The 58,605-nt window shown below is 43.2% G+C and overlaps 1 protein-coding gene across 1 annotated transcript; it reads right to left on the bottom strand.

Moving 5' to 3' along the window:
• Positions 1 to 5,558: 5,558 nt before the first annotated feature.
• LOC127046996 (tetraspanin-36-like) lies at positions 5,559 to 53,482 on the bottom strand. Its single transcript, XM_050944783.1, has 7 exons — positions 53,212 to 53,482; positions 24,757 to 24,948; positions 21,562 to 21,636; positions 19,666 to 19,761; positions 15,059 to 15,211; positions 8,927 to 9,010; positions 5,559 to 6,891 (listed from the first exon to the last, which is right to left on the bottom strand). Exons 1-7 carry the CDS (start codon positions 53,269 to 53,271, stop codon positions 6,805 to 6,807), a joined length of 747 nt encoding a protein of 248 aa, XP_050800740.1. The 5' UTR covers positions 53,272 to 53,482; the 3' UTR covers positions 5,559 to 6,804.
• Between the last annotated feature and the right edge of the window lie 5,123 nt (positions 53,483 to 58,605).

Raw genomic sequence — 58,605 nt, 5'->3', positions numbered from 1 at the left:
GGAGGAGGGGCTTGTGAAGAGAGCAGAGGGGCTTCAAGGGCTGGATCCATAAGGAGATGAGTGGTTTCTCTCACACGTCCTAATCAACCTCCTCCCAAAGTCCCAGCACTGGCCCTGTTGGCCATACATCAGTTCAGGAGGAGGAAGCTGGATGGAAGGGTTCTTTGCAAAGGTGGGGCCTTTTCCCAGTTCCTTGTCTGAGCACACATCTAGGCAAAGTACCTCTGGGTGGCATCTGGCTGAATTCTTAAACACCTCAGAGCAGTGGGCATCATGTGCCGTTCGCTGTGACCTGCAGTGTTCCTATGTGATGCCAGTCAATTAGTTTAAACCAGACTTTTCAGAAGTAGTCACTAATTGTATCCTTTATTGTCTGGGCACCCAACTTGAGGCAGAAGCCTGCTCAGCATGCCTGAAAATCATTCACAGTAGCAACTGAAATCACTGAAGGCTATTCTTTGAGCGCATAAAGTGCTACAGAATGCTGAGTATTCTGAGAAAATCAGGTTCTACATGTTTCAAAGAGGGTACCCAAAATAAATGGATACTTTAAAAACTTAATTCCATTGTGCCTGAGCTCCCCGTCTGTAAAAGGTGGATAATAGCACTCCCTCACTTGAAAAAAATTATTTCCTGATGTTTGTGAAGCATAGGCTCAGATCCTCAAAGGTTTATAGACACCTAACTCCCACTGACCTCATGGCTTTAGATACTACAGCCATGAGCACCATAAATCAGCCCATGAAGAAATGAATACTGTGCAGTATAAATAAGGCCTGGGGGACACATTGCATGATAATAAAATAGTGACGGTTCATTCAGGAAACACAAGCCATTCTATGCTTGGAATGAGGTGGGTGACCTGTAGGGGGAAAAGATAGCACAGGGCCATGCAGTAAAAGGTAGCAGCATATTGCTGGTGCCCAAAGAGGGTGAATTAACCTTGCAGGTTAAAAAACCAGCAGCCAATTAAGGACCCCATTTTTATTTATTTTAAACAATTTTGTTTTTAAAGCCAATCCCTGACTGTGGAGGAAGCCTGATCCATGATTTTCAAATGCCTCAGCTTAGCAATGCTGCTGGGTGCCACCTAAAGTTTCCCTTATGTTGGGGGACGCATGCCAACAAAACCCCTCAGTGTATGTAGGCTAGTCCCTCTTCCTCATAGTCACAATCTATGGGGCGTGCCCTCCCAACCACACCCTCTGTGGGGGGATGGAGAGTCCCTCTCAACCCCGCTTGGTGGCGGGGATTTCTGTGTAGGCAGAATGGGGCAATCCTCTTGGAGTTGCCCCCATCACAGCTGGGGGGTACTACTTGTGCTCAGGCTCCCAGGCTTGGTGAGGATAAAATCCCTCTCGCTGTGCGGGGCCCCCGCAAACTCCTTCTGCCAGTAAGGCCACACCCTCTTATCTCTTATCAAGAGTCACCAGCCAGCACCCAAGAAGGAGTTCTCCGCAGCAACTCAGTACCCATCGCATGCAACATCACCCCGCAGACCACGGGGTAACTCCAGTTCCTCCATCTTGTTACCTAGGCTCCTCGCATTAGTGTACAAACCTTTTAATTTTCGGCGTTTGGCGTCAGTGACATTCTTTCCCCCGTCGTGCACAAACTGTCTGCCACCAGCATCACCCGTTACTCTGGTTTCTACTCCACTATTCCTCCTTGGATCAAATCTTGGGGCCACAAGGGTATCCCCGCTCACTTTGTTTACTTCCCTCTCCGGGTTATGTTCTGGCGTGGAGATCTCCCGAACATTTCCCAACCATCTCCCCCAACTTTCTAGTTTAAAGCCCTCTTGATGAGGTCGGCGAGTCTCCATCCTAGAATCCTATTTCCCTCCTTGCTGAGATGAAGTCCATCCTGAGCAAACAGTTGTCTATCCGTAAATGCGTCCCAGTGACCGTACATCCCAAAGCCCTCCTTATAACACCGCTCCCTGAGCCATCTGTTGATCGCCATAATCTTGTCCCTCCTTCGTCGCCCCGCTCTAGGAACCGGCAGAATCCCACTGAAGATCACCTGAGCCTCGATGTCTTTAAGCCTCTTCCCCAGTCTGAAATAGTTCTCCTTGATACAGTCCAGTGAGTAACTAGCTGTATCGTTCGTTCCCACATGAAGGATAATCAACGGATTTTTTCCCGCTCCCGCTAAGATCGTATTCAGGCTCAAGTCCACATCCTGTATCTTAGCCCCCGGCAGACAGCACACTCTTCTGTTCTCCCGATCCGGTCTAGTTACAGGCCTGTCTACTCTTCTCAGTAGAGAGTCTCCAATCACGTAGACTTGCCTTTTCCTGGTGACAATGCGATTCTCCGGTCTATCCCCCACAGCAGCTGGCCGTGATTCCTCCTGATTTGTATTCGACCTCACAATCCTCCTAGGGCTCGTACTTGATGTTGCCTCCACTGACTGCTCCCCTCCATCTGCAGGACTAGCTGCTTGCCTCTTCTTCCTTGCCGTTACTCCTTCAGCAACCCGCTGTGTTCCATCTTCCTTTCCCAACTCAGCAAACCTATTCCTGAGTTCTATTTGTCCATCGCTGGCCCGTCTTATCCTCTGTCTGGTTCTCCTAGTGACATGCTTCCACCGTCCACTTTCCTCACTCAGCAGTCCCTCCTCAGAGTCCTTAGGTCCTGCTTTTGTCCGCTCGCCTGAACTTGTCCCCTGTGCCTCATCATGTCTGTGTTCCATCATCTGCTCAAATCCCCTTCTAAACTCAGCCAGAGTTTCCACTTGCATCTCCAGTCCCCTTACCTTTTCCTCCAGCAGCTCTATCAGACGACACTTCATGCAGATGAAACTCCTTTCAGGTGCTCCCTCTAGGACCATGTACATGCCGCAGCTGCCGCACCCAGTCATCCTCAGTGTGTCTGCACCTGCTGCCTCTGCCTCCATCGTAGCGCTGCAACTCTGTGCCTGGCAATCCACAGCTCACACCGCACCGCAGGCCACCGACCAGCGCAGGGCTGCCTCTTCCCTGGTCTGCCTTCCCGGTTCCTCTGCCTTGGTCTCCCCTGTAACCTCCCCCTGGAAACTCCCACTGAAACTCCCCTGTTAGCCGCTCTGTTCGCCGCCTCCTGTGCCGCTGCAGCTGACTGGGGAAGAGGCTTAAAGACATTGAGGCTCAGGTGATCTTCAGTGGGATTCTGCCGGTTCCTAGAGCGGGGCGACGAAGGAGGGACAAGATTATGGCGATCAACAGATGGCTCAGGGAGCGGTGCTATAAGGAGGGCTTTGGGATGTACGGTCACTGGGACGCATTTACGGATAGACAACTGTTTGCTCAGGATGGACTTCATCTCAGCAAGGAGGGAAATAGGATTCTAGGATGGAGGCTCGCCGACCTCATCAAGAGGGCTTTAAACTAGAAAGTTGGGGGAGATGGTTGGGAAATGTTCGGGAGATCTCCACGCCAGAACATAACCCGGAGAGGGAAGTAAACAAAGTGAGCGGGGATACCCTTGCGGCCCCAAGATTTGATCCAAGGAGGAATAGTGGAGTAGAAACCAGAGTAACGGGTGATGCTGGTGGCAGACAGTTTGTGCACGACGGGGGAAAGAATGTCACTGACGCCAAACGCCGAAAATTAAAAGGTTTGTACACTAATGCGAGGAGCCTAGGTAACAAGATGGAGGAACTGGAGTTACCCCGTGGTCTGCGGGGTGATGTTGCATGCGATGGGTACTGAGTTGCTGCGGAGAACTCCTTCTTGGGTGCTGGCTGGTGACTCTTGCCCACATGCTCAGGGTTTAGCTGATCGCCATATTTGGGGTCGGGAAGGAATTTTCCTCCAGGGCGGATTGGCAGGTGCCCTGGAGGTTTTTCGCCTTCCCCTGCAGCGTGGGGCACGGGTCGCTTGCTGGTGGTGTCTCTGCAGCTTGAGGTCTTCAAACCATTTTTGAGGATTTTAATAACTCGGTCCTGGGATAGGGGTTGTACAAAATTGGATGGGTGGGGTTCTGTGGCCTGCCTTGTGCAGGAGGTCAGACTAGATGATCAGATTGGTCCCTTCTGACCTATGAGTCTATGAGTCTATGAGTCTATCCCTTGCACTCCCAGGTGGTCTCACTTCCCCCTTAAGGAGCCTTTCCAGATTGGCCTGTGTCACTCTGACACCACCCCATTCAGCTAGTTTATTCCTGGGATTGGCTCTTGAGGCCTGGCCCTATCCTTCCCCTTCTGCTGTAGTCCCTTTACAGCTTGGTCACAGCGCAGCCCACGGAACTCCCATTGGCTTCTGGCACAGTCACTTCTGGCAGCGCTCACCGCCCCTCCCCTAGAGAGCATTGTAGAGCTCCTCCGCCCTTTGTCAGTGTGCGCCGGACCAGCCTTAGCTTTCCTCTTGACCTGTCTGGATGCACCCATGTTCTTTCCAGACTCCAGTCCAGGACCACCCTCTGGGCCTGAGCCCTGGTATCTGAGCCAGCCAAGCATCCTCCCACCCACTGCCAGGGCCCAGAGTGACCTTCATTCCTGACCATGTTATTCATTAGTTGTCCCCCATTTTCAGTTGGTTCCCAGGTCCAGTGGTCCCTTCCGCAAAGCTGGGGGAGGGACCTTTACATGTAGGTGGACTTGCACCCACCCACCTCCCAGGATTTCCAATAAGGACAGGGAACCGAGTGCCAAGCCTAGGCAATGCCCCATGGCTAATCCTCCTCTCCTCCCGGCAGGGCCCCAAGCCCCAATTCCCTTCCCACCACTGTCAGGAACCCCAATCCTCTCAGCCAGACACACCCATGCACACTGCTCCCTCCTCCCCCAGCCAGGCACATCTGTACCGCCAGCCAGCTACACCACCATTCATACCCACACATTACATCTATCATAGCTAGACACAGCTGCATCCCCGACACACACTCCAGGCAAGCACACCTGCCGCCCCTGCACACAATACGTGTACCCCGCCACTCTTACTGTCACACTACCCCCCATCACAGGCTATTATCCTCTCCCCACAGCCTGTCACATCCACACACACCCCAGCCAGTCACAAACACTGCTTTGGAAGGCACTAGTAGGCTTCTTTCACTGAGCAGAGCATAAGACAGGACTGCCTCTTTCATAGCCCTAGCCCAGGTACTTTTGGAAAGGAAGTGTTTTCTCTCATTGAGAATGACCTGGCTTACCTCTTTCTCATAAATCATTTTTAAGACGGAACGAAATGCAGTAATGAGTGGCATTTCTTAATTGGTTAAAATATATTCCAGAAGGGTTTTTTGTTTTGGCATTAAGAGAAGACAAAGCCCACAATACCCAAATGTTTAAATAAACAAAACAAAAAAATAACCATTCCTAACACACACCTACCCAGGAATATACTTAAGTCAGCAGTTCTTCTTTCCATCTCTTGAGAAAAAGATAGACTAAAAGCTCACATTCAGCCCATACTCCTTTTTGACATAGCTTTAGAGAAACACATTCTATTCTATTCCTATAGCAAATGTTTGCCTCTCTCAAGAGGATATCTGCTGTTTCTTTTCTAACAGTCTCTATCATCCAGACTAATCCCTCACCCTGGTTTAACAAGAAAAGAAACACAAGGAATGGAATAATTTCAAGGTTGACATTTACAGCTGTTAAGAGGGATTTTTGCAGCTCTATGTGACCCAAAAGGTGATCACATTCAGCAGACCTTCAAAAAAATAAAAAATCTTAATGACTCAAAAAGAGTACTATTCAGAATTGTTTGCCATAATGTAATAGGTTCTTGAAATCGTTCAGTCACCCAGAGAAGCATGAAGAAAATGTGTAATTTAACAGTAAGAAATCCTCTGTGCAGCCACTTCCATTAGGTCACCACTTTAAATGAGAACTGTAACAAATCCCCAAACCTCATATTCCCAGTGGGACCAATCCTGCAGCTATTCATGTAAGTAGTCCCACTGACTCCAAATTCATTGTAAGAGAGACAAATATAAAAACATCAGTACAGATAACATTTTAGAACTTGGTATCAAAATGGGAAAAATTAAGTGCCTTGCCTCAGAAATTCTTGATTTCAAATTAAAAGAACCAGAGATTGGCCAAAGTGATAACTTCTAATTCAGACTTCCCCAGTGTTTGGAGATACTCAGATCTGAGGGGTTGATTTATCCCCTGGGTAGACAAAAGAGACAGCTGCAAACCTTAGATCTGGATTTTAAATTTGCCCAAAGTTCAGGGGTGTCTTGATCTGAGGATATGATTCATGCTCGTCTTTAAAGCAAACCGAATTACAGCAGTTACAAATTGGAGAGAAAAAAACACGTCAGCAACAGTGAAATGTAGCCTTGAATAATAATGCTTCTAAACAGGAATATTCAAACCTTCTGTTTACAGATTTCTTTTGCTGCTTGAACATTCGTCATGGGACTGATTTCTTGTTGGAAATACTGAAAACAGTCTAGAATGCACCATGGCTGCATTATCGGTTTAATGATTAAAAACAATTTCTTCTATAAGTTTCAGGTTACAAACAGGTCTGACAAATGTAAAACTTGCAAGAAGTAGGGTTTCTTTTTGGAGTCTATCACAACAACATTTGCTGTCATTTTAGAGAATGCCACACAGTGTGAAACTGCCTTAAAGAAAGTCGAGGTACATGAAACCAGAGTGTTACCAAGGGACACTGCACACTGAAGTAGTCATTTCACATGATACACTTTAAACCTTTGCAAATCTTAACAGCGTTCTTTCTGATCATGTAAATAAAATACAGCATTTAACAAAGGGGTAATACATTGTCCATTTGGGGCATCTATACAAATCCATTTTATCATCAAGAAGCAGATGAAAAATGATCTTTCCATCGCTTTATCAAGCAAATACCCCTGAGTACAGGGGTTGGTAGCCATTGTCTTCCCTCTTGCATGTGAGCACACAGACACTCAGCATTCCAAAGAACTGAAAGGGAAAAAAAGGATCTTTAGCTTTTCTATTTCTTTTGGAGGTTGAATTTATTGTACGTTTTATCTATGCTTGAATTAAATTTAACCTCTCTGTGGCAGGGATGTTGTCTTCTACATATTTGTAAAGTGCATTGTAGATTAACAGCGCTCTAAACAACATAATACTGAGAAAATAAATGTATCAATTTTTTAAAGATGTCTTTAAAGGTCACTTTTAAATAGTGATATGGACTCTGGGTTTTCTCCCACTGTTTTCCCCATAAATATATTCCAGAAACATTAATTCCTAGGCAGCATTTGCTGTGAATATGGCTGTGCTGGATTTAGAATGTAGATCTGCAATATGTTTAAGCATATACAGGTATGCAATAAAAGACAAAAACATATTATGCTATGATAATTAGAAGAGAGCAGAAGTGGTGATTGATGGAAGAACTGACTACAGTCAATTACAAAGAAATAATAGTGATGAGAAGATAAAATTTATCAGACTGTGGAGGAATCAGAAGCCCCTTCACTAAACTAATTTAATTTGAGGGATAGCTCAGTGGTTTGAGCATTGGCCTGCTAAACCCAGGGTTGTGAGTTCAATCCTTGAGGGGGCCACCCAGAGATCTGGGGCAAAAATCAGTATTTGGTCCTGCTAGTGAAGGCAGAGGGCTGGACTTGATGACCTTTCAAGGTCCCTTCCAGTTCTAGGAGATTGGTATATCTCCAATTATTAGACTAGAAAATATACTCTAGCTGCCAATCGTGCCCTGAGAGTGAACTAGGAAAAGGAAACTTTTGACTTTTATCACCAAATCAGGCCCTCCTCCTACATTCAGATCTGCACTGATGGACCCTTGCTCCCACATTAATCCAAGTGTAGGGCTCGGGCATTAAACAGTAACAACAGTTACTTTGATACAACTCTTTTATAGTATGTCTATAATTTAAGAGAACATTTTGCTGCCATTGGCTTTGACATGTTCTTAAGGTTAGGCTTGACAAAGCCCTGGCTGGGATGATTTAGTTGGGAATTGGTCCTGCTTTGAGCAGGGGGTTGAACTGTGACCTCCTGAGGTCCCTTCCAACCCTGATATTCTATGATTCTATGTCCTCTTCAGTCAATGGGGAAGAGGATCGGAATCTCTGGAAAAATGATAAAAGGGACAATGATAAAGGAGAAATTATTAGATTAAAATTTAGGGACCAAATCTTCTTAAGTATGGAAAGTTTAATGCCAGGGTTTAATCAAAATCTAATTTTTACTCTATGCAATTTTATTTTTTCTTTCCATTTCTCTCAGTTTGAATATTAAAAACAAGCTAGTCAGTTTCATGCTTGCTTGTATTTAATTTGCAGTCAATTTCATTCTCCGGTTCCCACACAAAGGACTATTTATTTGTTGTTGTTATTTTAAACAAAACCTTAGCTTTAAAAAAAAAAACTTCATGGAGCCATTTGGTCTTAAGTTATGGAAAATCTTGTATTTTAAAAAGCTACATCTGGGCCATAGCATCCATTTTAAAAATGTAAAAAAAAAAAAATGCATCTCTTCGCAAATGACTAATACAGTTCAGCCTTTCACTTAGTCTCATCAAGTCTTTTTCTAATTTTGGGCAGGACCCTCCCATCCCCAAATGCAGGCAGAAAAAGAGAAAACTGGTGCAAAACTGAGACATGAAGTTACAAGTAAGGATACAGCAGCTCCTTGGCATGCTCCCTCTTCCTCTCTCTCAGCCTGTCAAACCCCCTCCATTCAAAAACCATGCAGCAGGAATGCAGTGGGTTTGGTTAGTGTGTTCTTGCAGCCTCCTCTCTGACCCAAACAATTTCCAAGCAGAAATCCCTGGGAAAATTGCTGTGAGACGCAGTATTCTCCCTCCCCACCTCTCCACCCAGCTTTTGCTCCCCTGGAAAGGGATGTCATGCAAAGCCATGGAAAGAGCAACCAATTGCAGCAAAGTTACTTAAGGGATTGTGCGAGTAGGAAAATGGCACTATTTTCTGTGGGGGAAGAAATGTACGTTGTTACAATTAAATACCTTTATGATGGCAAATCCTAGGATCACGAGCATAGCATAGCTCAATACAGCCTGTAGCCCATTTTCCACTTTCTCTGCACAGCCCTGTGGAGATGTAAAAAAGGAAGATTTAGCTGCCATTTGATTACACTATTAAACTGAGAACAAACTAACAAATTCAATACAATGGGGCAGGTTTTGCACAAAATCTCACAGGGGCAGGACCCTTTGCTGCCCTGCTATGACCCATGTGGTCAAGGGCAGCAGCCTTGGCCTTGAAACAAGCTACTGCTCTTGCACTGCTCAGGAGATGCACTTGACAATCTAATAACTCTGCCATCTATAGTTTCTATGAGTCTTATATGGCTCCGTTCAGTGGTGTCCACAAGGTAAAATGAGGGTTTGTGGGTCCCAAAGTGGGGAAGATGGGTGCAATTTTTTTCTGAATTAAACCCTATGAATACTGAATGAATGTCATAATTTATTCCAGACTTTAATATAAACTCTAGGGTTGGTAGCATAATCCTTCTCCCGAGCTGAAGGACTGATTCATTAGTGAGGTAGCAGGGTCATCTACCAAATCCCCAGCACACTTCCCATTAGCAGCTGGGTTTTCCTAGGTTGTCTCCCATCCAGTACTGACCAAGCATTGATTATGAAAACAATATTACTCATATCCTGAAGGTGCCTAAGGGCCAAGCAAGAATGAGGCCCCATTGTGCTAGACACAGTAAAAACATAATGAGAGACAGTTCCTGCCCCATAAAGCTTACAATCTAAACAGTCAAGCCAGATAAAGAGTAGGGAAAAGGGATATAACATACAGAGTGAACATAAGGACAGCCATACTGGGTGAGACCAATGGTCCATCTAGCTCAGTATCCGGTCTTCCAATAGTGGCCACCACCAGGATGCTTCAGAGGGAATGAACAGAACAGGGCAATTCATCCCCTGTCATCCAGTCCCAGCTTCTGGCAAGTTACCTTGGAGATGCAAATATGAGAACAATGTGATGGCTACAAATATCGCCTTCTGAGATTTTTAGTGCTTTTAATATTTAAATCCTTTCAGTGGGGTTATGTAAGGCCAAGTCTACACTACAAGCTTTTGTTGACACAAGTTACATCAGCATACAGCCGCCGCAGTTAGTATACTGCTTGTGCACATGCATACTTGCTTCCTTGTGTTGGCGCTGCGCACAATCACCAGGAGTGCTTGTACAGATGCATGCACCATGGACAGGTATCCCAGTGCACAACGCACCACTATCCAGTCTTTTAGGAAGTGTTGGCATTGCACAGTGGGGCAGAAATGAGTTGTGCAGGAATGAATGGGAGCAAGGGGTCAGCTTCCCAGCATGGAACTGTCTCCGTCCCATAAAAGTCAGCTATATCCCATAATTTTCAGGCCTTTTTAAAAAATCCCATGAACCCTCATGGCCTTCCTCACTCTCTGCACAGCTCTGGACTATTGTCATAAGTGTTGCAAGCAGAGGATGCATGATCTTCCGGTATTTGCAGAGCTACAAGAACCACCAAATCAGCGGTTTTGTCAAGGACAGTTTGCTGAGGGACATAGCAAAAACCAATTCAAGATTGTTGGTGGCATTCACTGAGCATCTGCAGACAGTGGAGCGCCGCTGCTGGGCCTGAGAAATGAGCACTGACTGCTGGGATCACATCATAATGTAGGCTTGGGGTGTTGAACAGTGGCTGCAGAACTTTCGGATGCACTAAACCACATTCCTGCATCTGTGTTCCAAGCTCACTTCAGCCCTCCAGCACAAAGACACTAGAATGAGAGTTACACTGTCAGTGGAGAAGCAGAGAAGTGGAGTGGAGATCACGCTGTGGAAACTTGCAACACCAGATTGCTACCAGTCAGTGGGAAATAATTTTGTAGTTGGAAAATCCACTGTGGGGGGCCATTCATCATCTTCTGCTACACAGGACTGTGACTCTAGGCAATGTTCAGAACACAGTAGATGGATTTGCAGCAATGGGGTTCCCAAAACTGGTGTGGAGCAATAGATGGCATGCATATCCCTATTTTGGCACTAGCCCACCTTGCCATGGAGTACATCAACAGAAAGGGCTACTTTTCTATGGTTATGCAAGCATTGTTGGATCACCAGGGATGTTTCACCAACATCACTGCTGGCTGGTCAGGGAAGGTGTATGACACTTGCATCTTTAAGAGCTCAGGACTGTTCAGGAACTTTCCTTCCTGACAGGCAGACTACCATTGGCAATGTTGAAATACCAATAGTGATCCTAAGGGACCCAACCTACCCCTTGCTTCCCTGGATCAATAAGATGTCCACCAGCCTCCTTGACAGCACCAAGGAAAGATTCAACTACTGGCTCAGCAGGTGAAGAATGACTGCTGAATGTGCTTTTGGTAGATTGAAGGGACACTGGATGCTGGTTTGTTCACAAGACTGGATCTCAGTGAAAAAACATCCCAATGGTTACAACTGCCTGCTGTGTCCTGCATAATATCTGTGAAACAAAGGGGGGAAAAGTTGCTGCAGGGAGGGAAGTGGAGCAGCTGTCTATTGGGTTTGAACAGCCAGACACAAGGGCTATTAGAAGGGCTTAACATGGAGCTATACGGCCCAGGGAGATTTTGAAAGAGCACTTTAAAAGCAAGCCACAGTAGGTCATTGTGATGTACTGTGCTCTATCTGGCCCTGCTGTTTTGGGGCCAGTCAGGAATTGTGTGACGCTTGGTGTATATCTATGAATATAACACTGTCAATGCAGCTATTAATTTTGTGGTGCTTGCTGTCCATTTATGATATTACATTGTGTTTGTCACTGGTTCTATGAGTTGTGTCAACATGTACAATAACAGGTAAGTGGGTGCTTTCAGTACCACTGGGCATTGTGCAGCATTTAAAAACAAGTTACACAAGCACCTGTCAGAGACAGTCTAGTTATACTTGGTCCTGCCACAGAGTAATAGGCTGGACTTGATGACTTCTTGAGGTCCCTTCCAGCCCTACATGTCTATGATTTTGTGATATGCTGTGAATTAATAAAGATGAATTACTTTCCAAAGAATAGACTTTTTTTGAGAAACAAAACCAGAGCAAAGAAAAATCTGTGCGATAACTTAATAAATTGATGGAACAGAACTTTAACAAGGGGAAAGAACATTCATGTCCATTTTAGCTACACATACAGGAACCGTGGCTTTCACAGGTCGGCATGTGTGAAGCTGTGGTTGTCCTTACTGTCCCCTGGGGCAGAGTGGCAGGAGAAGGATGCAGCCCCTGATGCCACATGGAATGCTGAGGTGGTGTGCGGAGGTGTGTAATGGAGTTTTCCACAGATTACAAATGGAGATGAGCTCATGACTGCTGACCCTGTAGATTCACAAGAGTCTGTGTTTACTGCTGGAGAAGCCCCGTTATGTCCTCATGCATTTCTCACTCCTTTTCCTGATGGTGCTCTTGGGTCTTTCTACTGTCGGCTCTTTCCTTCTCCATACAATCTGCAACATTCATCCTCTAGGGCCCCTGCTCACAGTCTAATGCAGCACTGGCTTGCAGGATCTCTTTGAATATGTCATCCTGAGTCCTCTCCTTTGTCTTCCTTATCTTGCTCAGGCGCTGCACAGGTGTGGAAGGGAAACCCTTCATGGCTGCAATGGCAGCAGCTACAGACAAAACACACAGAGGAACCATTGTCAGTATAGTCACAATGGAAAGCAAAAGTTAAGATTCAAAATTTCCTTCCCTTGCTTCCTTCAAGTTTTAAACAATACAGGCTTATTGACACTTCTGCTTTGGTGTGCTTGTGCATGACACCACTCAGAGCTCGATCCCTGGTGAGAACGGCCCAGCAGGGTAAGGGAAATGGGGAAGGAATTGCTTGGTTGCATGAAAATTAATATAGGGCAATGGCTCTGAATACTGGCACCATTTTCCGCAGGAAGTGGTGCTTTTAACTGATATCTCACTCCTGAGGGTGACAGGAGCACAGCTGCTGCTGTTGTCCCATAGCCTCCCAGATCCATATGCTGCTAGCCTGTGTACTGCTGACAGACATGGGAAAGTGTCCTAGTGCAGAGGAAGAAATAAGGCTGTCATCCCTTGACTCCTTCAGGAGAAGATTGCATAATATCTCCATGTAAGTTTCATTGAGATCTCTCTGGACGATTCAAGGTACATCCCTGTGTACATAAACAAACTGCGCCTCTAACTCTAGAGGGGAATGAAAAGCAGATAACAATGCTACCTCTGTGTTGTGACAGTGTGTATCCCCAACACAGCCCTTGCACACTACTGTAATAATCTTTGTACAAGGTAAGACTATTGAGAACATGTGGTGAGAGAACCTTTGCTTTGAATTTAACATAGTTTGTTAAGTTAGGCATGAGTTGCATTTTATCTTTATTTCTTTTGTAACCATTTCGAGCTTTTTTGTCTCATTACTTGTATTCACGTAAAATCTCTCTCTTCGTGGTTAATAAACTTGTTTTATTGTTTTATGTAATGCAGTGTGTTTGAACTGGAGTGTTTGGGAAACTCCATTTGGGATAACAGGATTTGTGCATATAAAATGCACAGACTTTATATGAGCTTGTATTGTCCAGAAGAGGACTGGGCAATACAAAACGTACATTTCTGGGGAAAAGTCTGGACTGGAAATGTGCTGGGGTCACCCTGCAGTATAACTCAAGCAGATAAAAGCCCAAGTGTGGCCGGCAGGTTGCAAGTGCACACAGACATAGCTGGGAGTGATTTACACACTAGAGGCTGTTTGTGAGCAGTCCAGGAGAGGAGGCAATAACAGCAAAGGCACCCCACATGAGAGGGCTGGGGTGACACAGCTTCTCACTAGTCTAGATTGTACCCTGGGTATGTCACATTGTGCTGCTACCTATTCTAGTACGAGTAAATTAATTAAAATCAATAGCTGTGTCCTGTTAAGTTGGGGGCACCATCAGTACATTGTAATGGAAAATACAATTACACACTTACCCGAGGTTCCATTCCCCACACTGGGCTCGCCCATGCTCAACTGCTGGAACTGAGTGGACTGCAGTGGAGCCTCAAATAGGTCCTGGCTCACGGCATAGCTGGACACTCTCACTCACAAATCCCACATCCTCCTCATCCTCGTTGTTCATGGCCAGAGTCTGTGGTTGGGCTCCTCGGAGATATCCACAGCGGTCTGCGGGGGAGGGGGTGTCTCCACCAAGTATGGCATGCAGCTCTTTGTAAAAGTAGCAGGTCTGTGGTTCAGCCCCAAATCGACTGTATGCCTCCATGGCCTTCTGATATGCCTGATGCAGTTCCTTCGCTTTCACACAGCACTGCTGCTAGTTCCTGTCATACTCCTTTTCCTGCATCCCCTGTGCAATCTGCTCATGGATGTCCACATTTCTATGGCTGGTCCATAGCTGTGTTGCACAGCCTCTTCTCCCCACAGGCCCAGGAGATCCAATATCTCCGGTCTACTCCAAGCCAGAGCATGTAGCTGCCATGGTCAGCAGCACAGTTACACACAACAATGGAGAGCTGCTAGGTGTGCTTACCAAGCTGGACAATCAGGAAAAAAGCTCTTCAAAATTTGCAGGGCTTTAAAGGAGGACAGGCCTTCTGGCCTCTGTGACCCCTGGGCAGTGGAGTTCACAACTTTGCCCAGAATGGTCAGTACTAGAAATTGTGGGACAGCCACTGGAGACTGTTAGGGTCAACATAGGTGCTGCTTCGACCGCAGTACATCGTCCATGGCTCAACACTGCTCAAGGAGGCGTGTTAGTGAGTTGCTGTTACAAGGCACTTACATCAGTGGGAGACAAATTTAAGTGTAGACACATGCCCAGCTAGGTCAATGCAAGGCAATGCAACCTAACTTTGTAGAGCAGAGCAGGCCTAAGGAGGGGATTAGTTAGATGAAAAGACAAAGGAAGGAAGGGGCAGAACAGGTTGAAGCAAAGAGCCAATCAGCACAGGAAAAATAATGTTTAGAGTAAAAACTATAGAAAATAGTCTGATGAGATCCTCAGTGTTTGTGAGTCCCTGCTTGGACTATCTTTTGCAGCTGTTCTGCCAGCTTCAGCCTTTGGCTGGCTCAGAGGAATCTAATGAGATCACAGCCCATGGTGGCAGTTTCCAGTTTCAGGGTAATTTATCCTCACCTGCATATTGAGATCCTGTGGCTCATTCAGATGTCCTGTGCAGTTCTTAATGTCTTGTTTGCAGCAGCTCAGAGGAACACTGTTATTGCCAGTGGTATTAAACCACTGGGTGGTTGTCCAGTCGGTGTAGTTAGTTACTCCACAACATCGAAGCTGTAAAACAACAAATAACTAAATTAATGCAAACAAAGTTAAGTTGTACCATTCTTAGGAATGTCATGCAGGAAAGTCTCTGCAAGATGCTGAATAATAAAAAAATTACAGTATTCTAAAGTAATCCATCAAAACACTGCAGTCACACTGTTGTAAGGTGTAGTGAATTAGACCACTACAGTAGTGGGATTGGTTTGCTTGTTTTTGTTTTTTAAAGGAAAATGCCCTCCAGTCCCACTGAAATCAGAATTCAGAGCTCTCAGCCCTGCACAGCATTTGGCAAATACAGCACTTTTCTTCTGCAGATACTGTTACACAGTCTAAAAATAATGGAAGGAAGAAAAGGGAAGTTGCTTCATCAGCACGTGAACTACAGATAGAACAAAAACAAGATCAGAAATACATCCTTTTCTTTTGTTAGTAATATTATTTGTGCTACAATCACAATGGAGGACAGATTTATACAAAAATCTCAATACATAAAGAAGCTCCATAAGAACATAAGAATGTCTAAAGGTCCATCCAGCCCAGTATCCCGTCTACCAACAGTGGCTAATGCCAGATGCCCCAGAGGGAGTGAATCTAAGAGGTAATGATCAAGTGATCTCTCTCCTGCCATCCATCTCCACCCTCTGACAAACAGAGGCTAGGGACACCATTCCTTATCCATCCTGGCTAATAGCCATTAATGAACTTAATCTCCATGAATTTATCTAATTCTCTTTTAAACCCTGTTATAGTCCTAGTCTTCACAACCTCCTCGGGCAAGGAGTTTCACAGGTTGAATGTGCACGGTTTGAAGAACTTCCTTTTATTTGTTTTAAACCTGCTGTCCATTAATTTCATTTGGTGGCCCCTAGTTCTTATATTATGGGAACAAGTAAATAACTTTTCCCTATTCACTTTCTCCACACCACTCATGATTTTATATACCTATCATATCCCCCCTTAGCCTCCTCTTTTCCAAGAGGAAAAGTCCTAGTCTCTTTAATATCTCCTCATATGGGACCCATTCCAAACCCCTAATCATTTTAGTTGCCCTTCTCCGAACCTTTTCTAATGCCAGTATATCTTTTTTGAGATGAGGAGACCACATCTGTACAAAGTATTCAAAATGTGGGCTTACCATGGATTTATATAAGGGCAATATGATATTCTCCATCTTATTTGCTACCCCTTTTTGAATGATTCCTAAAATTCTGTTTGCTTTTTTGACTGTTGCTGCACACTGCGTGGACGTCTTCAGAGAACTATCCATGATGACTTCAAGATCTCATTCCTGATTAATTGTAGTTAAATTAGCCCCATTATATTGTTTGTGTAGTTGGGGTTATTTTTTCCAATGTGTATTACTTTACATTTATCCACATTAAATTTCATTTGCCATTTTGTTGCCCAAACACTTAGTTTTGTGAGATCTTTTTGAAGTTCTTCATGGTCTGCTTTGGTCTTAACTATCTTGAGCACTTTAGTATCATCTGCAAACTTTGCCACCTCACTGTTTATCCCTTTCTCCAGATCATTTATGAATAAGTTGAAGAGGATTGGTCGTAGGGCTGACCCTCAGGGAACACCACTAGTTACCCCTCTCCATTCTGAAAATCTACCATTTATTCCTACCCTTTGTTCCCGGTCTTTTAACCAGTTCTCAATCCATGAAACTATCTTCACTCTTATCCCAAGACAACTTAATTTACATAAGAGCCTTTGGTGAGGGACCTTGTCAAAGGCTTTCTGGAAATTTAAGTACACTATGTCCACTGGATCTTCCTTGTCCACATGTTTGTTGACCCCTTCAAAGAACTGTAATAGATTAGTAAGACATGATTTCCCTTTACAGAAACCATGTTGAGTTTTGCCCAACAATTTTTGTTCTTCTATGTGTGTGACAATTTTATTCTTTACTATTGTTTCAACTAATTTGCCCGGTACTGACATTAGACTTACCAGTCTGTATTTGCCGGGATCACCTCTAGAGTCCTTTTTAAATATTGGTGTTACATTGGCTATTTTCCAGTCACTGGGTACAGAAGTTGATTTAAAGGACAGGCTACTAACCCTAGTGAATAGTTCCGCAATTTCACATTTGAGTTCTTTCAGAACTCTTGGGTGAATGCCATCTGGTCCCGGTGACTTGCTAATGTTAAGTTTATGAATTAATTCCAAAATCTCCTCTAGTGACACTTCAGTCTGTGACAATTCCTCAGATTTGTCACCTACAAAGGACGGCTCAGGTTTGGGAATCTCCCTAACAGTGTCAGCCATGAAGACTGAAGCAAAGAATTCATTTAGTTTCTCCGCAATTACTTTATCATCTTTAAATGCTCCTTTTGTATCTTGATCATCCAGGAGCCCCACTGGTTGTTTAGCAGGCTTCCTGCTTCTGATGTAGTTAAAAAATATTTTGTTATTACCTTTGGAGTTTTTGGCTAGCTGTTCTTCAAATTCCTTTTTGGCTTTTCTTATTACATTTTTACACTTAATTTGGCAGTGTTTATGCTCCTTTCTATTTACCTCACTAGGATTTGACTTCCACTTTTTAAAAGATGCCTTTTTATTTCTCGCTGCTTCTTTTACATGGTTGTTAAGTCATGGTGGCTCTTTTTTAGTTCTTTTACTGTGTTTTTTAATTTGGAGTATACATTTAAGTTTGGCCTCTATTATGGTGTCTTTGAAAAGTGTCCATGCAGCTTGCAGGGATTTCATTCTAGTCACTGTACCTATTAATTTCTGTTTAACTAACCTCCTCATTTTTGCATAGTTCCTCTTTCTGAAATTAAATGCCACAGTGTTGGGCTGTCGAGGTGTTCTTCCCACCACAGGAATGTTAAATGTTATTATATTATGGTCACTATTTCCAAGTTACAATTACAGTTCTCTTGTATCAGATCTTGTGCTCCACTCAGGACTAAATCAAGACTTGCCTCTCCTCTTGTAGGTTCCTGTACCAGCTGCTCCAAGAAGCAGTCATTTAAAGTATCGAGAAACTTTGTCTCTGCATTTCGTCCTGAGGTGACATGTACCCAGTCAATATGAGGATAACTGAAATCGCCCATTATTATTGAGTTCTTTTTTTGATTTTGATTGATTTTGATTTTGATAGCCTCTCTAATCTCCCTTAGCATTTCATCGTCACTATCGCTGTCCTGGTCAGGTGGTCGATAATAGATCCCTAATGTTATATTCTTATTGGAGCATGAAATTACTATCCATAGAGATTCTGTGGAACATGTGGATTCATTGAAGATTTTTACTTCATTTGATTCTACATTTTCTTTCACATATAGTGCCACTCCCCCCTCCCCACACAACCTGTTCTGTCCTTCTGATATATTTTGTACCCCTATGATTATGTGCCACTGATTGTCCTCACTCCACCAGGTTTCTGTGATGCCTATTACAGCAATATCCTCCTTTAACACGAGGCACTCTAGTTCACCCACCTTATTATTTAGGCTTCTAGCATTTGTGTATAAGCACTTTAAAAACTTGCCACTGTTTATTTGTCTGCCCTTTTCTTATGTGTCAGATTCTTTTTTATGTGAATGTTTCTTGGCTGATCTGGCCCATACTTTATCCTCTCCCATCCTCTCCTCTTGACCAAAACCTAGAGAATCTCTATCCATAGACTTTCCTCTAAGAGACATCTCTGTCCGATCCACATGCTCCTCTCCTCTCCTCCCAGTAGATAAAACAGACCAAATTTCCACAGCACAATAAAAATTCCTAATATTTATTTATTATGAAAGTTGAGATACTATGGTGATACATAGCAGCATAGGACCTAAGGCAAAATAAATAAAAACACTCATTTAGGGCCTGATCTATAGCCCATTTAAGCAGGACCGGTGCTAGGGGTTTGAGCGCCCTAGGCGCACGGCCATTTCACCGCCCCATGCGCTGGTCCCCCGGCTCCGCAGTCCTGCCTGCGGATGGTCAGCTGCTCCCGCAGCTCCGGTGGAGCTGCTGCAGTCATGTCTGCGGGAGGTCCACCGCAGCCGCGCGAGCAGCCGACCGTCCGCAAGCACCACTGCGGCAGCTCCACTGGAGCTGCGGACCAGCGGACCCTCCGCAGGCACCACTGCGGCAGCTCCACCGGAGCCGCCTGCCGCCCCCTCTGGCAAAATGCCGCCCCCTAATAATGCTGGCGCCCTAGGCGATTGCCTAAGCCGCCTGAATGCAAGCGCCGGCCCTGCACTTAAGTCAATATGAGCCTTTCTTAAGTCCATTAACTTAAATGGACTTTGGATCAGGGCCCTATGGTCCAAACCTGCAAGGAGCTGAGTACTCTCAATTTCCACTGAAGTGAATAAGAACTGACAGTGCTGAGCATTTTGCAGAACAGGTTTTAGAAAGTAGCAGGCTGATTTTCCCCCTAGAGGCTGTATGCATGGTTTAATGTCTACTGGATATTTTTAAATAATTTTCAGCAGCAGATCAGAAGTTTTCCTAACCTGTTCTTGCAAGTAATCCACAACACCAGACTCCGGACTTTTCCCGTCATATTTCTGGAAGACTGTATGCATTGTGCCTTGCACATCTGTTTTTACCTGAAATGAGAAAACACAGTGCATATTCTGTATAACAGCAGCTCAGAAGCTTCTAAAATGGAAACTTTAGAAGATTCCTAGACTCAGCAAAACTGAGTGCAATGAAAAGTGAAATAATGCTTTTGGTAAAATACTGGTGCCACTTAACCCTGCTGGCATTCTTGGACATAAATAATTCTCCTATTGACTTTAAGAACCCTCTTCTGTGAACATTCATGATGGCAAGCTGATTAGACGGTTTATCTGATACCTACTAAGCTAAGTACTACCTGTCTCCATCTTATTCCAGAAAAATCCACATATTATTTAGGGTTTCGTTCTACACAGCACGTGTGGGTACAATCCTGTTCTGCACTCACACTCCACCCTTGTATCCTGAAGCATTGAGAATAAAGGATCAAATGTGAGAAGAATGGTGGGAGAAAAGGAATTCACAGAAGGAGATTGTGACGTTCTGCTCAGGACACTTAGAGCTGTAAGCCACTATGTCACCTCTCTGTTTCAGCAAGAGTGAGCTTTCCTAGAATTTAAACTGTGTCAGCTCTCTGCCACACCAGTCTGTTTACCTCAGCAGCAAATTCCTCAAGACTCTTCCAGTCTGAACCTTGCTCTGCAGGTAACAATGAGTGAACCCCAGTTCCTGAGTTCCCCCACAGACATCTCTTCGGCAGTGTCTAGTCTCTGTCACTGCAACACTCACAGAAATTAAGTTTGCTGCCTCCAAAGAGACAGGGTACATACCAGCCTGTTAGTTTTGTTGTGGACTCACGCTTACTTCACTACAACAGCACTGAGATGGTTTACAGTAAAACTAAGAATCAGTTTATTAGCAAGAGAAAAAGAAGCCGGTATGGTTACAAACAAATGCAACACTTTCTAGTGTCTAAAACTTAATTTTAGCAAGTTACAATCTTTGGCTAGCAGTTTTCTTACTTCAAGTTACCAGAATCCCTAGCCCTCCAGGCTAGGGGATCCAATTTCCACAGGATCAGAGGGTGCTGTATCCCATGTCCCTCAAGTGACCGATAAAGAAAATCTCTTTTTGTTCCCATGATATTACCCAAAGTACATTGTCTCTGTCTCAAGAGCCAGGAGGGGTTCCTGAGATGCAGCCTCTGACAACCGGTGAGTTCACTAAGTTCCTTCCGCCATTGCTTGTTAGCCCTTTGTTTGCTTTGTTTACTTGTACGTACTTTCATTGTCCTCTGCCTGTAATCAAGCTAGTCAGGCCAGAGAATCCACATTCCTTTATCTAGGACAGGCTCAATGTATGTCTCCTAAACACATTTTAAGAACATATTTCAAGCACACATAACTCATAGACTCATAGACTTTAAGCTCAGAAGGGAGCATTATGATCATCTAGTCCGACCTCCTGCACAATGCAGGTCACAGAATCTCACCCAGCACATCACACTGTACATGTCTGTTTCCCTGGCTTTAAAGTTATTGTGACTAATTATTAACTCTACAAACAGAAATAACCTTTCCTTTTCTTTAAATTGGCCTTACCTTGAGGCAACTCAATTTATTATTATGAGAGGAGCAAGAGATCTCTTTACACATCATGCATACATATCACATAATGATATTCATGACCAGTGTGTCATCAGCTTTTATGATACCTTACTCAATACACTTTTATAGTACAATAAAGTTGTATACAATCAGTTGATTCAACTGCTTTTTCTTTGGGGTCCAGAACCCCATTTCTCACCCTGAAGTGTCTGGACCCTGATTGTCTCAGAGAGCCCTTCTTTTTATTCGGTATTAGAATAGATGTACTAATTTTTAGCTTACCTTTTCTCTGTAAATGAATCCCATAACAAAAGCTGCCACTTCTGCAATAAAGATAATCAGGATAATGACTAGGAACTGAAATCAGAAGAGAGGTACAATAAGAAGGATGATCAGAGTGTTTAGATCAAAATGCAAATTTAGTGCTAAAAAAGTCAGGCAAAGTGTATTGTTATTATCCAGTGTTGTCTCTCCAAACAGAGCTCCAGAAATTTCCTTGAAACAGCAGCGGAATATGACACCTGAACAGTTTAATAATCAGGGCTTCATGGGATCTCAAAGACTTATTTCAAAGGATAAGTACACCACAAAAAGTATATTTACACTAAGAATATGTTTCAGCCATGGGTTACTGTGAAAGGATGCGTCAATTTCACAGTGGCCAGTAAGGAGTTAACTAGTGCCTCACATCTCTAGTAGCCCCACCTTGAATTAAACTGTCTTCAGCACTCATTCGAAAAAGCATGCGCCACCCATGGTAGGAAGATTCTGGTCTCTGCCCACCCAAGACTTTGGAAAGAGGAGTCTGGCATACTTTCTGCAAAGGATTCATTCCTGGTTATACTATGAAAGACCAAGAGGGGCCTGTGGTTAACATCTGTTGACAACACAGGTCACTCTCCTCCTGCAGATGTTGCTAAACTGTTCTTGATTTTCAAAAGCAAGGACCAGATCCTCAGCTGGCGAAACTGGTATAGTTCCATTGAAATCAATGGAGCTGTGACTATTTGCACCAGCTGGGGAGCTGATCCTGACTGTGCAAAGCTCCTTTTGGACAGAAGAGCAGTAAAGTTAATTGAAAATGGCTGATTGGCAGCTACCTTTCCAGTTATCAGGTACAAGACAGAGCTGTCTGAGAAAACACAGCAGCTGTATTGCTGCTGTTTATTCTGTACCACAGAACAGCAGATCTGACTGATAAAGTGTGGGTCAGGAAACTACCTTTTTGTTATTTACAGGCAGCTGTAGCCTGATGCAAAGAGCCATTTGCAATGGCCTGAGGAGCAGCAAGACAACAGACCAGGTTAGGATGGCCGGTCTACCCATAGCTACTGACAGGTTCACCTTCTTCTCAATCAATAAGCATTGGTCACTGCCAGAGGTAAGACACAGGATCGGACCAGTGCTTCATTACATCCAATGTGCCAAATCCTCTGGTGCTAGTATATAAGACTTGTCAGTTTTGCAAGAACACTGTACTTATTACTGAGGAACTGAAAACTAAGTACCCATTACTATTTCCTCTGTAAATGTACAGGCAGTTCTGTGTATCTTTCAAGCTAATCCTACATCACAGCTCATTTTCCCTAACCTCACTGAGAGAACTTCCCATGTTCTTAAACTGACACAGTTTTCTTTTCACTAATACAGGAAAAGCTTTCCAATAAAGAAACCACGGGGCAAAAAAGAAACCTGGCACTTCTTGATGATCAGATCCTCTGCCTTGTGACCTGACCGCTGGAATGGGCAGGTGATCAGGGCACTGAACTGAGGGTTTAGGGGGGTAGAAGACCTACACCATATCCTTGGCTCTGCTAATGATTTGCTGTGTCACTTTGGGAAAGTCACTTCACTGCTCTGGGTTTCCATCTCCCCTTTGCAAAATGGGGACAACAATACGTACACACCTTTACAAAGTGCTTTGGGATCTACTGAAGAAAAGTGGTAAGTACCATTACTAGTGCACCCTACACAACATCATGAACAGAGTGGCGGGATGGTGGAAAGATTGTGAACTAAAGCAATCCATTTTACCACAACTGTTAGTCATAAGATGAGGCTCAATTTGTTCCTACTCCTAAAGAATGAGGCATGGAACTGAAGGTGGAGAGACCACCTTCGCGAAACAGGCTGCCTCTAGGCCCTCCCTGTAACCAAGAACCACGGACACCATGAAAGTTTGTGCGCTGACCCAGTTTTGAAAGCTAATAACAGAGTTGCCTATCATCCTCAAGTCTTCAAGACAGTCCCAAATTTTGTGGGTCTGTCTGTCCCATGTCTTCCACAGCAAGTTTATCGAGTGCTTAATGAGCCTGAGATTTGTTATATTAGACAGAATATCAATCCTTTGTGACGCATTAATGTTGCAAGATGATACAGACGATTTACTGCACTGTGATGTCACAGAGATTGGGCTACCCTGCTGGGTTAGTGGCCTATACCTTAGGCCTTAAATACTCAAAGCTCATGCAAACCAGAGGTTCAGATCCTAGTAGGGTTCTTTCAACCCTTCATTTCTTCTGAAGTAGAACCAAATTCCACATAATTTACTCTGAGGATCTCTCTGATGATTCCTTTAAAAAAAAAAACACAAGATCTTCCTCTGTGCTGTGTGGACGAGGATGCCATTGCACTTTTTACAAGAACAGGGGTTTGCTCTGTGTGCCTTTGGCCAAATTGAACAGCTTCCTCATCCCTGATATTGTGCAGGGCCCACTATCCCAGAAGGGTCTTTACTGATGCAGCAGGTATTTATGACTTCAGATTGGTCCTTAGCTTCAGAAATTTGCACTAGATTTGTGGAAACTGTTTACACAGAAACTTCAAACCACCTAAAACATGCTTGGTTCCAGGTTTTATTACAAGCTCAAAACAAAGACCTAGTCTACACTAGGAAAAAGGTTTGCTGATATAGTTATCCCAACAAACTACTACTACTCTACCCTACCCAAAGAGTGCTTTTGCCAGTATAGCTCACATCAGTTCTTCAGTTCAAATAAGTGATACTGGCAAACAGACTCTTGTTGGTATAACAATATCTATGCTAAGATTTTTGCTGATGTAAAAATGTCACTAAAAATTACACCTCTGACCAATATCATAAACCAGCATAAGTTCTAAGTGTAGACCTGGCCAAAAATTAGGTTCTTTAAAGCTGCTTTGCTAAAGCAGAGCTAATGAACTGACACCAAATATTTGTGAAATAGAAGTGCTATGTTCCATGCAGCACTGCTCTGGGCACCTGCAACTTATCATGTTCCAAGTTTTCTTTCTGTGCCTGAAAAGTGGCTGTCAATCTATTTAGGTTTTACACAGTCCCGTCATTGTAGTACCAATCTAAGGCCGTTTAATGAAATGATGAGTCATCCGCAGTAGAACCAATGCATTGCAGTGGAGCTTGACTCTGCCCAGCACCTCATTTAGCCAGCTTTAGGGATATTGTATGAAACGGATTATGGCTGAATGTGCAATACTTACAAGTCCCAGCCCAACACGTGACTCCCGGATAGTGGCACAGCAGCCAATCAGCCCAATGATAAACATCACTACAGCAACACAAATGATGATCACTGCTGGCAGCATGGCGTACTTGTCCTGCACGAAGCTGTCATAATTCTTGTAGGTGTTAATAACATATCCCCCAACATAGCCAAGACCAGCTGCTGCAGCCTGAAATGCAAAAATAAAATATCAAAGGGTTATTTGTTCAACGTCTTCCTGGGATAATAAATGGAGAAACTATTGGCCTTTTCATTGCAGTCACTATGTGATGAAAAGACCTGTAAAAATACAGTGGTCTGAAAGTAGCAACTAAACCAAACTCTCACACATAGATTAAATTTAGTTCTGGCATCAGCAGATGCAACAGCTAGTATCATTAGTGGGAGCTGTACCTGCTTATATCAGTGCTGAATTTGCCCTAGAGGCATTAGATCTAATTTTCAGGAGGATCATTGAAGAGTTGCACAAAAAACAAGTACAAAAAGTCCTGCGTATCTTTCATAGGGACTCACCTATTTCAACTGTCTGTATTATGAAAAAAAACCCTTAATTTATAATAAAATAATAATAAAAAATAACTTCTTGCCTCAGCTGAGCTCTCTGGAACCCGCAAAATCTGTTGGGATGTGTAGATCTGCTAAATCTTGGAAATATGTAAGAAATTCTAAAAGTTTTTGTTTATTAACTATGTTTGTGGTCTTGTTGTGATGGAGTGGGGGATTTTCTTATTTCCTTAATTGTTTGCATGAAGAGTGTGGGTGACTCGATTTTCCTGTGTGTTGCTGGTTTAATGAGGTGGTGGAAGAGGGTGTTAGTTGTTGCAGAGGACCAGGTGTGACATCCCCTAGCAGGCTGGACCCAGAACAATGGCCTGGACACAGTGACCCACAGGCTGCCCCATTTTGGCAACCAACCCAGTGGGAGGACAAAGGAGCTGAGGAGAGAAGGCCTCGGTGATCTGTATTTTTATCTATGAAAAAGCACCTTGAGAATTGCATGTGTCATCTTTGTCACGTGTCTGATTTAATCTAGACCTTAAGCTCCCCGAGGCACTTATTATTTACTTGATAACTGCTGTGTTGACCTAGGACCCAGTCATGCAGGGTGTTGTGCTTTCTCAGCTTCCATTGATTTTAATAGATCAGTCCTCTGTATGTATATGTGTAAAGCTTAGGTGTATGATCCATTAACGTCAATGGGGGTTGCAGGCGCTCAGCACCACCAAGAATTGTTCAGCACCTCTCATGATGGGGTCCTACATATTTACGGTGACTTAAGGAGCTTAAGGGCTAGAATAAAAAAAAAAAAGATGTTTCCTCATTCTTAAGCACAGCTGACTCCAATGATCATGGGGATATTTCTCCAAGACTTGTTGCATCAAGATTCCTGCCTAGTACAGCGAATCCTTTATCAGCTTAAAGAGCCCTCGTGTTGTGTCTCTGGTCCATCACAAACAGCTCTTCTACTGTGCTAAAGTTTATCACTGGTGTTAGTGATCCTAAATCTATGTAGTGCTTCCCTCATCACAGATTATTCCAAAGCCCTTCACAGAAGCTGGGGCTGTTCATGACCATGCTGAGCACCCAAAACTTCGACTGGACACGATGTTGCCCATGTAAAAGTCAATGAGAGTTTTACCATTGATCTCAATGGGAACAAGACTGGGCCCACGGAGTTCAATGGGAGCGGATCGTGCTCAGCATCTTGTACAAAGTACTCACCACCTCACCGAACTGCGCCCTTTGGCCTAATACTGCTCTCACTGAAGTCCCAACAAGGGCTTTGCTACTAATTTCATTGGGAGCAACCCTGGGCCTGTTGCGAGCTTATAGTCAACCTAAACCTAGGGATCACTCACCTCCCAGTCCAAGGCAGCCTCTGCTGCGGTGACATATACATTTAACAGTGCACCAGCAGTTCAGCTCAGCTGATACCAGGCACTTCCTACTCTTGATGACATACATTCATTTTAATTGCACTCAGAGGAATTCACTCTTAAAGGAGACAATCACGATCGCTGGGATGCTGTTGTCTAAGAAACAACAATCTGGTCCCTTCCACATGCCTAACCAATATTGCACTTTGCTATGGGAGAGTTCTGAAAGTCTGTGGGTGTTTAACCGTCACTATGGAGTTGTGCATTATTTTTAAAGATGATTTTCTTCTGGAATTGCTCTATTATTTACCCTGCAGGAGCTTCAAAGATCATTTCATTCCTTTTCTGAAAAGGGGAAAGCCAATGCCCACACAAGTTTTCAAACATCTGAAGAAATCCTTCTGGAGAGTAATTCCCCGCTAGGAAATTTGCACCAATTAAAGTCAATATAAGAACCATTTATCAGAAGAGCTCAGATGTCTTTAAAAGCCATTACATGCATCTGAGGAAGTGGGTATTCACCCACGAAAGCTCATGCTCCAAAACGTCTGTTAGTCTATAAGGTGCCACAGGATTCTTTGCTGCTTTTACAGATCCAGACTAACACGACTACCCTCTGATACTTTAAAAGCATCATCACCCTCACTCAGAAACATGAACAACGGACTCTCAGCCCAGTGAAATATGTTATTTGCCTCTCAGGAGGAAGCAGATTAGTGCATCTGTCCACATACAATTGTGTTTGCATAAATTAAATGAAATAAATGTATGTGATTTTATTACAAATGAAAGATATCAGATTATCACCCTTGGAGACTGAACTCCTTTAACCAAAGGGTTGCAGCAGCATGGGCATAACACAAAAGCTTCCCCGCAGAGTCCTGTCAATGTCTCAGAATTGATGTGGAGAGACCATCTCTCCAGTTAAGGTGAGAGTTCATCTGTTCAATCACTGACCTCCCTGCTGAGACTACTAATACGGTGCCAATGATTTCTGTGTTGCTGGCACCTGTACACTGGACACTGGATCAAAGCCACCATTATCATATCACATAAGCCACACTTGGATTTAGGGTGACCAGATGTCCCAATTTTATAGGGACAGTCCCGATTTTTGGGTCTTTTTCTTATACAGTATCCTATTACCCTCCACTTCCTGTCATGATTTTTCACATTTGCTGTCTGGGCACCCTACCTGGATTTGACTGTGCAACCTAGGGGTGCAAGAGTATCCTGTGGTCCATCAGGTTTGCCAGTTTAAAGTAATTTAAAGTAATGTCCATAATACTTAATACTAAAACATGTTGATAGTTCCCACCATGTGTTAACCTCCTTTCCCCAAGTCTGCTGCATGTCCCTCCTTTATTTTCAAGTGCAAGGTGCATCACTCATTTTAGACCTAAAACTACTTTCATCCCACACAACTCTGGTGTTATAGCTCATTGCTCATACCTATACATTACTGAGATCAGATTAATTGAATAATTAAACTGGGGTTGAACTAAACCTTATGTGTGCTAAAGACATTGCTCCCATGTCCTTCCAAGACCCCTGCTCCACTGGGGCTGAATTCTGGCAGTCCCTTCTAATAGTATGATGATGAAAGAACTGGGAGAGGAACCACAGGTTCACTGCTGTTTCACCTCCATCCTGGTTCCTCCAGAATCCTATGAGTTGAGATCTGCAGCCCCTCCATGCACTGAGCCACAAGGCAGTATTTGAGCTCCAGGGTCAACGGAGGATGTCTGCAATTCTAGCACATGCCTCCAGCTCTATTTGTGGCAATTACCTATTCGCCCTTCTTGGAAAAATTGTGGTCCTAGCATGAGAAACTTGCACAGGTAGCCATGAAGGGAACTGCACAGATTCACTTGGGCTAATATAAAATATAGGCTGAGCAGAGCACTCAGTTTGTAGAGAGGAAGTAAAGAGAGTCAGAATTTGATGGCTGGTGTTTCCTTTGAATCTTTAGCATACATTTTTTAGGACTAATATTTTCTGGGACTATCAGGTAACACGCAAAGTCCAAAAAGCCAGCGCTACACATTTATGGATTTGAGTGGTAAGCAGTGAAGGCTTGGTCCAAAATCCACTGACATCCATGCAAATACTCTCATTGACTTCAAGGAGCTTTGGATCAGGCCCTAAACACTGGCAGTAGGTCTGGTCGAGGTTGACTATAAAACTTGTCGTATATCAGACAGCTGTTTTATAAAAAATTCAATTTCAGGTTTATTTTAAAAATATCAGATTTTACATTTCAATGTTCCTAGTCAGGGAAAGAGAAAAACTTCATTCTCTGATTGTTATACTAGAACCAGACTTCACTGGTGAAAGGTGTCAAAAGCTCGCTGTGCAGGAAAGTTAAAAGCCGCCCGGGCAGTAGGTCATCCAAGTGAAATAATTCCTTTAAGAATATCCAGCATTGTGTGTTCTTGAACATGTCAGATTTAGCAAAGTTTCTGCTTTTCTAATTCACTTTCAGGTAAGTGAAGGATGCAAAGAAAATTGAAGATTCAGAAAATGAAAAACCTTCAGGGAAACTGTACTTTTCCACTCTTCATTTTAAGTTTTGCAGCGATATGACAAACTACAACCACATTGATAACAGCAACATATTGAGACACTGTTTAAGTGATGGAGACCACCCTCGCTAGGGTGAGTTAGGACAAAAAGGCCTGGGGTATTTTTTTGGGGGGTGAGGGGAAGGAAGTGGCCCGTGGAAGATTTTAATTCATCCTCTGCTTAATTTCTCTTTAAAAAATACAAAACCACAACAACTGCGTGTGAATTTGGTGCTTGCTGTTTTATAGTTCTTGTACAATATTATAATCCAGAATTTAATTATTATACCTAATTCCTTCTGAACTGCCTTAATCAACAGGCAGGAGTCAGGCGAGAAGGTGCAGCCCTTTTTCTTAACTACACCATCACTTATCTCAATCTGACTCTAAACATGGAGGTTGGGATTTTCAAACGCGCTCAGAATTGGCCTCTCTCTGCTCCCACGGGAGTCATGGTGAAATACCCATCCACTTCCACAGGAGCAAAACTAGGCCAGTGCAGAGCACTCTTGAAAATCTTCTCACACACCCGACCCCAGTTCCTGCAGGGCATAGTCAGAGGGATACCACAGGTACTGGCACAGTTACTCCCACATTGATAACTTGGTACCTCTCCTTTTGAATGCAGCACATTTACTTGTTGTATATTTCTACTGGTCAGAAGTGACTCATAACAGGCTGAGGGTGCAATGCTATGGGAAATTGTGCTCTTCATCTTACTGTAATTAAATCTGGGTGTGCCTGCAGAGCAACAGGATGGTGGCTTCTGAATTGTCTGGGAACTGGTAAAAGAGGCTTGTTTGCTCTCTAAAACTGCTTGAGATTGTGTGTTTAAGTACTTCTGGGAAAGTCCAAGGAGGTATGTTGTGATTTATTAGTATATGTCAATTGAAAAAAGGTGCTTAGTTGATAGTCGTGAAGAGGGAAATCTTCTAGGAACAACAGGTACAGACTGGCCAGTGGGAGTGGTACTTGAGATACTTGTTTCACCCCAGGAGCTCAGCACTTAAAAATGAATCCTATTGTGAGTAGCACTACGTAAACCACTATTCAAAACACACACTGGAACTTCTACGTCTTGCTTCTGGTCATGCTGGAAATACAGGGAGCTGGGTTGTTCTCATAGAATTTCTGCAATGCTGCTTCCATGCAAAAATGAGAAGTGTAGTGACACTTGAAAATGAAAGAATGGGTTTCAAAGTCATTAAGTGAATATTTTTGGAGCCCCAGAGAAAAGAGTGACAAGGTTGAAAGCAAAGTTAAACCACAATGGTCCAAATTCCAATTATAGCAGCTTCGTCTGTCCACACTGTGGTGCAGTTACACCAGCAACTGGCCACTAATGGCTGAAATCCCCAGTCTAGACAAGATTTAGGAATGAAGTGAGGCTGGATGCAGCTGGTAAAAGAGAACCTCTCACTGAGCAAACATGATTATTTTGTTACTTAATTTTGTTGTTGTTATTCTGATCTACGTAAAGCCATTGTAGCCATATGCAGAGGCATTATGCTGACTGGATTCTGGAAGACGTAACAACCTAACACTCCCCCAATTCCCCCCCCCCAACTCCCTAGCCTGATTTTTATTCCTTTGATCGCCTTCTAGGGCTCCCCAATGAAACACAGAATCATAGAACTATAGTCATAAGGAACCGCAAGAGTCATCTAGTCTAGCCTCCTGCCAAAATGCAGGATTTGTTGTGTCTAAACCATGCAAGCCAGATGGCTATTCAGCCTCCTTTGAAAACTTCCAGTGAAGGAACTTTCACAACCTCCCCAGGCAGTCTGTTTCATTGTCCTTGTACACTGTCATTGTACAGTTTTTCCTGAGATTTAATCTAAATCTTCTGTGCTGCAGTTAGAACCTATTGCCTTCTGTCCTGCCCTCTGTGGCAAGAGAGAACTACTTTTCTCCATCTTTCTTATGGCAGCCTTTCAAGTATCTGAAGACAACTATCATGTTCCCCCTTAATCTCTTTTCCAAACTAAACATATCCAGTTCCTTCAGCCTTTTCTCAAATGGCTTGCATTCCATCCCTTTGATCATCTTTGTCACTCACTTCTGGATCCTTTCAAGTTTCTCTACATCCTTTCTATACATTGGTGACCAACACTGGACACAGTACTCCAGCTGTAGTGCAGAGCTAGAACGGTTCTATCATCTCCTGTGACTTACATGCTACGCCTCCGTTAATGCAACCCAAAATTGCATTTGCTTGTTTTGCAATAATGTTGCATTGCTAACTCATGTTGAGGTTGTGATCCACCACAACTCCCAGATCCTTCTCAGCCATGCTGCTGCCACACCAGTTATCCCCCAATTTGTATTTGTACATTTGTTTTTTCTTCCGTAAGTGTAACACCTTCCATCTGTCTTTGTTGAATTTCATTTTGTTGTCTGTTGCCCAGTTCTCCAGTTTATCAAGATCCCTTTGAATTTTAGCTCTATCCTCCAAAATGTTTGCAAACCCTCTCCAGCTTCATTTCATCTGAAAATTTGATCAATATGCTCTCTACTCCTACATCCTGGTTATTAATAAAGATGTTAAATAAAACTGGACCCAGAACAGATCTCTGTGGAACCCCACCTGAGACCTCCCTCCAAACCACATCATTCCATTAATAGTTAGCCTTTGTTAGCGATTGTTTAACCAATTATGTATCCACTGAATGGTAGTTCCACTGAGCTCTCCAGCTTACTTATCAGAATGTCATGTGGGACTGTGTCAGAAGCCATGCTGAAGTCCAGGTATATTATGTCCATCACATTATCCCTATCCACCAAATCAGTTACCCTGTCAAAGGAGGAAATCAAGCTGGTTTGGCATGCTTTGTTCTTGGTAAATCCATGCTGGCTGCTCGTGATCCTTCATCCTCCAGGTATTTGCAAACTGAATGTTTTATACATTGCTCAAGTAGCTTCCCAGGTATCAAAGTCAGACTGACTGGTCTATAGTTCCTGGCGCCTCCTTTCCCCTCTTTTTAAAGATAGGCACTATATTAGCCCTTCTCTAGTATTCCAGAACCTCTCTTGTCATTCACAAGCTTGGAAATATTGTTGCCAGTGGCTCCAAAATTTCTTCAACTCATTCCTTCATACTTCTTTCAAACCTGAAGAGCACATCCCTGAATAACCATTCCCACAGAAGAAGCTAAAGAGATGGATGAATGAAATCTCTATGTTAGAAGATTTATTTCACAGCTGATCGGAGAGACAACAAAGCTGTGATTATTGCTGCTTCCCCAGCCATAATGGCTTGGATTGTTCACACAGCTAAAGCCAGAAGGATTTGTTTTTCTTACCCCATGTCTGCATTAGTCTGATTGAAAGGAGAGATTGTAAATTATTTGAGAACCAAAAAACCCTACTTAGAGTGAAAAACATGGAGCTAAGAGAGGGTGAAGCAATGGTAACCTCATCTTCCTAAACTGATCATCAGTGAGGCAGAGTGCAATCTGATTCATTGGGGCTGATACTCCAGTGCTCCACACCTGGTGTAGTCAGACAGTCATTTGCACTAATGTAAAGCGGGGGTAAAACACTGCCATTCTGATATGGCATAAATGACCATAAAAGGTGCAGGGCAATGATGAATTGGAACCATTACCTTCTCCTTCCAAAACAGTATGACCAGAGTCCCTCTCTAACCCCATAATACGCACAGTAGAATCATAGAATACCAGGGTTGGAAGAGACCTCAGGAGGTCATCTAATCAACCCCCTGCTGAAAGCAGGACCAACACCAATTAAATCATCCCAATGAGGGCTTTGTCAAGCCGGGCCTTAAAAACCTTTAAGGATGGAGATTCCACCACTTCTCTAGGTAACTCATTCCAGTGCTTCACCACCCCCCTAGTGAAATAGTTTTTCCTACTATCCAACCTAGATCTCCCCCACTGCAACTTGAGACCATTGCTCCTTGTTCTGTTACCTGCCACCACTGAGAACAGATGAGCTCTATCCTCTTTGGAACCCCATTTCAGGTAGTTGAAGGCTGCAATCAAATCTCCCCTCACTCTTCTCTTCTGCAGACTAAATAACCCCAGTTCCCTCAGCCTCTCCTCAAAAGTCACGTGCCCCAGCCCACCTAATCATTTTCATTTCCCTCCGTTGGACTCTCTCCAATTTGTCCACATCCTTTCTGTAGTGGGGGACCCAAAACTGGACATAATACTCCAGATATGGCCTCACTAGTACTGAACAGAGGGGAATAATCACTCCCTCAATCTGCTGGCAATGCTCCTACTAATGCAGCCCAATATGCCATTAGTCTTCCTGTCAACAAGGGCACACTGTTGACTCATATCCAGCTTCTCATCTACTGTAACCCCCAGGTCCTTTTCTGCAGAACTGTCGCTTAGCCAATTGGTCCCCAGCCTGTAGCAGTGCATGGGATTCTTCTGTCCTAAGTGCAGGACTCTGCACTTGTCCTTGTTGAATCTCATCAGATTTCTTATGGCCCAATCCTCCAATTTGTCTAAGTCACTCTGGACCCTATCCCTACCTTCCAGTGTATCTACCTGCCCCCCAAACTTAGAATCATACGCGAACTTGCTGAGGGTGCAATCCATCCCATCATCCAGATCATTAATGAAGATGTTGAACAAAGCCAGTCCCAGAACTGACCCCGGAGCACTCTGCTTTATACCGGCTGCCGACTAGACATTGAGCCATTGATCACTACCTGTTGAGCCCGACAATCTAGCCAGCTTTCTGTCCACCTTATAGTCCATTCATCCAATCCATACTTTTTTAACTTGCTGGCAAGAAACCTGTGGGAAACCGTATCAAAAGCTTTGCTAAAGTCAAGATATATCACATCCACCGCTTTCCCCATATCCACAGAGCCAGTTATCTCATCATAGAAGGCAATCAGGTTGGTCAGACATGACGTGCCCTTGGTGAATCCATGTTGACTGTTCCTGATCACCTTCCTCTGCTCCAACTGTTTCAAAATGGATTCCTTGAGGATCTGCTCCATGATTTTTCCAAGAACTGAGATGAGGCTGACCGGTCTGTAGTTTCCTGGATTCTCCTTCTTCCCTTTTTTAAAGATGGGCACTATATTTGCCTTTTTACAGTCGTTCGGGACGTCCCCCGATCACCATGAGTTTTCACAGATAATGGCCAATAGCTCTGCCATCACATCAGCCAACTTCCTCAGCACCCTTGGATGCATTAGATCCAGACCCATAAACTTGTGCATGTCCAGCTTTTCTAAATAGCACTGAACGTGTTCTTTCACCACTAGGGCTGCTCACCTCCTCCCATACTCTGCTGCCCAGTGCAGCAATCTGGGAGCTCACCTTGTCTGTGAAGACCGAGACAAAAAAAAAGCATTGATTACTTCAACTTTTTCCATACCTTCTGTCACTAGGTTGCCTCCCCCATTCAGTAAGGGTCCTACACTTCCCCTGACTTTCTTCTTGTCGCTAACATACCTGTAGAAACCCTTCTTGTTACCCTTCACATCCCTTGCTAGTTGCAACTCCAATTGTGCTTTGGCCTCCCTGATTACACCCCTGCATGATCAAGCAATATTTGTATACTTCTCCCTGGTCATCTGTCCAAGTTTCAACTTCTTGTAAGCTTCCTTTTTGTGTCTAAGCTCACTAAAGAGTTCTCTGTTAAGCCAAGCTGGTCGCCTGCCATATTTGCTATTCTTTCTGCACATCAGGATGGTTTGTTCCTGTGCCCTCAATACGACTTCGTTAAAGTACAGCCAGCTCTCCTGGACTCCTTTCCACCTCATATTAGCCTCCCAGGGGATCCTGCCCATCAGTTCCCCGAGGGAGTTAAAGTCTGATTTTCTGAAGTCCAGGATCCGTATTCTGCTGCTTTCCTTCCTTTAGTCAGGATCCTGAACTCAACCATCTCATGGTCACTGGTGCCCAGGCTGCCACCCACTTCTTCTTCCTCTACCAATTTTTCCTTGTTTGTAAGCAGCAGGTCAAGAAGAGCACGGCCCCTAGTTGGTTACTCCAGCAATTGCACCAGGACATTGTCCCCAACATCTCCAAAAACTTCTTGGATCGTCTGCGCACTGCTGTATTGCTCTCCCAGCAGATGTCAGGGTGATGGAAGTTCCACATGAGAACCAGGGCCTGTGATCTCGAAACTTCTGTTAGTTGGTCTGGTGGTCTATAGCAGACACCCACCACGACATCACCCTTGTCGCTCTCGCCTCTAAACTTAACCCAAAGACTCTCAACAGGCGTTTCTCCAGTTCCATACTAGAGCTCTCAGCAATCACATTTTCAATCACTCTTACATCAATGTAACTCCTCTACCTTTTATCCCCTGCCTGTTCTATGACTCGCATCACAAAATCTGTTGACAAGCAGTGGATTGAAGACAGCCCAATAGCTCCAAAGAGGTATTTTACTATTACCGGACTTTGACGGGTTAGACCCCCGTTCTGGGGTGCGACCTGATGTACTGAGATTTCACTGAGCCTCTCTTGCTCAGCCAGCCAGGTTTCCCTCTCCCTGCTTTGCTGAATTAGGCTCTCCGGCCTCTTGCAGCACACACACACAGGTAGGGCCACACCCCACTGCAATCACAGAAGGAAATCAGTTCTGTGTGAGAGGACTCCCCCGGGCACTCATGTGCATGCCCCTTTTGGGAGATAAACCCAAAATAATACTGTCTTGCACTATACAGACAAATCTACACAGCGGAAGCTCATAAAAATCCACCCTCTTACTCAATGTGAAGAGAGATGTGCACAACTGCTTGCCCCCCTCCCCAGTTAGAAATTACATAAACTGGGTTTTATTATAAACAAGAAATAAGTTTATTAACTACAAAAGGTGAATTTTAAGTGATAAAAGAGATAGCAAACAGAACAAAGTAAATTACCTTAGTAAATAAACAAAACTCACAGACTGAGTTTAACACATCAGATAGGTAACACACAAATTTTCACCTTGAGTGATAAACAGACTGGCAGATTCTTAAAGCACAAGTTGCCTTGGCTTTCCCAGGTTCTCTTACGCAGGCTAAAGATCTTAGCCTGGGACCATCATTTCTCACAGTTCAGTCTTTGTTCCTCGGATGTTTTCAGGTGTGTTGTTGTATAGAGAGCGAGGACCCTTCATGTTGTCTTTGTCCCTCTTTTATATCTTCCCCCCACTTGCTGGAAAGCTTTTTTTGCTGTGACCTGAGTCAAACAGTTCCCATTGTATAGAGCTATTTGACCTGTGTCAAATAGTTCCCACTGTGTAGTGCTCTCTCTAAGAGGTTTCTATTGCACACAGTTCCTGGGGTAATCCTTACGCTTGTGTGCATTTCTTCAATCAGCCACTAACATTGTTTGGCCTCATCCAACATAGCATATTTGAAATACAGAGACACGGTCAATATTGCCAGCTTCAGATACAAAAAATGATATATACATACAAATTGGATAAACACATTCAGTAAATTACAACCTTTCCAATGATATCTTACAAGACTATATTGCATAAAGTATATCTTAGTTATACTATATTCATATCATAACCATGTTTCCATAAAGTATAAGGGGTGTACGTCACACAGACTTCTTGGCTATTGGCAGTTTCATACAACATTTTCCTCCATAAAGAACTTGTTTTCCTTTTGTCACCTCTCAGTGACCCACAGCAGAAGGCAGGATGCATTGCTCTTTCTGATTCTGTTCGTGCTCTGTGGTACTGTCAATACACACATGCTCCAAGTGCAGTTTTACTGTTCCTTAGTCTGCTTCCCAGCAGATTTTTGATTGCACTCCCAGGACTTGATTCGCAGAACTTCAGTGATGGCCTAGCTCTGCTCTCATTGCAGTCAATGGGAGCTGCACCATGGGAGTCAATGGAAGCAGAGCTAGTCCAGCATTCTGTACTTCTGAAAAATCTCACTCTGATTCTCTGCCTGCCTTAACATCCTTTTACTCGTGTTTAAAAATCCATCCATTTTTTCCTGTGCTGCCTCGAGCTTTTTCCTCGAGCACTTCCTTTGCAGTCTATGGCTGCCTGAAGCACTGATTCTGTTGTGTCACAATGCCTTCCGGTTTCTTAATTTTCGGCTGCCAATTCCTTCTTAGCAGCGTCACTTCTGGGGCATTGTTTTCACCATGCATATTCCCCTAGAGTCTGCAGGCATATCTTCATAAACCCCTCTGTTTCCCTCTCCCACAGTATGCCATTCCTGATAGCTATAAGCTCCATCACATCAGGTAGCTTTGTGTGAGTCAGGGTTACCCTCTCCAATAGCTATTGCAGGACCATTTGGCGTTCTCACATCTTGGCTGTACATCCCCCTTGTACACAGCAGATTATTTTCCGTTTTCCTATCTTAAATTTGAATTCTGCCATCTGGGATGGACATGGTGCCATAAAGTGCTTGTCCTTGACACATCTAGGACATTCCTTCCCAAATGCTGAACTTAGCGTTCTCCAGGGTGGGATGTGACCCACTGTACTCCCTGCAAGTGATCTGAGTTCTGACTTGCTAGAAATACAAGCTTGTGTGCCTTCAGTGTGCCAATCAAACAGACATGCAGGATTACTGCCATTTAGAGCAGAGCAGATTTGACTCCCCACCATGGCTTTGGACCCTCGTGGACAGACAGGTGATGCATTCCTGCTCCCTCCAACCCTGTAGCTCAGACAGGTGATGCATAGCTGCAGGGTGCAGGGAGCAGCTAATGACAGAGCAACCTTCAAGGCAAGGGGAACTTCAGACAGCAGCATGGGGAAGGTCATCCCAGGGGTTTGCCAGGAGGCACATGGATTTGTCCTGCTTTCTCTGTAGATCCTTAGCCTGCAAACCTTGTGAATCCTATCAGATGCACATGCTCCAGCTTTTTTCATCAACTTTTCCTATGGTTTTTCCCCAGGATGGGATCATCAGGACCTAAGAATCGAATTTAGTTTCCCCACAACTAGCAGTGGGGGGGGGGAGGAGAAAGTAGGGTGTGTAGAATGAATGATATTAAGCTCAGACATTTAGCAATGGTTGGTTTGCGGTTTGAGAGTCCTAATCAGCACTCCTGACTTTGCACTGGCAGTTTCACTGGAGATTTACCTTTGACATCATGCAAATAACCAACCAAGATCAATCACTGCCGAAATCTTCATTAAACCTCAGTCCCCTCATTTAAAATGTACAGTAGAAAGGTAACTGAAAAAAAATCTTATTGAGCCTATTTGTACAAAAGCATGAAGGACTCTTCAGACCTTCAAAGCACATTTCTTAATTTATCAGTCATTCTGTGCAAACAAGGCACAGGTTTCAGTTGGCCTGGAAAATATGCCCTTCCACAACTGACCAGGTGCAGTAGGTGGCTGTTTTTCTTTTCCCTTGCCTGCCTCAAAAGCAACAAGTCATGGCCACAGGGTTGTGTGAAATCCAGGTTGATTTGCAGGAGCAAACCCAGATGTTTTCATTATTTTGTAACTTCTGTGTCAGAGGTTTTACATCACTGGAAACCTGTTCTGAGACTAGAAACACTAGGCTCTAAATTCACTAAAAGCTATTAACTATTTTCAAAAGTTAAAAGTGAAGCGGTGAGAGCTTCAGAGGTTTTGTTACAGCTCTTAGGAGACACTGAGCTATAGGACTGGCCCTAACACTGATGGGCTAGCTCTGGCAAGGATGGCTTGTTGCTCTAGAGGTCCGATTCTTGATTAGGGTGTGAGAGTGTGGATTCACATCCCAGTGGGTTAACAGGAAAAAAATCTTTGCCAAACACACTTAATGGTAGAAGCAACCTATCTATATTAGGTACTTTTACAGCAAACACAAGCATCTGAGTGCTGTAAACAACTGCATGTATAAAGTGATTGTACTTCAGTTAGGGCCCGGTCCAAAGCCCATTGACTCAATGGGAGCCTTTCCATTGACTTCAATGATCTCTGGATCAGGATTTTGGTGGACGGTTGGACAAAGAGTGTTCTGCAGGGGCATGCTGGAGAGAACTAAGGATATCAAGCTGCCTCTGTAACACCATCAACACAAGCCCTCCTTATCTGATCATATCACAAGGGCAGTTTGTTAGTTGTGAAATCAGTAGCCTTATAATAAAAATTACATGCCCCACTGTTTGGTCCTGCTACATATGCTTCCCTGAAAGTCAGTTAAGTTCTGCTCCTTGCTTATTTCCAATTCTAAATTTCCCACAAAGCAAAGCACAAACTTTGATGTACAAGGAGCTCAAGGCACTTTACAAAGGTATCATCAACTTCATTTTATTGATAGAGGAAAGAAAGCATAGAGAAGCCTGGAGCAAACTGTGCAAAAGTGCTCACTGATTTTTGGGAGTTTCCATTTCTTGGATGGCCAGCTTGAGGTATCTGGGGTCTCAATTTCATAAATACTGAACTCCTGCATCAACTTTTACTTCAGGTGGAGCTGCAGATACCATTTCAGATATAAGGCCCCCAGGTGTCTCAAGTCTGACATCTAAACAAAGCTAGTGGCACTCAAATTCACTAGCCGCCCTGAGTTTAAGTGGCTTGCTGAGAGCCATATAGTGAATCTATGGCAGAACTGGCAATAAAATCCAGGTCTTTAGACTCCTAGTCCAAGGCCCTTCCCACTAAGGTGAACTGTTCCCCAGATCACTGCCCCACTAGTTTTAGCAGCCTCTTGGCTAAGCCACAGAACAAACCCTGGAGTTCTACATTCAAATTATGTGTAAAATGGAGTACAATCAACCGCACTTGTGCAGTTAAAGATTGCACTCTTAGATAAAGATGGCCACCCCAAGTCAAGATTTTAAAATGTTTCACAGGAACAGTTTGCAAATCCCTACAAAACATTTACCCAATCTCGTCTGGTCCTAAAGTACACAAAACATTTTTTGTTCTCAGGCAGTCATGAATGAAAGGAACATTGTTACTGCACAACTGAAAGGAAAAAAAACAAACCCTTATCACTGTTGTATTCACAGGTTTTTTAGATTAAAGGTCTCAAGTGTTTCATGTACTAACCCTGAAAAGGTAAATGGGGTATTTAACGGTGACAACTCCATTAGCAAGTGCTGAAACAGGACAGCAAAGAATCAACATCACTCCAACTGTCACAAGGAGCTTGACACATTCCCATCCACAATTTGCTCCAAATTTTCTTTTTACTCTTTTGAGCTACTGGTATGTATAAGGACTGGAGAAGGGCAGAGTACCTATCTTTAAAAAGAGGAACAAATAGGACCCATGGAATTATAGACCAATCAGCCTAACTTCAATACCTGGAAAGATACAGGAATAAAGTATAAATGATCAATTTGTAAGCACCTCAGGGATCACAGGATTATAACGAATAGTCATGATGGATTTATCAAGAACAAATCAGGCCAACTCAACCTAACTTCCTTCTATGAGGGTGTTACTGGCCTAACGGATAGAAGGGAAACAACAGATGTGATATATCTTAATTTTAGAAAGGCTTTTGACACAGGCTCACATGACATTCTCATAAACCAAATAGGGAAATGTGGTCTAGATGAAATTACTAGATACAAGACCAGACTCGAGGAGTAGTTATCAGTGGTTCGCTGTCCAACCAGCGGTGCATATCTACTGGGATCCCCCAGGAGTCAGTCCTGGGTCTGATACCATTCAATATTTTCATTAATGACTTGGATAATGGAGTGGAGAGTATGCTTATACAATTTCCACATGACATCACACTGGGAGGGGCTTCAATAATTTAAAGTGACTGACAACTTGGAGAACTGGTTTGAAATAAACATGATGAAACTGAATAAAGACAAGTGCAAAGGAAGGAAAAATCAAATCCACAGCTATAATATGAGGAATAACTGGCTAGGTCGTAATACTGCTGAAAAAGATCTGGGGGGGCTATAGTAGATCACAAATTGAATGAGTCAACAATGTGATGCAGTTGAAATAAAGGCTAATTTCAATCAGAGGTATATTAACAAGACAGTTGTATGTACGACACAAGAGGTAATTGTCCTGTTCTACTCAGCACTGGTGAGGTCTTAGCTGGAGTACTGTATCCAATTCTGGGCACTACACTTTAAAAGAAATGTGGATAAACTGGAGAGAGACCAGAGAAGAGCAACAAAAATGAGAAAATATTTGGAAAACTTGACTTACAGGGAAAGGTACAAAAAAAACCAAAAAAACAAAAACAAACCAAACCCCTGGGCATGATTAGTCTTGAGAAAAGAAGACTGAGGAGGGGCTTGATAACAGTCTTCCAATATATTAAGAGCTGTTAAAAGGGGACAGTAATCAATTGTTTTCCATGTACCTTGAAGATAGGACAAGAAGTAATGGGCTTAATCTGCAGCAAGGGAGATTTAGATTGGATAGTAGGAAAAACTTTCTAGCTATAAGAGTAGTTAAGTACTGGAATAGGCTTCCAAGGGAAGTTGTGGAATCCCCATCTCTGAAGGTTTTAAAAAATGTGTTAGAGAAACAACTGCTAGAGATACTCTAGGTTTACTTGGTCCTGCCTGAGCACAGGGCACTGGACTAGATGATTTCTTGAGGTCTCTTCAGTTTCTACAGTTGTATGTTTAAGAACTGCATCCCTTATTAAGCAAGTAGTATTTCCTCTGCTGTTGACTTCAAGAGAAGTAAGGCAGGACTTGTAATTGGTTAGCATTATTTCTATGAGACCAAGCGTACTTTTTGTATCATAACATTTAGTACTATTTAGCACATCTATTGTGCTTTTCAGCCAAGGATCTCAAAAAGGCTTTAATAAGGCAAGAAAATAATTTATCCCCATTCTTAGATATGAAGAAAGAGAGGTAGGAAGAAATAAGGATTTGCTTAAAGACAGACACTAAATCAGCCAGGGCTAAGCTGGGAACAGAACTCATGTTTCTTGCTATCTTGACCCATCCCTCTGACCATACTGACTCACTTAACAAAAGCAAATTCAACTGCCATTGTCAAAAGTCTCCTGCATGGTCCTTACTGTTCACTCAATTTTTAATCTGAAGCTCTTCTGGAAGATTTTTTTCAGAATCTCTCTGGTGTCTCGGAGTGAGGCGTTAGAGTAAGCTTTAGTCGAGCCTGCATTGCTCACACATCCAAACCTCTTCTGGATTTTGGCTGATGTTTTGGAGTATACAAAGAATGCAGGGTCAGACCCTAAAGGGACGCAAGGCACAAATCCTCTTAGCAAAAATAGCTCAGCTCCTCCATGAGGAAATATATTGGATTTATCAAGTGTAAAACACAAAGCACTTTCTCAGCTCTGGTTTGAAATTCAGTAATGTCAAGATGCCAGAAGGGTTCTGAGGCATTTTAACATTTCCCAGAACTTGTCATGTGAGCAGGGAAGCTGTTCACAAATGAAGCTTCCCTACCCTACCATTACTGAAAACTATCTGTGACTCACTATATGCTCTCACAGCCTTTCATAGGGCACTGATCAGCCTGCCAGCAAACATCTTAGAGTACGCTACAGAGTGAAAAACAAACAGCCTGCCACTTCCTAAAGTCTTGGAACTACAAAGGGCAAAGAGCAATGGAGTAAGCCAGAACTGAGTAGATAACCTATTCCGGGACCTCCTGTGCACTCCAAATGCCTGAAAAGTGACTGCGAAAATGACACTCTCACTGACCTGCAGGACACATTTGCTCTGGAAATCTAGCTGTGTTCTTTCTGCCTCTTACAGCACCACTAATAATAATTAGCCAAATTCTGGCCCAGGAATGCTGCAGTTGGGTTTTAGTGGACAGCTTTGGTGATGAATGAGGCAGAACAGAGCCCGCCTTGCTCTCCCATTGGCTCCTTGGTGCTGAGAAAGGCAAAAACATGCTTTTGTCAATAATGACTCAAATTCCCAGGGCAGCTCCACACAAAGAGCCGACCCATTCAAAATCTACCCAGGTGGATAGATCTACCCACATTGAAAGTGTCCACACAGAGCACAGTGCACAAAGGTGGAACTTTTGCAATCAGACATCTGACCTTACTAGCACTTTAATCAGCCCTAAGAACCAACTTTTGCAAGTTTTCCTTATTATCCCAAATAATTAGAAGGGACTTGTCAAGAAAATTAGACTTAGCCTCTGCCCCCACCTCGAGGAAGCCCCAGAGGAGTTAGGAATCTCCCATCACCAGGGCCGGCTCCAACCTTTTTGCTGCCGCAAGTGGCGAAGCGGGAAAAAAAAAAATAAAGTCGATCAGCAGCAGCTCAACTGTGCTGCTCCATTCTTCAGTGGCCGTTCGGCAGCTGGTCCTTCGCTCCCTCTATTCCTATTCAGCAGCAGCTCAAAGACGAAGAGAGGGACCGAGGGACCTGCGGCCGAATTGCCACCAAAGACCCGGACATGCCGCCCCAAGCACCTGCTTCCTTCACTGGTGCCTGGAGCCAGCCCTGCCCATCACACTCGCTGTCCATGTTGGGGAGAAGGGCTGGAGCTACATGGACTGAGGGGCAGGAGAAGCTATGCCAACCTCTACCCATACTCCCAGGAAGGGCCAGAGGAGGAAAGAACCTACCAACTCTTCCCACTACTTTGTCTTGGCTTGTGAACACTTTGGGGCAAGTACGGTCTCTAAGGGTACGGGTGTGACTGCAGCATGTGAAGTCATATCCAAGCTAGCTTTATTCTAGGTAGCAGGAGTACCAACAGTAATGAAGCAATGGCAGCACAGTCTGTACTAGCCCATAGAGACCCTAGGGAGACTAGCCCACACTAGCTGTGCTGTCATAGCTTCACTGCTGTTGGCACCCCAATTAGCGCAGGTACATCTGTAAGTGCTATAATCACACATGCCAACCGCAGCGTAGACATAACTCTAAGTGTATACGTGTTCAGAGCAACTGTGCCTCAATCTTGTTCGGGGCCTTCAGGGGATACAGAAATGTAAATAAAACTGTGATCTTCTCTGCAACTGCTTTAAAGTAGTGTAAAATGTCCTCTGGATACGAAATATTGATTTCTTAAAATTAGGTCTGTCAAGTGATTAAAGCAATTAACTGTGCTGACAAACAATAATAGAATACCATTTATTTAAATTTTTTTGGATGTTTTCCACATTTTCAAATACAATGATTTTAATTACAACACAGAATACAATGCTCACTTTATATTTATTTTAATGATAAATATTTGCACTGTAAAAAGAAAAGAAATCGTATTTTTCATTGAATTTAATACAAGTACTGTAGTGCAATCTCTTTACCAGGAAAGTTGAACTTACAAATGTAGAATTATGTACAAAAAAATTGCATTAAAAATGAAACAATGTAAAACTTTAGAGTCTACAAGTCCACTCGGTCCTACTTCTTGTTCAACCAATCGCTCTGACAAACAAGTTTGTTTACATTTGCAGGAGATAATGTTGCCTGCAAATGTAAATTTCTTGTTTACAATGTCATCTGAAAGTGAGAACAGGTGTTCGCATGGCAAAGTTGTAGGCAGCATTGCAAGATATTTACGTGCCAGATGTGCTAAAGATTTCCATGTCCTTTCATGCTTCAACCACCATTCCAGAGGACATGCATCCATTTTGATGATGGGTTCTGCTCGATAACGATCCAAATTAGTGCAGACCGAAGCATGTTCATTTTAATCATCTGAGTTAGATGCCGCCAGCAGAAGGTTGATTTTCTTTTCTGGTGGTTTGTGTTCTGTAGTTTCCACATTGGAATGTTGCTCCACACCCTATCCTGATCAAATTTTGGAAGGCAGTTCAGATTCTTAAATCTTGGGTCGAGTGCTGTAGCTATCTTTAGAAATCTCACACTGGTAGCTTGTGTTCTGTCAAATCTGCAGTGAAAGCGTTCTTAAAACAAACCACATGCTGGGCTAGGTTCCCTCTAAGCTGCCGAAGCCTGCCAGAGCTGCCGGCAAGAGGAGCTCCTCCCTTGCCCACCCCCCTCTCCCGGCCCCTCTGGAGCTGCCACACCCAGGGAGAGGCGCCTCTTCCCTGGCTCAGAGCTGCTGTGGTGAGAGAGGATTCAGGGGTATCCTCTCTCCCAACCAAAGCCCTGGGGCAGTCTGCACCCAAACCCCTCATCCCCAGCCCCACCCTAGAGCTCACACCCTCCTTGCTCCCCAACCCTCTGCCCCAGCCCTGAGTCCCCTCCTGCACCCCAAACTTCTCATCCCTGGCCCAACCCCAGAGCCCACAGCACCCCACACCCCAACTCTCTTCCTGAGCCCCCTCCCGCACCCCAAATCCTTCATCCTCAGCTCCACTCCAGAGCCCGCACCCCCAGAGCCCTCATCCCCCCACATCCCAATCTTCAGCCCCAGCCCTGAGTCCCCTTCTAGACTCCAAACCTCTCAGCTCCACCTCCAACACATGAATTTTGTTATGTGCACCAATATGAAGGTGATGTGTCACACATCATCTCCATATTGGTGCACATAACAAAATTAATTCTGCACATGGATGTAAAAAATTAGAGGAAACACTGATTCTGAGACATCATCCAAGATGGCTATAACATGAAATATATGGCAGAATGCAAGTAAAACACAGAGCAGGAGACATACAATTCTCCCACAAGGAGTTCAGTCACAAATTTAATTAACGAATTATTTTTTTAACGAGCGTCATCAGCGTGGAAGCATGTCCTCTGGAACGGTGGTCGTATGAAGGGTCATACAAACGTTTAGCATATCTGGTACGTAAATACTTTGCAATGCCAGTTACAAAAGTGCCAAGCAAATGCTTGTTCTCACTTTCAGGTGACTTTGCAAACAAGAAGCGGGCAGCACTATCACCTGTAAATGTAAACAAACTTGTTTCTCTTAGCAATTGGCTGAACAAGAAGTAGGACTGAGTAGACCTGTAGGCTCTGAAGTTTTACATTGTTTTGGTTTTTTGAACGCAGTTATGCAACAAAAAAAATCTACATTTGTAAGTTGTGCTTTCACGATAAAGAGATTGCACTGTAGTACTTACATGAGGTGAACTGAAAAATATTATTTCTTTTGTTAATCATTTTTACGGAGCAAATATTTGTAATAAAAATATAAAGTGAGTACTGCACACTTTGTATTCTGTGTTGTAATTGAACTCAATATTTGAAAATGTAGAAAAACATCCAAAATATTAAAAATTTCAATTGGTATTCTATTGTTTAACAGTGTGATTGAAACTGCGATTAATTGCGATTAATTTTTTTTGCATTAATTGCTGGAGTTAACTGTGATTAATCGAAAGTCCTACTTAAAATCCACCTCTCTGCCATGGAGCAAAAATGACCAATATTTTTCATGGCCAACAAAATAATTCAAAATCCCTTAAACACTAAATCCCTTAAGCAGCACTTAAACACTGTCCACAAAGTTATATTGATATAATTGCATATGCCGGTGTAGAAACAAGGAAATAAATCTGAAGAGCTATTGTCATTATGATCAACTTGGTTGGGACACTAGAATGGATTATTTCCTTCTTGAGAAAGACACACTTTAATACCAACACAGCTTATTGTAATCAACTCCATTTTAGCCTGAACAGTCAAAGTTATAAACAAATGAAAATAGCATCTTATAAGGGGAAGTGTTGGGCAACCTTAATAATAGGCTGTGCTAGCAGCTAATGAATAATGCAAACACAGGGACAGTAATGTTAGTTGTCCAAAGCAAAGTGTAGCTTATAACTCACAAACAGAGTGCAACACTTCCAGAAAACACCTCAGCGTTCATACCCTTAACCAAAGTTTCTTCCCTGCTATGAGAAGTCCCATTACAGTCAATGGATCAAATTCAGCCCTGAGTAATGTCAATGAAGTGTGAGTTGCACTCACTTCTCCCAGGGCTGAAAATGAGTTTATGTCAGAGTGAGTATAGGCTACAAGATCAGGTTGAAATTATGTTCAGGCAGCAGGTTTTCTGTAATGTAATATCTATTCTTAAACAAACTATTTTGTTCTACCTGTAATTAGCTGAGCAAAGCAAAGCCCAGCCCTCCACTCAACTCAACAGCATTTCTCTATCACAGGATATAGAATATCAGGGTTGGAAGGGACCTCAGGAGATTATCTAGTCCAACCCCCTGCTCAAAGCAGGATCAATCCCAAAGTAAGTCCCCAAATGGCCCCCTTAAGGATTGAATTCAACCCTAGGTATAGCAGGCCAATGCTCAAACCACTGGAACTATTCCTCCCCCTCTATCTGTTTCCCTGTATGTAATAGGATGACCAGCTGCAATTTTCAAAAGTTAATTCCAAAATTTCAGGGAACAGTCTACGTAACAATATTGATTTTGGTGAAAAAAACTCAGAAAACCAGAAAAGCCTGATTTCCACTAATATCAGGCCCATAGAGTGTCGATTTGATGCCGCGGGCCACTTCACTGCTCACGAAGTTCTGTGTGTTATCCAACATTTCCACTGCAAAGAAAGGGGGTGGGGGGAAAGAGAACTTGTCAGAGTAGGAAGTCAAGAGGCCCAGCTGTTTTGTGGGGACAGGCTGGAGTGAGGCTTGGCTGTGGGGATGGGTGGGGAAGGGAGGTGGTCCAAGAAGGAGCTTGAGGTTCAAGTGTGCGACCCTCTAGGAATAAAACAGAGAATAATTTGACCCTGACGTGCTGGTGATGTGTTAAATAAAGTGACTAATTAGAGCTGAGCAAAATTTTTCATTGAAAACTTTTTGGGGAGGAAAAATACAAATTGAGTGACACCAAAACATTTTGCAAATTCATGTCAGTTTCACCAAATTGTGTGGAACCCGCCTTCCCCTCAACCCAAATCCTGAGAAAGCCAACATTTTGTTTTGACATTTTTGAAACAAAATGTTTCAATGTTTCGAGTCAAAAACAACTTTTTTTTAAATTTCCTTCAGTTTTATACACTAAAGAAGAAAACTTACAAACTTTTAAAAATGCTCAAAATCTAAACACATTTAATTTTTGGTCAAACAAAATGTTTTGCTCAACCGAAACCAAAATTCTTTTTTTTACCTTTTAGCTTACAGAAAATTTTGAAAAAAATTCATTTCAGGTCAACCCAAAATGAATTTAGTTTTTGATTTTACAGACCACCAGTGAACTGAAAAATCAGTTCTTCCCACATCTCTACTCCTAATAATCTATTACTGGAAGGTCAAACATAGTCATAACAATAATTTACCTTCCCCTCCTACAGCACCTTTCATGAGAAGAGCTCAAAGTGTTTTAAAGACAGTGAACCTCACCAGACACCATGTGAGGTAGATCAACATTATCATTTCCGTTCACAAATGTGCATCTGAGGCAGAGAGAATTAAGATTAGCATTTTAAAATTTGGAACTATGTTCACAGGTGCTGGAACTAGAGGTGCTAGCGGTGCTCCTGCACCTCCTGGCTTGCAGTGGTTTCCATCCTATACAGAGTTTACAGTTTGGTTCAAGAACTCTCAGCACCCCCACTATACAAATTGTTCCAGCGCGCCTGGAACATTTCAGTCCATGGTTAGGCCGTTAAATAAGTGACCTGCTTTTCAGAGGTACTGAGCACACACAAGTCCCAATAAACTCCCCCTTCACAGTAGCAATACCTGTATGTGTTTTGACATCAGCATCTCCTGCAGGGGAGTCACTTAATACTGTATTTTTGGCAGGTAAGTAAAAGAGAAACTGATCTGTAATCTCTTTATTTGTAATAGTCACATGCAGACAGACATTACGATAATGATCTGGGATCTCATACAGGGCTTACTGCATTTTTTAAACAGCATTTCAGTTCACCTCTAAGCAATAATTCCTACCAAGGCATTGTACCTGCAGCCTCTATTATGTAGGCGTAAGATGAATTATTTCCCACAATCATTTTCAAGCTGTGCAGTTTTTCAGTGCTTGGGCAAGAGAGGTAATGCTTACAAGTGAATTGAAATGCTGTTTATAAATCTCAGTAAATTCTGTAGGATTTCTTAGATGATTATCAGAGATACATGTAATGACCAAACTATCCCAAATTAACATATTCTAAATGATGAAAAATCTGTTCCTCCTTCACCTATCTGCCAAAACCTGAATTCAAGGTTCTGCATTTCCCCTGCAGGAGCTGAAGTGACTAACACATACAATGTAATCATTAACAAGCTAGCATGTTAACCAAGTTACCCCAACCTCTTATCCAAACAAAACAGGTTGTCATGTTCTAACTAAAAGGCTGTGCCTAGGAATGAAGGGCTTTTCTGTGGCACTGTAATCTCACATGCTAGAAACCTGGAAGGAAACCCTAATAGCCAAAACTAGACTGAAGTTTATGCTTCTGGTAGTTATTTGAGTTCCAGTAAAGACAAACACCAGTGAAGGGGTACATTTGAGCGATATATAGTGTGTAGTTCCTCTCAAAGCAGGAGTAATTTCCATCTGCTCACAATGAAGTACTGCAGTATTTCCCTATGGTTCAAACAGGAAACAGCACACAGCAATCATAACTAACTGCACAGCAAATCAATAAAGGTTAACACTTCAATGGTTCCTACCTTACGCACTGTATGAAAACAGGACTGTAAAACTAGACACCAGATCAATGGGAGTTTCATGCACGCCTCTTCGGGACACACTTCGGCCTGTGAAATCCAAGCTTTGGTTTCCAGTGATGATCACAATTAAGGTATGAATGTTAAGAACTCAACAAGGAGAATTCTCCATCTCTTCCGTCCTTCCCTAATGTACATTCATCAACAGATTATTGCATTTTAACAAAGGGAGTTGAGTTCCTTCTGGTTTTGCCACATTTCAAGCCCTGAGCACAGCTCACCACAAGGGGTTTATTTCTGAAAAGCTCACTTCTGCAAATGAAGTGATCTATCCAGTTCATTTCTTTCAGTCTATTGCTGAATTACTCAAACTTTCCCATGTGGCAGGAAAGTCCCAAAAAACTAACTGGAATCTTTATTGCCATTAAATTATATTACTACAGTCAAACTCACATGAGTCTTATCCCTAAAAATAGAAGAGAATCGTGGCTGGAAGCTGTAGTTTCTATGTGGGATCTGAAAAGGGGGTGTAGTGGGGGGGTGGTTACCTGTCACAAATTTTACACCAAGGTCTTCTTGACTCACATTCATACAACCTGAACCATTTCCCTCCCACCACCTGTTATTTTCCTGACTAATACTTTCAAAAATACATCATGTATTGTTTGTAAGGCAAACATTGGCAGCTGTACTCTGGCTATTCAAACATCTTTGTATATGATGAGAAAATCATAAGCCTGAATATTCTTATGGAACATGAAGGCTGAAGTGCCCCTGGAACTGATATACCCATAGAGGAGTCCAGTACTCCAGCTGCCATTAGACCAACTGTATAACAAATCCAGCTATACTTTTACTTCTTAGTTTTTAGCAGCAATTTTACCTTCAGAAACACTAAGACAAACTACTATATGGTTCTAAAAGTAAACACAATTTTTTACCAGGGCCGCCCGGGGGGGGGGGGGGGGGCGCAAATGGGACAATTTGCCCCAGGCCTCGGGCCCCCAGGGGCCCCCCACAAGAATATAATATTCTATAGTTTTGCAACTTTTTTTATGGAAGGGGCCCCCGAAATTGCTTTGCCCCAGGCCCCCTGAATCCTCTGGGCGGCCCTGTTTTCTACTCACAAACTTAGCAGATAGATAACTAAATCATACTACTCTATGAAACCACTTCAGCAAGGAATTTGTACACAAGTACAGCATGGTTAACCAGAGTCTGGTTAACCATATGTTTCTTTAATTGGTTGGCTGAAAGTCCTGGTTAACCAAAAGTGGTCATGTCCTCTAACACAATGTGCACAATTCATTGCTCCCTCATTCAGCCAACCCTCCATTTAGTTAAATGGTTTTGATGTTGCAACCTGTACAGTTCATTTATATGTGTCCAATAACCATTTAGGAGCTGCAAGACTAAGGAAGCTGCCAGCGCACTGGTGCTACCTGAGCATATTTGCACACTTCAGAAACTTAAACACTTAATTGGATCCTCTTAATATCATGCATTCGTCTGGGGTTCAGGAACTAAATGTTCTCCATACAAAGTCAAAAAAACACCTGGGATGTAACATTTCGATCTACATCTGAACTGTGTGTCCAGTTCTGGGCTTTTGGTTCAGGTCTGCCTGTCTCCACAAAATAACCATTCAATTAATTTCATTTGCATGAAATGAGCAAGTGTGATACACTGAAACTTCTAAGTTTCATATTGAAACTAATTTAAGAAAGCCCAAAAATCAATGTATTCAAAAAGCTGTGGGAGCTATGGTGCTAGACACACTCCAGGATCAGCAGAGTCCAAAAATCAATGCCAAATGAACAGTGAAACTTGCATTTTTACATTAAAGTGCTTCCAGCATTAACACATCTGAACTGCTTCACTGCTGGAGAAGAAATGAAGTGCAGCAGCAGGAACCACAAAGCGGCATATGAAGATTTTTGTCTGCTTTTCTTAGCTTGTAGAGTGTGCTGCAGGGGCTCTCCAGACATTTCATTCCATTCACCATTTTATAAGAATGAAATCCTCTCATGGACCTGCTTTCCCTTCCATCATCCCATTCTGTTTATTGCTTGGCTCTCAGACCACCAGAAAGGAGTTCATCGATCAGAGTTTGAGTACCGTGTATACTTTGGGTCTAATTCTCCTTGTAATCTCCATTAACTTTTAGTGTTATACAGTCTATAGCACAGCAAATCAGTTCTCATTCCAGCCAGCAGAGAGGAGCGTAATGAAATGGCTAGCGTGTATGGATACCAATATCATTGCAGTAGTAATGGATAAAATAATATATGCGATGTTATAATATCCTCACCGGTTAAATATTTCTTCTTTAAAACTAATCAGTCAAAATCTTTCTTCTTTGAGTTTAGAATGAATCAAAACTCAGTTATATTGGTCTGAATTTCATAAAAGAGCACAGCATTTTGTTTTCTATTAAAAAACAATTATTTTACAAATTCTCACAAATCAAAAGTTCATTTTAAAGAAAAACTTTGTGATAGCATTTAAAGCAAGAGATTAATAAACATGTTAACTACAGATAAAGTCATGAACAAACATATATAATTTTTCAAAGACTGAAACACATTACTTACCTAAAGATTTTAAGAGAATAAGAAACTTTGTGCCCAGATCTGATCTCCCTTACACTGAAATAAATAGAGTGTAGCTAATACTAATGGAGTTACACCATAGTACAACAAGCATTAATTAGAGAAAGCCCTATCTATGGCCAACATTCCAGGGAGGAAAGTCTGGTTCCCACCTGGCAGTTCACCCCCAGCCTGTAATATCACAGAATATTCAGCTGGAGCTATGCTGCTTTACACCAGATGGGTATGTGGCCCCCTAACTCTCTGGTGTCCTCACACTGTATTTTTCATAAAATCTCATTTTGTTACCTACAGCTCTGATATGGAATCTCTAGCTTACTACCCTGGGGTGACCAGTTCTGGGCAGAGGCAGAAACCACTTGCCTTTAGTTAGCATTTTTCATTGTCTTTACATAGTCTCTTATGCTTGGTTTCACTAATAAAACTACTTTTAAAAGTTTAGTTGGAAAAATAAAAGTTATGTGTACGACATTACATTAGTAAGTTTGTTTCCTTGCTGTGAGAAAAAAAGTAGATCAATGGAGTTAAATGTGTATTTCCATACCAAATCCCCCTTCAGTTCCTCTTTAAGGCACATCTGCTTTGTACTGACGCTCACTCATTGCTCTCTGATCTTTCCTTAATTTGCCCAGTAAAAACGGACAGTTCATCACATTAGTGTTAACACTCTCAAGGCAGTAATAAGAAGTAATAATTCATAACAATTAAGGTTGTTTATAGAGCATCTAGCATACTAAGTTCTTTACAGTAAAAGAAGTACAGATACCGGCCCCAATCCTACAGTTCGGACTCAGACAAATCTCCCCATCAGCTTCAGTAGGGAGTTTTGCCTGAGTAAGAACTGTAGGATCAGCCCCAGAACATCTGAAAACATCTGTAGTTAAATCAGTTCAGTGAAAAGAGAAAGGGGTGAGGACTGTTACAGGAAGCCAGTAGTGGCAGCAGCCAAAGGACGGTCAGGGAAAGTTACCAGACTAAAGGTTCGTCCATCAAATTACCCAAAAGATGAGGCTGAGCAGCAGCAGCACTGTCTTGGAGGTGATCACGCCACAGTCCATGTTTCCTGTTGGCCTTGCAGTCGAGCTTTTCGTAGAAAGATCTGCTGGCTTCTGCTGCCTATTCAGCAGAGTCTGTGTGTGTCAGATTTCTCTACGCTTCTCTCCCACGCATCTCAGCTTCTTATCTGAGCCTGCTCAGCGATCATATGATTTGCAACTCGCTGGACCAGTCACATGCTCCTTAGCGTACAGAGCAAAACAACATCTTACTGTAGTGTCCTCTTGTTACTGTATGTAGCGTCTGTCTGTCTAAAAGAGATGACCGTAAACTCGCTAAACTAGCTCTGCAGCTACAACTAAGTAGCTTACCATATAAACACTAATAGCAGTCCCATCACAACATAACCCTTGCCAGCATTACCACACTTGCAGGGGTGGATCAATACTAAACAAAGCTCAAACCTGTAACAGAACTTTTAAGGCCATCCAGAAAGCCTCTCCCTCTGAGCCAAGTCGCCACTTACATGCAGCCAGCCATATGGGTTCTTGTCCTTCACCCACTCTTGAGTCTGTGATCTTCCTGAGTGAGACACAGGTGGAACTTAGGGTGACCAGACAGCAAGTGTGAAAAATAAGGACGGGGTGGGGGGTAATAGGAGCCTATATAAGAAAAAGACCCCAAAATCAGAACTGTACCAAAATCGGAACTGTCCACCCTACTGGAACTGGACCTCTTACCTCTTAAAGGGGCCAGTCACCATATCACAGGTAATACCCCTTTAAATATTTTGTGATCCCTGTAGCGATGCTCACTGCATTATATGTTTTACAAGTTGCCAGAAACCAGTCAGAGTAGCAGTATCTATGAAGTAGGGCTTGCATGTTTGTTTATAACAGCCACAGTTCTTTGGGATCCAGATATATTTGGGAGCAATATTACCATTTTTATCCTTTTCCTTCTGTGCATCCGTCCCTCATCCTATGTGTTTATTTCTCACACCTTTGTGATGGTTAGGATGGTTAAACATTGGAATAAATTGCCGAGGGAGGTTGTGGAGTCTCCATCTTTGGAGATTTTTAAGAGCAGGTTGGACAAACACCTGTCAGGGATGGTCTAGATAATACTTAGTCCTGCTATGAGTGCAGGGGACTGGACTGGATGACCTCTCGAGGTCCTTTCCAGTTCTGAGTCTATGATTAGCCTTTTTCACAACTGCATCACATTGTGAATTCGTATTCAGTTTGTGATCCATTGTAACCCACATATTCTTTTCAGCATTACTACTACCTAGCCAGTTATTCACTTCATTTTACAGCTGTGCATTTGATTTTTCCTTCCTATGTGTAGTACTTGCACTTGCCTTTACTGAAATTCATCCTCTTGATTTTTCTCTAATTTGTCAGTCTTTTTGAATTCTAAGCCTGTCCTCCAAATTGCTTTCAAGCCCTTCCTGCTTGATGTCATCCACAAATTTTATAAGCATATTCTCCAAATCATTAATGAAAATATTGAAGGGTATCAGACCCAGGACTGACTCCTTTGAGACCCCACTAGATACACCCAGCCTCCCAGTTGGACAGTGAACCATTGATAACTACTCTTTGAGTATAGTCTTTCAACCAGTTGTGCACCGACCTAATAGTAATTTTATCTAGCCCACATTTCTCTAGTTTGCTTATGAGAATGTCACGTGGGACTGTGTAAAAAGGCTTATTGAAATCAAGATATAGCACATCTACTGCTTCCCGCCTATCCTCTAGGAGAGTAACCCTGCCGAAGAAGGAAATTAGGTTAGCTTTGCATGATTTGTTCTTGACAAATCCATGTTGTCTCTTCCTCATAATAACCCTATTATCCTCTAAGTTCTTGCAAACTGATTGTTTAATAATTTGTTTCAGTATATTTCCAGGTATTGAAGTTGTATGAATGGTTTATAATTCCCCTGGTCCTCGTTGTTCTTTTTAAAGATAGGCACTATGCTTGCCCTATTCTAGTCCTCTGGGACCTCACCCCATCCTCCATGAGTTTTCAAAGATAATTGCTAACGGTTCTGAGATTGCTTCAGCTAGTTCCTTAACTACCCTAGGATTAATTTTATCCAGTGTCAGAATGAACAAATCGGAGCCATAGCCACTGTCAATCAAAGAAGCCCTCTTCTGCAGCCAGCGCTGTGTGCCAGTCTAAAAAGCCCCCTTCCGTGACAAAAGACTTGGATGTCCCCAGCCAGGACTGTTCCAATTTAAGATTGCCCCCACTGTCATATCAGTTGACTTCAGCATTGCTTTGATTGAGAGCATATATTTCACCATATCCAGCTCCTTCTGTTGCGACATTTTCACCGCACTCCATTGTGGTGGATCCTTCATCTTAAATCAAGATTGGATCTTTTTCTAAAAGATATGGTCTAGTTCAAACAGGAATTATTTAAATGGCCTGTGTTATGCAGGCAGGCAGAGTAGTGATCCCTTCTGGCTTTATAATCTGTTAATTATGAATCATTGATCATCACTGTAACTAGGTGTAATTACCTCATCATGCTGATTATCCAATGTCCACCCAGTAACTTTTTGTATATAGTTGCAGACATCTCCAGGGCATCAGGAAGTTGGACTTCAATGGTGTGAACTGTGATGGAGAATCAGTTGTATCCAGTTGTGACGGATTTGACACTGCTCTGTAATAAATGTATGAATACCGTATGATGACCTGGCTACTGAGATGTTTACTGTATAACTATATTGGTTTAGTTCAATAGGGGGTTGTCAGGAAAAACAAGCAGGAAGGGAAAGACTGGCTCAAGATTAGCCACTTCTCAGCAAACGCATGAGACTTAAGAGACAATGCCAAGACAGGAAAAGGCCTGTGAGCACAGGAGATCGCAAGGACTCTATCAGGTTTATGACATGCACTCTCTTAAGAGAGGAGACTAGTTACTGGACAGATCCAGGCTGAGACACAGAGACCTGCTGTGACATCTGAAGAAGTTAGGCCTGCCTAGGTTACCATCAGGAGATGCTAAGACTTTAAGTAAGATAGACATTGTGTGCAGGCTGTTTGTTGTTTTAAAATCCTTTTTTTTCTAAATTTTTGTTCCTACTGTTAAAATTAACAATGCCTGGGTTTAAGAAAGCCATCTGGTCACTCTATTCATCACTGGTCACTGATTCAAGAAACGAAGAATCACAGATGCTCAAACTCACATGGATCTGCTGGGTTAGGGTAAACATGGTTGATACACTGTAGCCTAGAGTCTGGTCTAAGAGTGGGAGCCTCAGGGCCGGCGCTTCCATTAGGTGACCCTAAGCAGTCACCTAGGGCGCCAGGATTCGGGGGGCGGCATTTTGTGCGTTCCCCATGGGGCGCACAGGAGTTTCCGGTTCTGCTCCCGTCACGCCACCAAAGGACCTTCTGCTGATGTGCCGCGGAAAACAGCAGAAGGCAGTTGAGCAGCTCAATGACTGCCGCTGTCGCCTGCGGCATCTCGGCAGAGGGTCCTTCTTCGGCAGCACGATGGGAGTGGAACCGGAAGCTCCCGCACGCCCTGTGGGGAGTGCACAAAATGCTGCCCCCTGAATTCTGCTTAGGGCGCCAGAAACCCACCCCAAGATATGTAAAGGCATGATGCCTGACACTGGTGGGGGTACACTCAGAGAAACCAGAAAGGGGCAAAGATACAGCTAGCCCTGCAATCATGACACCAGTCATCATGACATTGGATCTAATACACACTCTGTGGATTGGGCACCTCTTCTCTATCTGGCTTTTAAAGAAACTTCTGAAGAAATGAAGCCTGGATATTTTTCTTAGAACTGGATGTTGTCCATAATGAAATCTGACCATAATAATGTGACATGTGCCTCTGGGTACCTAGCATGCCTATCCCAGGCTCTTGGGGCATGCAGATCCCTCCACTTGACTTCTTTCTCATGCTAGGCAAATCAGCTTTTGCAGAAGAATTAAAGAGACATGAATAACCCTAGAAAGGAGGTCAGGAATAAGGCTGATTCCAGAAAATAAACTCTTTGCTGAAAGTAGGGGGAAACCCAAGCAACCAAACTCAGACCTGGGTACCAATATTTCCAAAGTTCGTTGTTGTTCAGATTCTGAGTCTTGGCTCAGGCCAGTTGCTGTCTGGAAGCCATCGCTATTGAAGTGATTATTATTAATAATTTATATCATGATTACTTTAATAATAAGAAAAACCATTGCAACAATTTCACTTTTCCTTGAAATGCAGCAAGTTGAAATATTAGAAAAGAAAGGAAATTAATAGAGCTGTTTGAGAACCAGAATTTCTCTTTCGTGGGAAATTCCATGATTTTGAAAAGAAAAAAAAATGTACCAAACAGGAAAAAAAAAGTCAAATTTTGAAAATTCCTGACACTTTTTTTGAAAAAAAAAAATCATTTTAGGTCCATTACAATGTTTAAATTTTGATTTTTTTGTTTTATGTTTTATTTTATATCAAATTTTAATTTACATTATTTTTATTTTATTTTATAAAATATGTAAATATAAAATAAAAGAGAAAATACATTTCTAAAAGACATTTAATCAAAATTGATGTGTTCCTGTGGAACATTTCAGTTTCAATGAATCACTGTTTTCCAAAGGAAAAACATTCCAGTTGAAAATTTTCCACCAGGTCAACACATGAATACAGGCCGAAACACAAGTTACAATTATATAACATTGTAACCTCAAGGTGGTTTTACAAAGCAAAGCTCATATTTAAATAGGGCTGACACATGTCCACTTCAGAAGGGGACCCTGGCAGCTCCAGTCAGCACAACTGACTGGGCCATTAAGTTGGTGCAGGACTGGTAGGTGCCCTACCCGGCTCCTTGTAGCTCCTGGGAAGCAGCCAGCAGCTCCCTCTGGGTCCTAGGCATAGGGGTGTCCACAGGGGCTCCACATGCTGCCCCTAGCCCAAGTGCCAGCTCTGCAGCTCCCATTGGCCAGGAATCACAGCCAATAGGAGCTGCAGGGGCAGTGCCTGCAGTCGGGGCAGTGGCAGCGCACAGAGCCCCTTGGCAGCCCATACACCTAGGAGTGGGAGGGACATGTTGCCACTTCTCAGTAGCCAGGAGCGGCACCAGGGTTTTTGGCGCCCTAGGCGGGGGTCCTTCTGCGCTCCCGGTCGGCGGCAATTCGACGGCGGGGGGGTCCTTCTGCGCTCCCGGTCTTCGGGGCACTTCAGCGGCGGGTCCCGGAGCGAGTGAAGGACCCGCCGCAGAATTGCCGCCGAAGACCCAGAGCGCGGAAGGACCCCCCGCCGCAGAATTGCTGCCAAGGGCCGCAAAATGCCACCCTCCCAAATCCTGGTGTACTAGGCGACCGCCTAGGTCACCTAAATGGAAGCACCAGCCCTGCCAGTAGCTGTCTCAGGTAAG

This window comes from Gopherus flavomarginatus, chromosome 3, assembly GCF_025201925.1.
Source record: "Gopherus flavomarginatus isolate rGopFla2 chromosome 3, rGopFla2.mat.asm, whole genome shotgun sequence".
In the NCBI taxonomy this organism is placed as follows: Eukaryota; Metazoa; Chordata; order Testudines; family Testudinidae; genus Gopherus; species Gopherus flavomarginatus.
This window is presented reverse-complemented; position numbering and strand designations above follow the sequence as displayed.

Excerpts from the sequence above, each read along its gene's own strand:
- LOC127046996 (XM_050944783.1), bottom strand. The coding sequence starts at position 53,271 with ATGGACTGTGGCGTGATCACCTCCAAGACAGTGCTGCTGCTGCTCAGC. Across the intron at positions 15,212-19,665 it reads TGGATTACTTGCAAGAACAG|CTTCGATGTTGTGGAGTAAC; the intron begins GTTAGGAAAACT and ends GTTGTTTTACAG. Across the intron at positions 6,892-8,926 it reads TAGGATTTGCCATCATAAAG|TTCTTTGGAATGCTGAGTGT; the intron begins GTATTTAATTGT and ends TTTCCCTTTCAG.